Source organism: Pyrus communis, chromosome 6, assembly GCF_041283825.1.
Source record: "Pyrus communis isolate YQ-2024b chromosome 6, ASM4128382v1, whole genome shotgun sequence".
Classification (NCBI taxonomy): Eukaryota; Viridiplantae; Streptophyta; class Magnoliopsida; order Rosales; family Rosaceae; genus Pyrus; species Pyrus communis.
The window spans coordinates 21537447-21607939 of NC_142570.1; the positions used below are offsets into that span (position 1 = coordinate 21537447).

Sequence of the window (70493 nt, forward strand, 5' to 3'; positions counted from 1 at the left end):
ATGATATAAGTTAAGTGAATCAATGGAATTTAGGCAAAGTGACATGGAATAGCCTAACCAAATTACTAAAAATTGAGAGGGATTGCATTGCATTGTAATTGCAACAAATTCTCTCCTTTAATTCTATATTGACTTGAAGGCTCTAACATATATATTAGTGTCAATTATAACCTGTGAGGCCTTTGTTTCACTACCTCGTTGGCTATAACCTTACGGATGACACACCCTATTTTAGAATCAATGATTAGAGTTTCTTCAATGATGGAAGAATTAATGTGATTAATTATGTGTGGATTGAAAGTAATTATTTTTTTGGTGCTTGAACGTTCTAATAGGGCGTTGGAATGCTTTTGAATTCAAGTGGGCTCATTGGGCCTACACCCGTTAGAGAACTTAAGTCATTGACTTCAAGTTAGATGGAGCCCAATTAAGGGATTGAAAGGCCTTATGGCCATATATAGGTGAGAGAAAGAGAGGTGAGTGAGGGTTGCATTAGAAACAAATACATACATGTTCGACATCCATCATTCTTGCTCCTTGGTGCTACGATTTAGTGATATTCCTCTTCACTTGTAAATGAGAGGTCTTAACTTTGACTTTCGCCAAAGTCGAATTTGTCGAACTATATTATTACTATCTGTTGCTGCACAAAATCGGCGAGGACTTTGGTACAACAGAAAGTGTCAAGTTTGTGACCTTCGCTAGGTTGCTCTGGTCATTAGTGTGGATAAGTATGTAACTGAATAGAGACAATGAAGCAAATAACACAAGATGTACGTGGTTCACCCAGATTGGCTACGTCTACGGAGTAGAGGAGTTCTCATTAGTTGTAAAGGGTTTACACAAATACATAGGTTCAAGCTCTCTTTTTGTGAGTTCTAATGAATAGTTTAGTACAAATGACATTAGGGATTATTGTGGGAGAATGATCCCCTTTTATAGAAGAGAGTTTCTAGCTTTGTTCTGACATTGACACGTGTTGTGTTGTGATTGGCCTCTGATATCGACACGTGTTGCGCTGTGATTGGCTTCTGATACCGACATTTGTCGTGTTGTGATTGGCCTCCTGGTTGGAGGAAAAGTCTTGTGGGTCCTTGACGGTATGCTGTTGGCCGGTGCTTAATAGTTTCGGGATTGATCAAGTATAGTACAAATAGTGCTCCCCTAAGTTCCTGAGTGATGGAAGCTCCTCGATTGGGGACTTGCAAAATCCAAGCCATTGAGTAATCACAAAACTTCCAAGTACCGAAGTGTGGTGTCGCCTTCACTTGCCTTCTCTGTCCTGTAAGTAGATGTGGCATCTTCTCTTGGAAGTACTTTTCCTTCATCCAGGAGTGGTATCTTTAGTTGGCGTTGACGCACAAGGTAATGTATCATTTTCATTTGAAACTTGCTTGTAGTTTCGGGTTTGGTCAAGTGCAATACAAACCATATAGTAGGAGTCCCCCAAGTCTCTAAACGAGGAGATCTGCCGAAAGAGGTGACAGACAAGGTAAGCAATTAGGATTCCAAGCAATCAGTCTCAGATCGATAGGTTGATCTTAGGTTCCGGCTGATTGTACTCATTCTCCTTGTCTCTTATTCAGCAATAAGGATAAAGAGAAGAAACAAGGAGAAGAGATGATATGAGGTACTCTTGTTTTTGGAGAAGACGAACGAATCAGCACGTGCTTTGTTGTACTTGACTTTCCACAGGTGTATTCTTGAACTGGGCTGGAGGGTTTTCTGGTTTCCTCCAAAGGAGTAAGCTGACTCCAGAATTTGAGGGTCAAAACAAGTCCGTCAGACCTAGAGTATGCTTGATCCTGATGATATGGGATACTTTTGCTGTTTGATAAAGTAGTAGATGTGGTATGGCGAAGCTTTGTTCTTCGACGATGGTGCTAGCAAAAGGCTGTTGAGGCTTCTCGATCTCTTCAATTAGAGTAATGATGCCGAGCTTGGATTTGACTTAGACTCTTCCGTAACGGATTGTGCGGTTCCACAAGAAAGGGCGTCGTGTTGTAGTGATTTGTTCTAGCTCGCCGTTGAACCTTTTGCTTCAATCTTTTGTATAGCAGAAATGGTGCGCAACCTTTGCATTCAAATGGTTCTTCAGAGCACTACTTCTCAGTGACTCATCCATGCTTGGCAACTTCAGTGTAAAGAGCCAATATCGTACCAACTGTTCTGAGGTATTTACCGAAGGAATTCATGATCTTGACAACAGTTGAGGATGAGTACTCGAGAGCAATGCTAGGCAAGCGACCAGGCAAAAGTTCCGGGCAATCAGTTCTAGATTGGAAGTTTGATTTCAGGTTCCGACTGATTGCATTTTTTCTCCTTGTCCTGCAGGTAAGAGTAAGGGCATAGGAAAAGACAAGGAAGAAGCATGATATGGGATACTTTTGCTTTCAACCCTGATGATATGAGATATTCTTGCTCTGATGTAGCTGGTTGGCATGGGTATTATCGAAGGAGAAGAAAACGGAGTAATTCGAGAGGCTAGATTGGGAGTGCCATTTCAGATGTGGGGAAAGGTTGAGCATTTTTTTTTTTGTTTGGCAGGTTTGCCTGGCTGTGGAGGATGAAGGTCGACATATATAGGAATTGTCCCAACAGCGAGTGGTAATGCTGTTCCTTTACCCTTCTCGGTCAAAGCAATGTAGTGGTCGCTGCAAGGTTCACGTGTTTTAACTTTGTCAGAGCACTTTGAAAAAGTGGTTTGTGGTATCCAGAAAGCTGATGTTGCGTGTGAGAATTGTGGACAAATTTTATCCAATGAAATCTGACTTCTCGAAGTTAGGGGAGCGATGCCTCTTCGATTTCTGAGCAGACAATTTTGTTGGGGATATGGTTCTCGAGATTCGGAGAGCGGTGCCTCTTCGATTTCTAGGCAAGCAATCTTGTTGGGAGTGTTTTCTCAGATGTGAAGAAAGATTGGGCATTTTTGCAAGTCTGCTTTGCCACGGAGCACAGAGGTTGACACACATAAGGATATTCCAATAATCAAGCAGTGGTGCTATTCCTTTATCCTTGTAGGTAATAATAGGGTAAATGGGCCTTCAACATTTACCTGTCTTAACTTTATCAGAGTTCTTTGGCAAAATTGTCCTTGGTATCCGAGGAACTGATGTCGCATGTGGAGATTACTAATAAATTTTAACCCAGGAAATCCGCTTCTCGAAATTTGGAGAGTGATGCCTTTTCGATTTTTGAACAAACAGCCCTATTGAAGATCTGACTCTTTCTTTTATAGGAGCACCAATTAAGTTCAAGGAGTCCGTTCTGAAAGTTATTGCTTGTAGGAATTTTTCCCTTATCTTCGTACTTCTGAAACTTACTGTACTTCATTTTTTTCTTCATCTTTTCTGAGAATGTCTGGCCCCTTCGACCGTCGTTTGGACTTGAATGTTGTAGAAGAGGTAGTCATGTCTCCTCAAGATAACATATAGCGTCCATCCTTCTTATCTCCTACTGGTCCCCTTACTATTGGGGGCTCTGTGATGAAGAATGATATGACCGCTGCGATGGTGGCCAAGAATCTTCCTACTCCCAAAGACAACAGACTACTTTCCAAACGATCCGATGAGTTGGCTGTTAAGGATTCTCTGGCTTTTAGTGTTCAATGTGCAGGTTCTGTGTCTAATATGGCCCAACGCCTATTTGCTCGAACCCGCCAAGTTGAATCGTTGGCACGTGAAGTGATAAGTCTCAAACAGGAGATCAGAAGGCTTAAGCATGAGAATAGACAGTTGCACATGCTCGCACATAGCTATGCTACAACCATGAAGAGAAAGCTTGACGAGTTACAAGAATCCGAGGGTCAGATTTTAAATGATCATCAGAGGTTTATGAGTTTGTTCGGAAGGCGTTTGTTGCCTTCGTCCTCTGGGGCTGTACCACATACTGAAGCTCCAAATGATCAACCTCTGGTGCCTCCTCTTTCTGGGGTTCTGCCCAGTACTGAGGCTCCATATAATCACCCTCCGGTGCCTCCTATTTCTGGGACTTTGCCGAGTGTTGAGACTTCTCCTGAGCAGCCTTTGTGAAGGCGCCCTCCTGTTTGTTTGTTTTGATTCATGTGTATGCACGTATTTGTAATTTATCGAAGATATCAATAAATAAGCTTTACTTCATTCAACATGTTGTGTTAAATACACTAAGGTATCCTTCACTAAGTTCTTTGAATTTTTTATTTTGTTGAAGTTTACATGTTGAAACTTCGTGGGTGAACCTTGTAGGTTGAAGTAGTGCTCCCTTAATTTCTTGAGTGAGGAAAACTTCTCGGTTAGGGACTTGAAAAATCCAAGGCACTGAGTAGTCGTGAAATTTCTGAGTACCAAGGTGTAGTGGTATATGGTAGGAGTCCCCCAAGTCTCCGGTCGAGGGAGTTGATGAGGGAGGTGTCTTGCTAGTAGGCAATTTTCCAAACAAAACTTCACCATTTTCCTTTCTAAGTGGTTGCCTAAAACTCCCCATTCATATATATATTTGGTATGAAAGTTGTTAGGCCCAAAGAAGGGGAGGCCTAGGCTATTTTTTTTTTTTTCTTTTTTTTCTTTTTTTTTTTTTTGAATTTTCGAAATTTATTTATTTTTAATGGGTGAAGCTTTGATGTTGAAGTTTTGTAGGTGAAGTTTTGGTGTTGAAGCTTTGATGTTGAAGCTTTATAGGTGAAGCTTTTGTGTTGAAGCTTTGTAGGTGAAATTTTGGTGTTGAAGCTTTTGTGTTGAAGCTTTGTAGGTGAAGCTTTTGTGTTGAAGCTTTGTAGTTGAGAGTTGAACCTTTGTAGGTGAAACTTTGGTGTTGAAGCTTTTGTGTTGAAGCTTTGTAGTTGAAGCTTTTGTATTGAAGCTTTGTAGGTGAAGCTCTTGTGTTGAAACTTTGTAGGTGAAGCTTTTTTGCTGAAGCTTTGTTGGGCACCATAAATTGATTTTGCTTCACACTATCTTGATCAAGAGTGTGTGAAGCTTTTGAGAATTGTAGTTGCTCTCCATTGATGAAGCTTTGTTTGATGTTGAAACTTTGTAGGGAAGCTTTTTTGCTGAAGCTTTGTTGGGCACCATAAATTGATTTTGCTTCACACTATCTTGATCAAGAGTGTGTGAAGCTTTTGAGAATTGTAGTTGCTCTCCATTGATGAAGCTTTGTTTGATGTTGAAACTTTGTAGTGAAGCTTTTGTGTTGAAGCTTTGTTGGGCACCATAAATTGATTTTGCTTCACACTATCTTGATCAATAGTGTGTGAAGCTTTTGAGAATTGTAGTTGCTCTCCATTGATGAAGTTTTATTTGATGTTGAAACTTTGTAGGTGAAGCTTTTGTGTTGAAGCTTTATTGGGCACCATAAATTGATTTTGCTTCACACTATCTTGATCAAGAGTGTGTGAAGCTTTTGAGAATTGTAGTTGCCCTTCACTTGTTGAAGCTTTTGTTGGCACCATAAATTAATTTTACTTCACACTATTTTGATCAAGAGTGTGTGAAGCTTTTTGAGAATTGTTGTTGCCCTTTACTTGTTGAAGCTTTTGTTGGCACTATAAATTGATTTTGCTTCACACTATCTTGATCAAGAGTGTGTGAAGCTTTTTGAGAATTGTTGTTGCCCTTTACTTGTTGAAGCTTTTGTTGGCACCATAAATTGATTTTGCTTCACACTATCTTGATCAAGAGTGTGTGAAGCTTTTTGAGAATTATTGTTGCCCTTCACTTGTTGAAGCTTTTGTTGGCACCATAAATTGATTTTGCTTTATACTATCTTAATCAAGAGTGTGTGAGGCTTTTGACATTTGTTGAAGTTGTTGAATTTCCCAATTTCTTTTATTTTCTTTTTTTTCTTTTTTTTTTTTTTTGGAGGAAAATTAGAAATTTGAAAATGTGGGAGAGACAATATATACCAATTTTGCTTCCACACTGTTGAGCAAGAGATTGTGATGCAAGCCACACCTTGTAGTAGTCGAAGGTTTAGATGAACCATATAAATTGATTTTGCTTCGAACAGTCTTGATCAAAAGTGTGTGAAGCTTTGTACGAGTTGTAGTGTTTGCATTGTTACAGAGGAGAAATATATGAAGCAGATGTAAGATGGCTGAAGGGCTTGATCTTCGTATACTATGCATTGAAGCCGTTGTTGGCTTGCAATAAGACTTTGTTGGTGATTATAACTCTTGTCAGGCATCAGTGCTCCCCTAGTTGAGTTGTAAAGCTTGAGGGTTTTTGATTATTTGTGAATACTAGGAGTTCACATGTACAAGTTGTACCACTCGTCTTCTGGTCGGTGTAATGAATGGTGAGTTGCTTTCATCACTTGGTTAGTGGTACGAATGTGAGTTCTTTTATCACCTTTCATCACATTTCATCACCTGGTTGGTGGCACGAAAATGAGTTCCTTCTTCACTTGGTAAGTGGCATGAGTGGCAAGTTGCCAAATGATATTAGAGTATAGGTTGTACATTTTATCACCTGGTTGGTGGCATGAAGGAGAGTACAGGTTGTACATTTCGTCACCTCGTTGGTGGCATGAAGATGAGTTCTTTCTTTACATTTCATCACTTGGTTGTTGAGAATAAGGGCAAGGTGTCGAGGCACATTGTAGTAAGTGTCGAATGACACAAAGTGTGTTGAACCCTTTCGAAGCACAGTTGGCTTATGTATGAATGTGTTGGAATGTATGATGTTTATGTATGAATGTGTTGGAATGTATGATGTTTATGAATGTTTTGCTATGCATAAAGGGATCCCTTGTTTGGATATAAGTCATGTTGACATATACTTAGACTTTATTTCATGTTGTAAGCATTCGTGTTGAAGCTTTAAACTTGAGCATTTCAGTGATAAGGATGTAAGAGAGTTAGGACCAAGTTGTCTAAATCACCTCTTTATTGAATTGATGCCAAATGGCCTTCATTATAAGGGATTCCTAATGGCCGTAGCTCAACACTTGTACAGTGTGAGTCTACTTGTAATAGTACTTCAAGTGATCAGCGTTCCATAGATGGCCAAGGATCTTGCCATCGGAGTTCCTAAGCTTGTAAGAACCAGGGCGACTGATGCCAATAACTTCAAACGGTCCATCCCAATTTGGGCTAAGCGTGCCTTCACTCGGGACTCTATCACAGAGTAGTCTTTTCTTCAACCCCCAGTCCCCCACTTTGAAAGAGCGAGGTTTGACTCTTGAGTCATAGTAGTTAGAGATGCGCTGCTTGTAGGCGACATTCCTCAAGTGAGCCTGGTTTCTGTGTTCCTCGACTAGATCCAAGTTGAGGGTGAGTTGTTTGTCATTTTCACTTTGCATGTAGTTCTGGACTCGGAACGTTGCTTGCTCAAGCTCAACTAGGACAATAGCCTCTGTACCAAAGGCAAGTGAGAATAGAGTTTCTCCTGTTGAAGTCCAATATAAAGTGCGGTATGACCAAAGAACTTGGGGTGCAAATTTTGGCCAACAACCTTTAGCCTTGTCCAATCTGGTTTTCAAAGTGCACTTGATTATTTTGTTGATAGCTTCTACTTGTCCGTTAGACTGGGGATGAATTGGGGAGGCAAAACATAAGTTGATGTTGAACTTAGAACAGAATATCCTGAACTTCTTGTTGTCGAACTGTAGCCCATTGTCCATGATTATCGCATTAGGAATGCCAAATCTGCAAAGGATGTTCTTCCATACGAAGTCTTCTATTTTTACCTCAGTAATGGTTGCCAAGGGTTCTACTTCAGCCCATTTTGTGAAGTAGTCAACTGCAATGATTGCATAGCGAACCTTGCCCTTTCCTGCAGGCATTGGGCCGATCAAATCAAGTTCCCATTGGGCGAAGGGCCAAGGGTTGATCATAGGAGTAAGAGGCTCGGGAAGGAAGTGATGAATAATTGCGTAGCGTTGACACTTATCACATGAGTGGGATATTCTGATGGCATCTTGGTGGAGTGTTGGCCAGTAATATCCTTGGCGAAAAGCCTTGTGTGCTAGGGATCGAGATCCAGTATGATCTCCGCAGACTCCTTCATGTATTTCTCGAAGGACAATTTCCGCTTCCGCATGTGTGAGGCACCGTAAGTATGGTAGGTTGAAACCTCGCTTGTAGAGTTGGTCATTAATGATCAGGTAGCGGGTAGACTTGTATTGAATCTGTTTAGCTTGGACTTTATCACTTGGGAAAGTGCCATGAATAAGGAATTTATAAATTGGGGTGATCCAGCTATCCCTCTGTTGCAAGTTGCACACTTCTGTGACCATGGTGCTTGGTGTTACCAACAATTTGACATGATTTTTTCTCCCAATCTTGTCTTCCACTGCTGAGGCGAGACGAGCCAAAGCGTCTGCATGACTATTTGCCGCTCGAGGGACTTGGGTGATCTAGTAGTGGAAGTGCTTGAGCAAAAGCTGCATTTGCGCAAGATACGCTGCCATGGAGTTATCCTTAGCATCAAAGTTGTTCGTGACCTGGTTAACCACCAATTGGGAGTCACTGAAGATATTAATTTGTTTAACTCCAAGGTGTTTGGCCAAATGTAAGCCTGCTAAAAGGGCCTCCAACTCTGCTTCATTGTTTGACGCCTTGAATTTGAAGCGGAGAGCATACTCCATTGCCACTTTGTCGGGGGTAGTCAGGACTAGTCCTGCTCCACAACCCTGTTGGTTGGATGAGCCATCAACATATAGAGTCCATACTATGAGTGTTGGTTCTACCTTCCGAGTTTCCATGGGTGATGAAGTCCCTGCCTCAAGTGTAGGAGAAATGTCAACGGGATAAGTGAATTTCGCAATGAAATCTGCAACTGCTTGGCCCTTTTCAACTAGCTTTGGGTGGTAGGAGATGTCAAACTCTCCCAGTGCTATGGCCCATTTGATCATTCGCCCTGAAGTGTCAGGACTTTGAAGTATTTGTCGGAGGGGGTGATTGGTAAGCACGATGATGAAGTGTGCTTGGAAGTAGGGGCGAAGTTTTCGAGCAGACATGACTAATGCTAAAGCTAATTTCTCAATGTTGGAGTATCGTGTCTCCGCATCTTGTAGAGTCTTGCTAGCATAGTTGACAAGTCGTTCGATACTACCATCCCTACAAATGAGGACGGACCTGACTGCTGAAGCTGAGACAGATAGATAGACAATTAGGGTGTCACCAACTTCAGGTTTGGAAAGCAGATGGGCTTTACTCATGTACTCCTTGAGGTTCTTAAATGCTTCGGCACATTCATCGGTCCACGTAATATACTTCTTACTTCCCTTAAGTGCTTTGAAAAAAAAAGCGCATTTGTCTGTGGCCTTAGAGATGAACCTGGTCAAGGCTGCCATCTTGCCAGTAAGGCTCTGGATGTCTTTTGAGGTTACTGGTTCTTTCATGTCCATGATTGCTTTGATCTTCTCGGGGTTAGCTTCAATGCCTTGTTGGCTAATCATGAAGCCCAATAATTTTCCAGAGCCCACACCGAAAGCGCATTTGTTGGGGTTCAACCTCATTCAGCACTTCTTCAGGATGGAGAAGGTTTCAAACAAGTTGGCAATGTGTTGGTCAGCATGTTTGCTTTTGACTAACATATCATCAACATAAACTTCCATGCTTTTCCCAATCTGTTCAGCGAACATTGAATTGACTAATCTTTGATAAGTCGCTCTTGCATTCTTTAGGCCGAATGGCATGACTTTATAGCAATATAGTCCTCTATCAGTGGTGAAGGCCGTGTGTTCTTGGTCCGAAGGGTTCATAAGGATTTGATTGTACCCTAAGTAAGCATCCATGAAGCTCAAGAGTTCACACCCTGATGTAGAGTCTACAAGTCTATCAATGAGAAAAAGGGGAAAGCTATCATTCGGGCATCCTTTGTTTAAGTCGGTGTAGTCGACACACATTCTCCACAAAATCTTTTGAAGCAAGAGACTTTCCTTAGTCGGATTTTTCTTAACAAGGACCACATTTGCTACCCACATTGGATAATTGACTTCACAGATAAAGCCTATGCTTTTAAGTTTTTCAACTTCTGCCTTCATTGCTTCATATCGTTCAGCATCATAAGATCTTCGCTTTTATCTCACCGGCTTGGTCTTGGGATCAATACTCCAGCGATGACAGATGATATCGGGAGAGATGTCTGGCATGTCCTCGTATGACTAGGTGAAGACTTCAGTGTTCTCTTGCAAAAAAGAGATCAATGTCAACCGAATCGGTGGTGACAAAGTGGTGCCAATCTTCACTATGCGATCTGGATAATCTTTTGAGATAGAGACCTTCTCCAACTCTTCAGCAGGTTGTGCTTGCTGGGTGAAAGAGTCATCTCGAGGATCGTCGGGTTGATTGTTACCACCGTGAATATTCAAGTTGGCTTTGTTCGAGCTGGTCTTGATAACTTGGTCATGTATAGAAAGTGTTTCTTTGGGTACATGCAAGTGTTGTTACTTGACTGAAGTGTTGTAACATGATCGTGCACTAAGTTGATCTCCTTTGATGTCACCATTACCATAGGGGGTTGGAAATTTCATCAACAACATATGCGTGGATATCATGGCCTTGAGGTCATTAATGCATGTGCGCCCTGAAGGAAGATTTGTGAAAAACAAGTTCATTTGAGCAACATCAACAACATGCAATTAACAATTAAAAGGCGGAATCATGTTTATATGCACTCAAAAACAAAACTTAACCCATGAACTTCAAAGCCTAGTAGATAGGTGAACCAAGACTCAACTCAAAATAAAGTGAGTTGAGAAATCAATACCTTTGTAGATTCCTCTTTGCATAAGCAAAGGCTAATCACCCAAAGAGAGGGCCTTCATTCCTTGCATCTTAGATCCATGGATTTGGATGAATGAAAAGGTTTCTCCAAGTTCCCAAAATTGAGAACCTCTAAGTCTCCACACCAAGGTAAGATTGGAAAAGAAATGAGTGACCTTGAGGAAGTAAGATTGCTAGATGTTTTTCCTCAAGGTGGCCGGCCATTTCTAGAGAGAAATGAGAGTTTGTTCTCATCTTTTCTCCTTAGAAAACCCTAAGGATGAAATGGCTATAAAGATGTCTTTATACCACCTCACAATGGAGTGGCAAACTTGCAATTAAGCCAAGTTCACTACCCTCCTCTAAATGGCCGAATTTAAGGGGATTTATTTGGGCTATTTGGGCCTTTGTGAATCATTATTCATTAAGTTGTCATACAACTTAAGTCAATGGACTTGACGTTCGAAGCCCATTGGGCCTTAAGGTCCAAAACTATCCCGAGGTATTTAACGAACTTATTCGTTTGATTAATTAACATATTAATTAATCCTTGCCATAAATAATTAAACCATTTAATTATTCTTACTCATCTCCGTTGAATCTTCAATCTTTACCTTACACGGTGTACGATCCATTAGGTTCCTTTTAGCGAGGCAGTGGGCGATTCAAACTCTTTCAAATCGATTGTGAATTGAAACTTACTTTCAATTCTCCCGTTAGTGATAATACACTTTTAGGGCTTCCACAAACCATGGTTGACGCCTAGCAGCATGTCATGGTTACCCAAGCTAATCAGAAGAGGTGGAGAACCTATTCAGTTTTAGGATTACAAATGCAATACGGTCTTTCTCTAATACAATACTCTTGACCACATTGTTTGGTTTGATAGTTTATTCATGTCTACTATCCAATGTGAGTCTTGTGCTTATATGATTACCTTGAATGTGATTTGGAACGCATTCCAACATCTCAATCATACTCTGGCCAGAGATTCTAAATCATATCATAGAGTATTCTCCCTCAAACAGTTTGAAGGTTAGAGATCCCTTGTTGCGCATTCACTTGCCTCCATGGCTAAGTGGCTTAACCCCGACGATGCCGTGGACACCCTCCTGATGGAGTGACTTTGACATAATCAAAGATTAAGGACCTAACCACAAGACAACTGTGATGCCTCAGGTCAAAGGACTACTTTGCATTATCCCAACCATGAGTTCTCATGTGACATGAATATGAGAACTCTTCGTTGATCGTGTTCAGTGAACTCATTCTCTATTGAGCACCTACGTACTTGTCTTGATGTCACACACACCAATGACTCGAGACTAGTCACTCTCCCTGAGAGAAGACATAGCACGTACTGATCTTAACGGACTGTCAATGCCCAATTGACAATCCTATGATCAGGAACGTTTAGGATGTGTCAACGAAAGAATGGTCTCATGAATCTAACTTCTTTAGATTGCATTCTTCCAATCACATATTCCTTGGACTTATCGTTTAAGCATATAACATTTATATGAGACGGCTCAAACAATAATCTTTGCCCTTTACATTTAAACTACATTAGTTTGAAATGTCCATAAAGTATCATCATATGATTGGTTTTAGGGCACATTTCCAACAATCTCCCACTTGCACTAGAGCCAATCAGCTTAGTCATCAGTGATGATACCTCTTCTGTAATTCATTTCATAAATGGCTGAGTAGTAGGCCTAAACAATGGATATCTATATGTTATCCATAGAAGCAACCTTGAGAATAACGACGTCACCATTATACATGATTCTCAATCATGTGGTTCAGTCTCTCATTTGAGTTCGGACCTTGATGAGACCTTGATTCCCTGGCTTGAGCTATCCCCCCATTAGTGTCATACACTTTCTGGTTGGAACCGAATGGAGAGTTCATAAATGAACTTTCCCATCCAAACAACAATGTTGTAAGCTTCTATATGGCAATATATTTTGCATACATGATGGAACACATTAAAGTCATTACTTTTAACGTTTCCACCCAAATATCTCTTTAGTCATAATAAAGAGATATCTCATTATCACTTCATTCATAATGAAGAGATATTCTATGATGGATTAGATTCATAATCTAATACATTTACGCTTCCATTACGTTACTCTAATTCTTCCTCATTCTTGAGGAATCCATCCTTAGTATTTCTTAAATACCTAAGGATTCACTTGACAGTTGCCATGGTTCTGATCCTGGGCTTGCACTGATATCATCTTGTACCGTTCTAGGTACAACTTATATCAATGTTTTCATACAATATGAAATACATAAATCACCTTTCTGCGTATGCATAAAAGATTCTATTTACGCATTATTTCTTTGGGAGTCAAAGGGTACATTCCCTTTGAGAAGAACAACTTCCTAGTCTCACTAGAATTGTCATTCTAATTGAAGTTTATCATCATATGAGAAACTTCCTAGCATCTCTTGTCTATTTTAGGGATTGATATAATCCAATTATATCTTGAAATCTATCATTATAGATTTCCATCCCATGTATATAGACTATGTCTCCCATATACATTCTATTATAGAATGTTTAAAGTCATAACTTTAACGATGAAGAATTCCTTTCATTTTCAAAATTAATATATATCATGTATATATATTCAAATTTAGGAATATGATTAACTCCCACTAATCTTTTGTAAACCTAGTAAACAAAAGATTCATTTACATCTTTATGAGAAATCAAACGATTTGATCCTTTTTCTCATAAGATGCTTATAGCCCCCACTAACTTGCTGAGATTCATGATGGATGGATCTCTACAACTTATATGTCTTGAGACGATTTATAAATCCTTCTCGACTACCTTGGAGCTTGTGGTGTAGGAACTAGGTTGTTATATTTGTTGATCATATCAAACAAATATTGCTTATTAGCACACAACCCCAAATCTTAACATGTTTAAGATTTGTCTTTCTTTCCAACTACATCTTATGGAGTTATGAAAATTTTGGAAGATCTTCTAATTGACAATCATATTGTTTTAGAAGTATATATATCCTATATATGGGTAATAGATAACATCCAATGAACTAAATTTTATTCAAGTTCGTTCTTCTCCTAATGGAGAAATTCATTATCTTATGATGCCATTTTCCTTGATATCTTTCAAGGAAACTCATCTAAAGTGTTATCTTTCCTTGGATCAAATCCAAGGAGGTAAATACTTTAGACGTCTTACTCATCAACTTACATTTCTTGAATTCTTTGAAACTTTTTGCAAAGTATTCGGACTTGTGTTTATTCAAAATAAACTATAGTCCAACCGAGAGTGATCTTCGGTGAATGTCATACAACATGAGTAGTATTATGTTGTGGACAAGTGCCACTAATATCTTAGTGAATTAACCTCAACAACTTTGTGATTCTTTCTTCTTTCCAAAAGAATAAAGATTCGAACATTTCGCCTCTATACAATTTTAACAAGAAGGTATTGGATCCGGATCTAACGATCCAAAGCATCCATCTATGACCAACTCGTAACTTATGTTTTAGAGGTATCACAACTCAGTTGGGATTAGTCACTACCTTGCAACCTTTTGGGTTTTAAGCATCATCGTATTCTAAACAGTTAAACTACCACATCATCTCTACTATAGAGACAACCAATTAAATTACAATAATCTAATTATTGATTAATAAAGAACAATGTTTTGTCAAACAAAACATTCATCCATCTCTACTATAGTGACGGATTTAAGTTCCTTAAAATTGGAATGTAAAGACAATCTTTAGTATTTTCCAATTTCTTTGGTAGTTCATATGAGGAAGTAAGTACAATCCGCTTTCGCAGAGATCTATATTTTATTCACTTTCCGAATGTGAAGTACTTTCTCTTCTCCCATTAATCTTCTACTTTTTATTAGCACACTTTTACAACAATTGTAAAACATAGTTACTAATACAGAATCAAACATTCAAGTAGAAGAACCAACTGTTTTGAACTATTCAAGAACATTTTACAATACCTTCGAAAGGTGCGTTCTTGACACTTGCAAGACATTTCTTGCAAATACCCCTTCCAATGTCCATCATTTCATAAAGAAAGTTTGTTCCCTTGGAGTTATTTTTGCTTTCTTCATTTGACTTCCCTTTTGACTACAATAGTCATGGTCCCTAAACTCCCACTATCTCTCTTGAAACTTATTTCAAATGTGTTATACACATCAAACGATTTGGAGAGCGTGCGGTTATTGTTCACTATATAGTTTACAATAAACTTAGTGAAACATTAGGATAGGGACACAAAGGTGAAGTCCTTGCCTAGTTTCCGTCTCGTTAAGTGGTTTAACACTTCAACACTCAATGATTCAAAATCATCATAAGTCCATATAAATGGACTATTTTTGTTAACCAACCATTATGTTCTAAACATAATAACAAACTTTCAAGAGTTGTTCAAGGCAACTCTCATTTCTTCATACAACAATTTGTAACTGAAGAATCATGGCACATAAAGTGTCCATGCCCTTGTGCTTACTTCTCAAGTTCCTTGTTCGTGTAACAAAGAGACAAGCACTAGAGTTTGCACTGTCCTCTTCATGGTAGACTTATCTAACATGTTCTTCCATTGATACATTATCAATAGGAAGATTGTGAGGATGAGACTACTTAGGTACTTTTACAATCCATTCAAGACAATCTATGGGATTGTGGTACCAAGTTCGGAAACTAAAGCGTTCGGTTTTTCTTTGTCAAGTTTTGGATAGCGTTTGCAAATATATTGGTAAACAAATACATAACGAATATAAATTGATTGATTTTAAGCTATTTGATCCGGGTCTTTAAATCAAAATAGCACCACCCACTATTTTTGGCAAATTCCATATCCCTCATCGGAATTCGAGAGTTTTGGAGGAAACTCTTAGTAGGGTATGGGAGGCTCACTATTACCAAGCCCACCTCACAATGATATGATGTTGGCTAGCAAAAATAATAATGAGAGAGTACGCTTACTCATTTACATCTAATGTAAGAACCCATCTTATTTGGCCTCTAGAGAATGTTGCCTCACAATGATATGATATCGGCGCCATTGCACTTAGTTAAGTTATTCCCACCATGCTTAGTTCATGAAGGGGTTCAAGAATAGCCTCACAATGATATGATGTTGGCCATCCTCGTTGCCTACACTCACCTCATCATATGCGTATAGACTCCTCCTGAGTGTAAGCATGCACTTTGTACTCCCCCATGATAGGGTGAAGCCGGTGTACAAGTCACAAACGATTGGAGCCTACCACGGTGGAAGGCCACGAAGAGATATTCAAAGCATCTCTCGCTTATCAACTTAATAATGGTTTGTTGAGGGTTTTAGGTCTCATCACATATAAACATACATTTTAATCCAATTAAAACATTTTGGTCCTATTACAACTATTGGTCCATATGATTGATTTAGTAGTATATAATACTCCCACTATGCTTTTAAAACGGTTTTTAAAGCAAGACTATATGGTACTACTAACATAAGATTTGCATTCATTGATGGACTATATAGTTGCCTTAGGGCCTTAGGATGACTATGAACCTTTGATTCGATTCAACATGAGCCTAGTGTTGAATCTCGGTCTAGGGATGGTGATTGATTTTAGTTACGCGTTTAATCACATTAAGGCGTGTTGTCTTATTGGGCGTTGGACCCAACTACTCCAATTTCATGCATATCAAATAAAACAAGAAAGGAGTACTTCAAAGTAAATAAGAGCTTATGCTCTTTTACAACAATTGATCAAATCAAATTACTTTAAAGTAAAGAAGAGCTTATGCTCTTTTACAACAATTGATCATATCAAATTACAACCAAAATTTAATCTACACATTCCCATGGTTCAAACAAATTTGAAACGGCCTTTCACATAGCTCAATTATAGTAGGCTTAGGTTCATAATCACCCTTTCTTTAATTAATTAACGCTTTAACTAATTAAACTTGAATGCAACATTTTCATTTGGTTTTTGTATCCATAGAATTGATTTAAATGGAGCTAAATGAAATGAAAATCCAATTCTCATTTAAAGAGACAAAACAATTTTTGTTCTCATTTTGTTTTGGGCCAAAATGCTATGACCTCAACTTTTGGGCCATTTTGCAAAACTTAAACTTTTGGGGTCACTTTGTAAAAACACAAAAGTCCACTACTTCATGTAATTACAACTAGAACCCAAAAAATTTCCACAAAAGCTAAAACTTCATTAAAGGAGCAAAACAATTTGTCCTTTTAGTGATTTTGGACCTTTACGTAAAAACGTAAACTTTTGGGTCAAATTACAAATATACAAAAGTATCAAAACTTTATGTAATTGCATAAAAGCCCCACAAGGACCCTAATTGAGTAGGGTGGCCGGTTTTGAAGCAAAGTATTAAAAAAAATTTCAAAGTTTTTGTAAGTGGGGTGGGTGAAATGGAATAAATCATTACACACCTACCCACTAAAATTTCTTTAACTTTTCAAAATAAATATCTAATATATTTAAACATAAGAAATATTTCAAAACAAAAACTTTATGAAATAAATCAAAACTTTGAATCAAAACACCAAACCTTTTGTTCTTGGCAAGAACATATCAAGAACAATGAAGAACATTCATGAAAACCCATAAGAGCTCCATGAACATTCTTCACCCAAAAACATCCCAAAACCACTCAAACTTAAGGGAAATAACATACAACCATACTAGGGTACATAGGGGTTCCAAAAGTCACTTTAAAACACTTTTAACAAGTCAAACAAGAACCCAAAAATCCACCCTTTGGATTTGGCCGAATTTCCCAAAAAACATGGCACCAAATTTTAGCTCCAAAATTCATGCTCATATGAACTACATCTACAACATTTGAGATGGCAAATTTTCTAACAAAATTTACATTCAAAAAAGCAAGAATAAAGCTTGTAACAATTACAACATTCAAATCACAAACTATGAACTACAAAACCCAAAAGGATTCACCAACTACTAGACTTAGGCTCTTGATACCACTTTGAAGGAAGATTTGTGAAAAACAAGTTCATTTGAGCAACATCAACAACATGCAATTAACAATTAAAAGGCGGAATCATGTTTATATGCACTCAAAAACAAAACTTAACCCATGAACTTCAAAGCCTAGTAGATAGGTGAACCAAGACTCAACTCAAAATAAAGTGAGTTGAGAAATCAATACCTTTGTAGATTCCTCTTTGCATAAGCAAAGGCTAATCACCCAAAGAGAGGGCCTTCATTCCTTGCATCTTAGATCCATGGATTTGGATGAATGAAAAGGTTTCTCCAAGTTCCCAAAATTGAGAACCTCTAAGTCTCCACACCAAGGTAAGATTGGAGAAGAAATGAGTGACCTTGAGGAAGTAAGATTGCTAGATGTTTTTCCTCAAGGTGGCCGGCCATTTCTAGAGAGAAATGAGAGTTTGTTCTCATCTTTTCTCCTTAGAAAACCCTAAGGATGAAATGGCTATAAAGATGTCTTTATACCACCTCACAATGGAGTGGCAAACTTGCAATTAAGCCAAGTTCACTACCCTCCTCTAAATGGCCGAATTTAAGGGGATTTATTTGGGCTATTTGGGCCTTTGTGAATCATTATTCATTAAGTTGTCATACAACTTAAGTCAATGGACTTGACGTTCGAAGCCCATTGGGCCTTAAGGTCCAAAACTATCCCGAGGTATTTAACGAACTTATTCGTTTGATTAATTAACATATTAATTAATCCTTGCCATAAATAATTAAACCATTTAATTATTCTTACTCATCTCCGTTGAATCTTCAATCTTTACCTTACACGGTGTACGATCCATTAGGTTCCTTTTAGCGAGGCAGTGGGCGATTCAAACTCTTTCAAATCGATTGTGAATTGAAACTTACTTTCAATTCTCCCGTTAGTGATAATACACTTTTAGGGCTTCCACAAACCATGGTTGACGCCTAGCAGCATGTCATGGTTACCCAAGCTAATCAGAAGAGGTGGAGAACCTATTCAGTTTTAGGATTACAAATGCAATACGGTCTTTCTCTAATACAATACTCTTGACCACATTGTTTGGTTTGATAGTTTATTCATGTCTACTATCCAATGTGAGTCTTGTGCTTATATGATTACCTTGAATGTGATTTGGAACGCATTCCAACATCTCAATCATACTCTGGCCAGAGATTCTAAATCATATCATAGAGTATTCTCCCTCAAATAGTTTGAAGGTTAGAGATCCCTTGTTGCGCATTCACTTGCCTCCATGGCTAAGTGGCTTAACCCCGACGATGCCGTGGACACCCTCCTGATGGAGTGACTTTGACATAATCAAATATTAAGGACCTAACCACAAGACAACTGTGATGCCTCAGGTCAAAGGACTACTTTGCATTATCCCAACCATGAGTTCTCATGTGACATGAATATGAGAACTCTTCGTTGATCGTGTTCAGTGAACTCATTCTCTATTGAGCACCTACGTACTTGTCTTGATGTCACACACACCAATGACTCGAGACTAGTCACTCTCCCTGAGAGAAGACATAGCACGTACTGATCTTAACGGACTGTCAATGCCCAATTGACAATCCTATGATCAGGAACGTTTAGGATGTGTCAACGAAAGAATGGTCTCATGAATCTAACTTCTTTAGATTGCATTCTTCCAATCACATATTCCTTGGACTTATCGTTTAAGCATATAACATTTATATGAGACGGCTCAAACAATAATCTTTGCCCTTTACATTTAAACTACATTAGTTTGAAATGTCCGTAAAGTATCATCATATGATTGGTTTTAGGGCACATTTCCAACACGCCCAAAGATGACATTGTATGCCGTTGGGCAGTCGACCACCAAGAAGTTAGTGGTGCTGGTGGCTGTGTACGGGCCTGTACTGATAATGAAGGGTAAATGTACGCTCCCTAAAGGTTGCACGACATCACCAGAGAAGCTTATCAGAGGAGAAATCGAGTGATCGAGCAAGTGTTCAGCTACATTAAGTGTTTTGAAAGCTTCAGCAAACATGATATTGACCGACGCCCCCGTCTCTACCAAGATTCGTCGTACATCAAAGTTGGCTATGTGAGCCTCCACAATCAGTGGGTCGTTATGAGGATAGATGATACCTCTTTCTTCCTCAAGGTAGAAACATATTGGATCCCAGTTAGGCTTTTGATACTTGCCTCCCCTGATGTCTTCCACGTGAAACACTTGGTGGCCAGGCTTCAACGTTCATTCATTATTTTTCGTGGCCCTGTTGGAAGATTCAGATATAGGTGTGCCACCGCTTATGGAATATATCACATTCACTTGGCGTTGGTTGCGGTTATCCCTTGAAGGGTGAAGGAGGAATTAGTCAATTTTTCCTTCACGTGCCAAAGCTTCAATATGATCACGGAGGGTGATACATTTCTCGCCGTCATGGCCATTATACTCGTGGTAACCACAAAACATGCTTGTGTTCTCTGTGGACTTGAAATCTGGCTCCCTAGGCATTGGCTTTAGTATCAAGTGAGCTATACTGGGGTAAATGGCCGTGCATGTGGCGTTCAAAGGTGTGTATGTCTCATACCTCGGGGTAGGACCATTTTTGACACGTGTTTGGCCCACTGCATTGACCACCTGGGGACGGGTATTATCGTGGTAATACTTTTGGTTATCGCGATAGTGCCTCTTACTCTTTTTATTAAAGTGAGACTGGTGAGGATGGAAGTCTTTCCTCTTGCCCTAAGAATGATACGCCTGTTGACTTGGCGAGGTATTAGGTAGGGCAGGGGGAAGCGTCGCTGCTATTTGGATGGTTGAGGTCTTCTCATTCGGTTGGATTTGGCTTCCACACCCCATTTGCTGATAAGGGATGGTTGTAAGGGGTTTCCCTTGATATGTCCTTGCCTCGGCGAAGGCATGGTTATAAGCATGTGCCATTACCTCAGAGTAAGTCTTCCAAGTGTTAGCATTGATCATGTACTTGAAGAAACAGTCGCGTAGGCCTGCCGTGAAGGCTTTAAGGGCGGTCTTGTCATCTGCCTCAGCGCAGCGAGAATACTCATGGCTGAAGTGGCCAGCATACTTTCGTAGTGACTCATCCGGCTTCTAGCGAATAGTGTACAAGTCATCTGCGGAATGCAAGCGATCTGTTTGGAAGATGTGTTGAGAAACAAATAGTTTCCTCAGTTCCTCAAATGAGTCTACTGTCTCAGGTGGAAGATGACAATACCAATTCAGAGCTCTGCCAGAGAGGGTTGAGGGGAAGAGAAGACATCGTTCTTCGTCGGTGTGCATCTGGCATGCCATGGTGGACTCAAAGAGGTTAAGGTGCTCAATCGGGTCCTCCCTTCTAGTGTAGAGTTGTAAGCCAAGCTTCTGCTTTGTCTTTGCTTGGAGGGGGCTGTTGAGGATCTTCCTTGTAAGAGGGCCAGGCCTAGGTTAGTTCCAGTCAGGTATTTCGGCCTGACGTTCGACCTTCAATTTGTTTACTTCCTCAATCAGTTGTAGGACAAGGGGTCCTGAATGGAGTCAGGTACTGCTGGATCCTTCTTCCGTAAGTCTCCATCTCCTCTTGGAAGTAGGAAAGCTTGGTTAAAGGCATGATATTTTTCTTTGGACTCACCGTACTGTCTTCCAGGGCGAGCCTGTCGAAACACCCCTGAGTCCACCGTACCTTCATATTCCTCTAGGACATGTCGCTTATTCTCTAGATTGGCAATTGGCTTGGGGCATGGAAGAGGACCGAACCTTTCAGAAACCCTTGGATCATTGACCTTCGAGCTTATGTGGATGGGGTTCTCTCGATGTTGCCTCAGGAAGTCCTGGCAGTCGCGATAAACGGCTTTTGATCCTTCTACTCCTTCTGCAAGAATGTGTCTTCCTCCACTTCTTCTACTTCGAGTCGAAGCAACTGGGTCGAGAGAGGTCTCATGTTGATCAACACCTTAATGAGTAACTCGCTCCCCATTAAGGATATCCATGTTGAAGGCAGGTGATCCCCCGTGTTGGGGGGAACCCAGGTGGTGGTTGACTTCCCCGGGGGCGATGAGTTCGTGTGTTTGAGTATGCCTAGCTTCATGGAGCATTCCGAAGAGATTCTCATACTGCTCTTGGAGGATCTCATTCTTTATCACTATCTTGTTGTTCTGAGCCTCTAGCTCATCGACTTTAGCCTAAAGAGTAAACCTCTTTCGTTTATTCTTTCGTTGCTTTGCACTAAGTGCGAGGGGGTGTCGTTCTGCGTGTTGTGGCTCCCTTTACTCCCCATGTTGGAGAGGGGTGCCTGGTCGAAGGAAAGTGTGCGAATGGTGGAAACCAGTTTGACAAAGCTGGAGAGAGTAGGAATAAGTGTGATTCCCACAGACGGCGCCAAATGTTGATGCACAAAATCGGCGAGGACTTTGGTACAACATAAAGTGTCAAGTTTGTGACCTTCGCTAGGTTGCTCTGGTCATTAGTATGGATAAGTATGTAAATGAATAGAGACAGGGAAGCAAATAACACAAGACGTACGTGGTTCACCCAGATTGGCTACGTCTACGGAGTAGAGGAGTTCTCATTAGTTGTGAAGGGTTTACTCAAATACATAGGTTCAAGCTCTTTTGTTGTGAGTTTTAATGAATAGTTTAATACAAATGACATTAGGGATTATTGTGGGAGAATGATTCCCTTTTATAGAAGAGAGTTTCTAGCTTTGTTCTGACATTGACACGTGTCGTGTTGTGATTAGCCTCTGATATCGACACGTGTCGCGCTGTGATTGGCTTCTGATACTGATATTTGTCGTGTTGTGATTGGCCTCCTGGTTGGAGGAAAAGTCTTGTGCGTCCTTGACGATATGTTGTTGGCCGGTGCTTAATAGTTTCGGGATTGGTCAAGTATGGTACAAACACTATCCCCTCATGAGGTTTAGCCTACTCCCCTAACTTTTAGTATACATAATATGGTTTGTTTTAAAAAAAATAAAAAATAAAAAAAAATCCATCATCCTTACCAACCCTAAAATAGCAGGAGAGTACTAGCCCTCTCTGTTGTTCAGTATCCATCATCCTTATTTCTGCTAGGCGTCAGAAAGTAGAGGCACCATCACTTCGGTGCGAGGGAGATCGCGACAAGATCAAGGAGGAAAGAAGGTCCTGCACAAAGGGTGATCAACTCTGATTTTTCAAAATCAAATTAGTGCTATAAGAGGTAGTTTTTCTTATCACTCTTCCCTTTCCTTTTAGTCCAAAGAGTGAGTTTAAAGATCCATTGGTTTGGAAGTTTGATTTGCATGTTTGTATTTGCTTCCGCCCTTTGATTTGCATGTGTGTATTAGTTTAAAGATCAATTGTTGGATCAAAATCATTGTGAAATTTCAATTTTTTAAACCCAAAACCTACACCAGCCACGAACCGCCATTAAGGTTTAGCCCTAGAAGATTTCGTAACGGAGTTCACTCCTTCTGGAATAAATGATCATCCAACACTGGTCGGCCAACATGTGGCTAAAGCACACCCAACCCAAGGACCCCAAAATGACAATCTCAACCAAGCAGACTGCCTGCGTGATGTGTGGCACTTCCATGTAGATAGATCTTCTAACATAAAGGGACATGCACAAGACTTGTATTAGTCATCCCAATGGATCTATGCTTCAACAGTCACTCTCGCTTGGATTTCAATACCTCAATCAACGAGGTAGAGTATAAAGCACTGCTTGCAAGCTCAGGGCTAGCAAAAGAAATATCAGTATAAAAAGATGGCCATCAATTTGAATTTTACGCTGATCACCAATCAAGCTCAGGGCTAGCAAAAGAAATATCAGTATAAAAAGATGGCCATCAATTTGAATTTTACGCTGATCACCAATCAAACATCCATCGAGTACATGCAAAGCACTTGAGGATGATACGATACTTGAAAAAAGTTCAAGAGCTCCTCAAAGCCCTTCCAGTCTACACTCTGACCAAAATCCCCTAACTCTCATGTCCACGTCCTTGTCAACCTTTGATCTACCCCGGACCGCCATTTCAAAGGTCAATCCTTGTCGAGCACCTCGAATGACCTAGCATCTACGAGGTCGAACCCAAAGTAATGCACATTGACATTTCTTGAAATATCATATAAATTAATTAATTACTGGCACTCAAATACCATATATATATAATTCATTTTCTAAATTTCCCCGATAAGCTTACCACTAAAATTGTATGGCTGTGAAATTAAGCATGTGAAAAAGGAAAAGTATCAAAATAACGAGAAATTGGGAAAAATAACAAAAATTTGGATCTTAGATAAAATTATAGCCACTTTTTTAAGTTTATGATAATTATAACAAAAAATTGATATGAAAATACTAATATACCCGTAAAATAGAAACTGAGAGAAAATAAGAGAGTTTGAAAATAGATCCAAAAACCTAAATCAAAATTATCCCAATCCCTACTGGGTTCGTTTTTTCCCAAAGAAAAGCATGACCCGTGGACACATGGATTTTCTTGGTTTGATTTGTGTGTGATAAGCAAAAGTGATTTATCGTTCATTATTTTATTGTGAGATTGCTGTTAGGTTTTTATTGTTGTTCAAAATGATCAGGGAAGTTGTCGAATCCAGTCCCCATTACTAGAATTATGCTCATTGCATACCATTTTTTGCACACCCTTTGCAATTGGTGGCCATAGATATAAAGCTGCTACTCTTACTATTTTTTGGTGGCTTTACAGTGGGATGCCACTGGTATTAGTGGCCTTAAGAAATCAGCCACCAATGATTGGTGTCTGTTAACTAACTTTATTTCTTAAAATTACACCAAAGACTTTTTACATGTTTTTTCAACTTTGGGACCTGTTTGTTTATTTCTTTTTCACTCTTCTCCTTTTTATCTTTCAAAAATAATTGTTTTTTCATTTAATAATCCTATTCTACAGTAGTTTCACCCCCAAATAAATACGAAGTTAGACAACCCTAATTTTCAACCCATATGTTCTCTCTCTTTCTCTCTCCTTCTTGAGCTCAACTCCTCGCCTACTCCCTAACCCTTTCGATGGGAACGACGGCTCAGTGTGGGATTTGGTGAGGGGAAGGCATGCGGCTTATAGAAAGGTGGAGAGATAGAGGGTGGGGGAGAAAGAGAGAGAGAGATAGAGAGGGATTCGGTGAAGGGAAAACATGTGGCTTGCAAAGAAAAGGGAGGGACGAGAAGACGAAAAGCAACTACAACAAGTTCATGGACAGGGTCGCAACAATGAAGACCCTTCAGCAGCATATTCAAGTCAATCTGGGTAAACATTGATATATAAAACTTATTTATATGTTAATAGTACGGTTTCTTTACTATTGAGATTGGTTGAACAACAGCATTTTATACTTTCTAGAGTTCATCCTCTTTATTTTAGCCCAGACCGACTCACTCCACTCTGTTGAAGATCTTCAACTTTTTCACACAAATTGCTCAAAAATTCCTGCTCTCAAACATCTTAGATCCCTCACTCAACCTTCTGGCATCAATGCCCCAAAGGTATATTTCTCTCATTACTTTCAGAATTTCGTTTGTATATGTATGTATATGTATGTATATGCTAACATGTATATGAAGACATTCACATATGATAGAACTAAAAGGACGGTAAAATGCTTGAATAATGGAATAGAGTCGAGATTATGGTGAGAAAGGACAGTAAATAGCTATCACTATGTGAATGTCTTATTTTCTTTCACTATGTAATAGCTATCACTAACTTTTGTTTTTACTATCTTATTGTATTTCCCATGTTGAGAGATAAAACTAAAAGGACAGTAAAATGCTCGAATAATGGAACATAGTCAAGATTATGCCTGAGGTATCTAGTAATCTTTCTACATTACCAAAGCCAAATTGCAATTTGTTTTGGAACAAAGAAAGATGCTCTATTAATCTAGGGATATGGCACCCCTTTGGTTTTTGGATAGGATTTGGTGCATTATCGAATAAGAGTTTTTTTCCTTTAGAATTATTGAATCAGTGCTTATGTATGTTGTCTGCAGATGTTACAGTAACAACTGCAAATACAAGTTAAGGGAAAGATCATATTCCTTTTGTGGTGCAGCTGGAGTTTGTTATCGTATGTAGTGCTTTTAGTTGTATGGCCATATGAAGCTGCAGATGCAAATATTTCTTAAGGTAGTCTTCTTCAATATGAAAAGATTCATACACGCATACTTATTCACACTTGCATATAAACTTTGGGGTTGCTAAGATTTTCCTTTGGGTTTCATAGGTACATGATGATCCTTCTAATGCTCTAGTTTGATAATCCAACTCAATGGGTGAGTAATGCCTTTTATTTTCATGCACATGTTTTCTGGAAGTTAATAAAAATTCTAGGATTAAGAACATACGAAAAATCTACAAATGAACGAGAAATTAAAAACATTAAATGCGAGAGTCTTCTTCGAGCATGTGAATCAAACTCTCAATGAAAGCACTAATTTGTGGATGCAAATATCCGCCTTCTCCCTCTTGGATGAAAATGCACCTGCAAAACAATTAACACCTAAGGTCAAGGCCGAAAGCCTCACATGCCCACGATGAATTTTTTTTTGGGGGGGGGGGGGAGGGGGGGTTGGGGAGGGCTTTAGCTGAAGAACCTCCGATGCCAAAGTTAGAGATTGAGGGAGAAAGTGTTTAGAGAAATTTGGAGAATTTTAGAAGAAAATTGGACTTATGTTTTGGAGAAAATGAGGGGCTATATATAGGGGTGTGGCCGGCCCCTATTTGGAGAAAAAGAGTCCAGCCACTTATGGTGGTTTTTGGGTGTAAGTGCAAGATATTATATCAAAATAATATCTTGCAATCAATTAGGAAATTAATTAATTAATTAGGAAATTAATTAATTAATTAGGAAATTAATTAATTAATTAGGAAATTAATCAATAAATTTAGGTAATTAATCCTAATTTGAATGAATAATTGAGGGTTACCTTGTGGGGATGATATGATGAGGATGGATGAAATAGTTTTTGAATAAATACCTATTTTGACCACTTTTGACCTTGATTGAGTCATGATTGTCCACTGCTTGCGTGTAGGAGTCCTGGTGTGTCTCAAGGGTAATTTTATCTTTTTCATCCAAGAATCCACGTATCGCCTCCACATTTTTCTTGATCATTTTTTGCTCCATACCGACTACAACCAAATAGCCATGTACGAGCCCAACAAGTAGAAAACCGCGTTCGTGATCAAGCGAGGCACCTACTGTTACAACGTCATGCCCTTTGGCATCAAGAACGCAGGAGCCATTTACCAAAGGTTAGTAAACATGATGTTCAAGAAGCAAATTGGAGTAACCATGGAGGTCTATGTTGACGACATCATGGTGAAGGGCAAGCAGCGATCAAACCACATCGGTAACTTGGCGGAAACTTTCAACATCCTTAAAAGATACAAGATGAAGCTCAATCCCACCAAATGCACAGTTGGAGTATCTTCAAGAAGATTCATAGAGTACCTAGTAACCCCACAAGGAATCGAAGCACATCCCAAACAAATTCGAGCAATCCTAGAGATAAAGTCTTCAACTACCTTAAAAGAGATCCAAAGTTTGACCAGACCAGCATCCACCCTCAACCGTTTTCTCCCGCGATCTACCGATCGATCTAAGCCTTTTATCAAGGCCATCAAGAGGGCAAAACGAGACAAATGGGATGATGAGTGCGAAAGAGCTTTCCAAGACCTAAAGAAGTATCTCACATCACCACCCTCACTATCTAAGCCGGAAGCAGCAGATGATTTATACATTTACTTATCAATCTCGGAAGTAGCAGTAAGCTCTGCCCTCATATGAGAAGAGCTAGAGGCCCAACTACCAATATTCTACACTTCTAAGGCTCTTCTTGATAAGGAAACTAAATACCTAAAGATCGAGAAATTAATTTTCGCGCTAGTTATTGTGGCTCGAAAGCTTAAACCATATTTTCAAGCTCACACAGTCATCGTCATGACTACGATCAATCCTACATGGACCAGATGCTTCTCAATGAGTTATGAAATGGGCGTTGCAATTTGGTCAATACGGCTTAGTTTTTCGACCTCGCACGGCGATAAAGGCCCAAGCTTTAGCAAACTTCATAGCAATATTCACACCTAGCCTAGGTGATGCAACATGGCAACCTAATGATGCCCCAGAGGCAGCCGAGCACACCTTAGCCGCGCCTGCTTCATCTAATGGAGACTTCTGGCATTTGCATGTCGACAGCACATCCAACTACAAGGGTTAAGGAGCAAGTGTGGTCTTTGTCACCCCAAACAGTTCGATGTTCAAGCAGGCAATCACTCTATGCTTCAACACATCCAACAACGAAGTAGAGTATGAGGCCTTACTAGCAGGCCTCCGAATGGCAAAAGACTTGACTATGAAGAAGCTAGCAATTCATTTCGATTCTTAACTAATCATTAGCCATATTACTGAGGAGTACACAACGAAACATCCAAGAATGGCGCAATACCTAGAGAAGGTGCGAAAGCAGGTTGAGGCATTTCAAAGTTATACTCACTCAACTTCCTCGGGCAGACAACGCTCAAGCAAATGCGTTTCCTAACTTAGGCTCTGCCCTTGACCACCAACTCAATCGCTCTATTCTGGTGGAGTATCTAGACAAGCCAAGCATAGAGGTGGAGTCGGCAACCAAGGTGTCACAAGTTAGTATAACTCCAAACTGGCAAAGTTCTATTATAGACTACCTGGTTAATAGCACACTCCCCACTGAAAGGTTGAAGTTTAAAAAGCTCCAAACGAAGGCAGCACGCTACTACATGTGGAACGACATTCTCGTCCGAAGATCCTACACAGGTCCACATCATCGCTACCTAGCACCAGTCGACGACCTAAAGGTTCTAAGTTCAATCCATAAAGAGGTATGTGGAAATCACTCCAGAGGCAGATCCTTAACATAGAAAGCTCTTAACACAAGCTACTATTTGCCTACTATGCATCAAGATACTAAGGAATTAGTAAAAAAGTTCGACAGCTGCCAACGCTAAAAGCCAATACCAACACTGCCTGACAGTGAATTACACCCGCAGACGAGTCCTCGGCCGTTCATGCAATGGCCAATCGAATTGGTAAGGCTGATGCCGCACACTATTAGGGGCAGATGCATGATGATCATAGCAACTGATTACTTCACCAAATGGGTATAAGTATAACCCATGACAACAACAATTTAGACGAAGATAGAGCATTTCATATGAAGGAACATCATTTATAGATTTGGCATCTCTCAATCCATCATCACAAACAACGATATACAATTCGTAGGCAAAGATTTGGCAAAGTTTTTCCAAAAATATGGCATCAAACAGCACATGTCCACACCGAGGTATCATCAAGGCAATGGGCATGCCGCAGCAACCAATAAGACAATCCTCGATTGCCTCAAGAAATCCTTCTCTGACAAGAAGGGAAAATGGCCAAATGAACTCCCTGGATACCTTTGGGTGTATCGCACAACTAAACGACAAGCAACCGGTGAGCCTCTTTTCTCTTTGGCATTTGATTCAGTAGCGATCATTCCTCCCAATGTCATCGTGCCAAGCATCAGCACTTTACTCCCAAGTGTCGAGCAAAATGAAAAGAAGATGACCACGAATCTAGATCTAGCAGAGGAAAAATGCGAAAGGGTCATCACCCGCATCGTAGCTTACCAGCAGCAGCTCATCTCTAGCTACAACAAAAAGGCCAAGATTCAACAATTCCAGCCCAAAGATCTAGTCCTAAGAAAAGTCTTCACCACCGCCCGAAGAGAAGGTTCCAAAAAGATGGATCTTATCTGGGAAGGTCCGTACAAGATTAACAGAAGGCAACAAGGGTAGCTATACCCTCACCACCATGAACAATAAAGAGATTGAAAAGCAATGAAACGCCTACAATCTAAGGAAGTACCATGTGTAACCTCCTGCTACATCAAAACCCGAAGACTCAAGCAGTTTAACGGGCACCATCTTTCAATGAGGAATTCAGAAGCAATTTACAACTTGGCTTGACTGCATGCTTACAACAACTGATCACTCGTGTACAGCTCAAACGATTAAAGAAAGCCAAGGTTAACAGACTAGTGGTCACGCGAACCTTTGCTTACGAAATTCCATACAACCATGTATTTTTTATACGAAAGGTTAGCGAATTTCATAACCCAAAAATCTTTAGTATGTTGTGATGCAGACCACACAGCTCAAAGGATTAAAGAAAGCCAAGGTTAACAGCCTAGTGGTCACGCGGACTTGTCTGCTTCTGTAAGTAAGACATCTGGCTGCTGATCCTATAGCTAACAACTTTGCAAACTTCTACACTAACACCCATGGCTGCATAAGCTATGCGAGCCTGTCTGCTTATTAAAAAGTAGCACGTCTGCCACTAATCTAGAAGTTAAAGGTTGAGTATGAACAAAAGAAGCAAAGATGAAGAAAAGCGAATGAGGCAAGTTTATTAAATTTTGTAGTAAAATTGATAAATAACTAGCAAAGGTCGAAAGAGTTCAAGCAAAACAAAAAGCAACAAGGAAAACAAAGAAAATCTTAAAGACTACCTAAGAAGATTACTCTTCAGCAGCTTGGACATCCCACGACTACTTGGTTGCCACACCTTCAGCAGCAGGGACGTTCTCAGCAGTGGTATCATCCTGCGCTTCACCCCCAGCTGTTCCAGCTTGGGCACCAACTTCTCCAACTACTTCACCAATGGAAGCCTTAAAAGTAAAGGTAAACAAGTCTTCCAGAGAAATAGAGAATGTCTTAAAGTCTTTCCTAGTAAACTCAAAGCCAAATGGCAAGAGATAGTCTACATAACCCAGCTTGTAGAAATCGGCTTGACTCTGAGCAAGCGAGGTTTATTGCCCAACCTTCCCACCCTTCAGCTGCCCATTCTCCTTGAGCAGGCTAACACGGACGCGTTGTAGCTCTTCCACTTCCTTCTTTAGACTCTCGTTGATCTTTAAATCACCTTGGAGTTCCAACACTTGGGGTTCAAGCCTATCAACAACCTTTTTGAAGTAGATCACTTGATTATAAGAAGAGATCTGCTCTTCATCCTTTGCGTAAGTAGCAGAGCGAAGCTCATATATGGCACACTCAAGGCCTTGAATCTGAGGTATGTAACACCCGTTCTTATTCTCTGCACTTTTATACTTAACTTGGTTCACGTCAAGCCTAGTCTTTAAATCTACGATCTCTTGGCGAGCGGTCTCAAGCTGCAAAGAAGTGAGGGTAGAGATATTAGACCCCTTCAAAGCAGCAAGCTCAAATTCCAACTTCTTGATCTTCTCGACTAAGAAATAAGCTTCGGCCGTCATAGTCTTTGCCACCCCCTTATTAACCTTGGTATCCTCTTGGTCAAGGAACATAGACTCAGCTGCAAGATCACCATTTTTTGCATCATGGCAAGCAAAGCAGTCATCCTATACTCGGTCATATGTTTCACAAAGGAACTTGGGCAGACAACCCCTTTAACGCCAACAATAAACTTGGCACATGCATTTATGCCTTCAAGCAGATCTAGTTTCAAGAGTGCACAAACCTCAATAGCTTCCCCGGGAGCAGGCTTGGTTGATTTCTCATAATTTCCCGCACAAGCAGTCTCCTCATTCTTAACAGGCTTATCAATCTCAGCAGCAAGAGGAGTGGGTTTTGGTGCCACTTTAGTATATGAGTTCACCTTGTTGCTCTTCATAGTAGCAAGTCTCTCCAAAGGTGAACCAGACTTAGCCCTAGACAGACGTTTTTGCACAAACTTCAAAATTGGGGGCACGGTGGAACTTCTACTCTGAGCAATCTTATCAGTAATCTAACTAGCCACCTTTGGAACAGCAGGCATCACTAGTACAAATCCAGCAGCCTCATCTTTCTCTCATTTGGAATAAGTCAAGTTAATCACAAACCTGAGGACAGCCAGGGAACCATCGCAAACAGCGGAAGAATTCTTTAGTTTTTTCTTAGCCGGCATCTCTTGAGTAGGCGGGGAAAATCTCTTTTTCCCACCTTCATTTGTAGCAGGCTCCACAACGGTGATCGGGCAAGCTAATGCCTCTGCCTTGATCCGATTTACCTCATCTCTCAGGAGTAACCTATCTTTCTTCCGACGAAAAGGACTAAGCAGCCAATGACACTCACGATATTCAGAAGGGATACCTAGTACAACATACACCTTCTTCATATATGGAGAAGTTTTAGGAGTTAAGCTGAATTCCAAATCTACAAGAGCAGAGGAAAACAATCAGAAAATCAGAAAATAGCTTAGCGAAAATGCAAAGCAGCCGAGAGATTGAGCAGTCTACTTACCGAAGATAAAAATTGTCGAAACGCGCAGCTCGGGGGAAGAATTAGACTCTCATTCTCCACTTATCTCCAAAGTCTCCTTAGCCCAGTCATGTTCTACCTTGCTCGAGTGATCAAATAGCCTATGACAAGAACATAGCTGCCCAACCCCTTCAATGTGGCCTATATCGAAGAAGTACCTAAACTCGTTAACGGTCAAATCCAAGTCAAAAAATTGGCGTAGATTAAAGAATCCCACCATCACACAGACCGCATTGGGAGAACATTGAGCAGGGGCACACTTCATGGAGCAAAGCACCTCTTGGAAGAAATGCGACATGGGAAAAGTAAATCCCAACCCAAAGTAGTAGGGGTGAAATTCGAGCCCCACTACGTGGCTCACAGCTGTTACCTTCCTTAACACGCTTCACGTGCACCCCCGATGGAATGACATGCCTATAAGCCTCAAGAAAGTCTTTAAACAAGTCATCAAAGCTAATTTTGAAGTGAGCAGCCTTGAAATAGCCCACCTTACTCAATGACCCACCTTGACTATACAGTGGCGGTACACCATCATCACCTTTGTGACTTGAAAAAGACATGCTTAAAGAAATTCTACAAAGACGCAAGGAAAATTTGTTAGACGATTGCATAAAAAAATTAAAAAAAAAAGTTGAATGGCTCAGTGCGATAGGCTCCTCAGCCCAAGATAATTCCAGCAGGCTAAGCCCAGCAGCCCGCAGTTCTCTCCCTTCTCTCATGCACGGGTTTGAGCCCAGCATTAAATAAAAAACAGATAAAGGAAAGGAGGCCCGTGCCTCATCAGCCCAACCACCACGTTGGCACGGGTCCAAGCCCAACGACCCAATCCGAATGAAGGGGGGCTAGCGCCCTTCCTCGCCTCTCTCTCTCTCTCTCTCTCTCTCTCTCTCTCTATCTCATTTCCCTCACGGGCTCAAGCCTAGCAGCCCAATTTTAGTACCCCAACAACTCAAACACCTGGCCCATACCAGGCCTGACCCCGCAACCCACGCCACTGCACCTGAACCTTGGCTCGTGCCGAGCCGCTGCTGCACCGAGCCAATGGCAGCCAACCACCCACAATAGCCATGCCGTGGCCTCCTCCAACCAACTTTTCACATATCCTCGACCCTCGGCAAGCCAAATTTCAAGCCTCGAGGCTCCCAAAAATTACAAAGACAAGGAAAATTCATCTTTTCTTACCTTGGTACGGCATAAAGATGAAGAAAACAACGAAAAACGGTCATTTGCACTGGTAAGTGTAGAAGATTGCTAAGGGAGAAGGAACAAATATCCTCTAGCTTTCTCTCTCTTGTAGGGTAGAATAAATTGCTCTCTGAAGTTTATTTAATAATCTACTTAAGGTAGACTTAAATAAACTTTAGAAGTAATTTATTTCCCTTTCCTAGAAGGATCTAATTTCTAATTGAAGAGGGAATCTACATCAAAATAGGAAACAATCCTATGTTTCCTAAAGAAGAAAAGATCTCCACACTTGCTGCCATTTCCTACGAGTAGCCCAACAAGTGTGGAGGCATTTGTGGAGCAAAAAATAATCAAGAAAAATATGGAGGTGACACATGGACTTTTGGGTAAAAAGACAAAAGTACCCTTGAGGCACACCAAGACTCCCACATGCATGCAACGGATAATAACAGCTGAATCAAGGTTAAAGGTGATCAAAATGGTATTTATTCAAAACCTTTTTCATCAATCCTCATCAAATCCTCCCCACAAGGTAACCTCCAAATTATTTTTTTCAAATTAGGATTGATTAGCTAATTAATTGATTAATTACCTAATTGATTGCAATTACACTCAAATCACCACCATAAGTGGCCGGTCCCTATTTCTCCAAATAGGGTCAGTCACACCCCTATATATACCCTCTCATTTCGCCAAAAACCTAAGTCCAATTCTCTTCTAAAATTATCCAAACTTCTCTAAACACTTTCTCTTTCAAATTCTAACTTTGGCATCGAAGGTTCTTTGGCCAAACCCTCCACCCCCCCCCCCCCCAAAAAAAAATCATTATGGGCACACGAGGCTCTTGGCCTTGACCTAAGGTGTTAATTGTTTTGCAGGTGTATTTTCTTCCAAGAAAAAGAAGGCGGAAATTTGCATCTATAGTTGAGGCCACCGTCATCACACGAGGTAGAGGATGGGCTGCTAGTATCGGTGGGGGTGGCGTTGTCATGCCTAGGCTTGTGGTCAATAGGGTCGTAGCCATGGTTACTAACAGCAATAGAGCTACTAAACTGTGACCAATTTGTCAATTGCCAAATGGAAATTCCAGCTTTTTCTTCTCAGTTGGGGAAGGCAACATCAGTCATCAATTATTTTATAAGGATCAATAGTCAGTCATGAGCAATACAATCAGAGGCTACTGTTGTCGGTGTGGACCCGTTTGATATTCTTAAAAAATAGCATCTCCAACAAGAGAGATTTTTCAGTGTAGTGCGTTTCGCTAGAGTCCGGATCCTCTTTGCGAGGATCCTGGAGATCCATGAATCGTGTCCGTTCATCGTACATTGGGTGGTCAAAAATCATTTTAAATATTTTTATTTAAAAATAAACATAAACAGTACTTGAGAAAAACTGACCGTATGATGAACAGACATGATTAGTAGATGTAACGACCCATCCCCAAATATTTCAGTTTTTATAATTTTAAAGTGTGAATTTACAAAACTGCCCTTCGAGGCAAAACATTGACTTTTGTTGACCACTTTGCCATGTCGCGTAAGATTCTTTTTCTTGGCGTATCTTTGTAGTACTTGTCACTACAAACACGTGGGCGCAAGCAGAATTGAATTTGGAGCTAAAACGAAGATTGTACGAAATTCAAAACGTAGGGGCATTTTGGTAATTTTCCTAGTAAAGATATTTTCCACCATGGATCACTCTCGTGCTGACACGTGGCAGTTTCTCCCCCATTTTTTGGAGTGTTCTTTTTGGCCCATGTGTCCCCCTCCTGTGACATCTCTCTCTAGAACCATTTTTCTCTCTCTTAAACTCTCCATCCCTCTCATTATTCTCTCCCTCTCTCCGTGAGAATGGCTGAATCACCATCACTGTCACGAACTCACCACTCCTGATAGCTCTACCACTATAACCTAAACTACCACCTCGTCCTTCACCTCGCCATCTTCCTTCACTCACTTACTTTCTCGTCATTTTCCTTCTCGGTTCACTGATGCACAACTCTACCGCCACTCAATCTCGCAAACTCCGATGAGATTTCCAATTCTACGATCAAAGTAAGCTACAAATCACCTCTGCCGTTCTCCCTTCATAAGTTAGAAACAATGTTAGGATGCAAAGTTTCTGATTTAAGGATATTGGACACATAAGCAACGAAGGTGGAAACTTTTCTAGTTTCCGGTGAGGGACCGTGAGGTTGCAAGCGTTTTTTCTGGCCATTTTTCGGCCACGGCTGTGAATCAAAATGATATAAACTGAATCTCTATCCTCCTAGTTGGTTTTTAAATGGTGAATTTTAGTTGAGATGTGAAGCTAAACGGAGCTCAGGAGTTTCCCGACCATTTTTCCAGAATTTGGCGAACCCACAACCTAAAATTGGGTCGACCTAACCTATAGCCTAATCAGATCTAACGAAGCCCAACCCAAAACTAGTCCAACCTAGTAAGCAGACCCGGTCCAAACCCCTGGGCCATTAACCCTAACCTAACCCGACCTGCACGTGGGTTCGCGTGGTGGCCGGCGCGTGGTGCACACGTGCCTCCTCCACCGTGGCGACGACTTTTCTGGCAAAATTTTTGGCAACCCATCTCGACGCGTGACGGCGCGTGCAGTGGCCCTATGGCGGCGCATGGGGGAACCCGAGGTCCCTCTTTATGTTATTCGACGTGCCGAATTTGAATCCATTATCCGTTTTCCCAAATTCTATCGTTTTGGTAGAGTTTTATTAAATGATCTCTATTTTTGTTTAGGTGTGTCGATTGGAAGTGACCCGTCCTCCCTAATTTGAGCGGCTCCCCGAGCAATGGAATACAGTGAATGGATCCCTTCTCAAATTGCATGTTTTTATAAAATATTAGGCTTGCATGCATTTCATATTTCATGAATCAAATATGTGTTATAGTATGTTTTACGGATTTTTATAAGTTATGATTTATTTAAATTGCTTTTACGAAATAGTTATGATTTATTGAATTTATGTTTTACTAAAGGCTATGAATTATGGAATTTTCGTATATGAAATTCTATGGATTTACGAATATGGATTAACATGGATTTATGAGATAAGGCTTTGAGCTTTTAAGCTTCAGATTTGATATGAGACTTTTGAGATACGTTTTCGATGTTTATCTAGTGGGTTATCATACAGCACATACACACAACTGGGTATGTAGACGTCTATGGCCATAAGACATAGTTGAGGATATTTATGACATACCCCTAGCTTCACTAGCCCAGGGCTAGTGTCGGTGTGATTTGTTATATGTATATGTTTCTTCTCTAGCGTAACCCAAAGTTGTACAACTTCACCTTCAGGTGATAGACCTTATTTTTCTTCTCTGGCGTAACCTGGAGTTATACAGCTTCATCTTTGGGTGATGGACCTACTACATAGAATATAAAGTGCGGAAGTAAAACATAAAATAGCAGCAGGAGGCATAGCCGTCCATATAATTTAAAGTGCAGAAATAAAACATATAAAGACAGAGTAGCATATCAAAATAATGAATTAAACGTAATGATGCAAGTATATTTGGAAAATAAGTTTTATTGAAAACTTACTGCAATGCAGATAACAAACAGGTATTGCCTAATGGCAGATGAAACAAGTAAACAAATAGATGGAGCTCGCAGGCATCCTGAATAATATATTTGTATTACAAGTGTTTGAATAATCTCAGAGAGATAATATTGATCTGAGCTTTTGAAGTTAAAAACTTATTCTTCTCCTGAAAATGAATCCTCGTTATATAGAGCGAGGAGGTTGAATGAGACTTGGCCAAATGATCCGGGAATCCCGCTGTCTGCTAAAGCCGGGTGAAAGAATAGTGAAGATGCTTTGATTCTTTTACAAAAGTTAAATGAATAGTGACCTTTTTGTTTTTCACTATTGTGAATAGTGACCTTTTTGTTTTCACTATTGTGAATAGTGACCTTTTTGTTTTTCACTATTGAAGAATAATGCTTTGTCTTTTGCGGAAGAGATGAAAATAGCTACTGCTGAAGATGTTGCTGGGCTGACACAATCACATGGGCAAATATTGCTTCTCAGATATCAAATGGGTCCTGGGCATCTTGAAAATCTGCTTGATCAGCCCATTTGGCGGGAAGCTGAGACGAGGCATCAGAATTATCTGAATCTGAGTCTGAACCTTTTTTCCTTTGCAGCAATGCTGCTTCCGCCATTAGCAGCTGAGCCATATCCAGTAGTTGGGTAGTTTTTTCTTTCTTTGAACTGGAGGACTTGGCTGACTTGGAAATTCCTTTGAGAGAGGAAGATGGACTAATGTCTGATAAGGACTGAACTGGTTCCTGAGCTTTTGGTAATTCAGGAAATTGCTGATGAACTGGCAAAGCTTGTGAGGACGAAGATGAAACTTTGATTGGCAGTGCCTGAAAAGATGCCTGGGGAAATTCCACTTTTACAAGATCAATAATTTTTTGGTGGTTGAATTTATCCCACCATTTTACCCATCTGGTTTTGTAAATACCGCCGGTGTCTATTTCAAAGTTCCATTTGAGAATCCATGGGATCTTGTACTTGGCCATGAGCAGTGAAAAAATAGTAACTCTGTTGTCGAAACGACTTCTGTCAAAACTGGGCTGGAAGTTGTTTGTGAGAACATGACGAAGGTCATCTGGAATGATGGAAGAGCTTGGGCCATGGGAAGCCCACCAATCTGTAAACCATGCAGGAAACCGCAATCTGAAATTCTTATCAAAAGTTATGAACCATGAATGACTAAAGTCTTCTGTCTGGTGGAGAAAAATGTTGGTCCATGCTTGGATATAATCATAGTAATTGTAATGATTGTTTGGGATGAGAACATGCTGAGTATGAAGGGGTTTTGTGTGAAAAAGGGGAATTCCCCATTCGAGTTCGGTAAGGAATTTTCCAATATGGAGTGAATGATACAATATTTTGTTTTGGTGAGTGGTACTGTAAATTGGCTTAATAGCAATGCTTTCTGTTTCTGAAAGGATAGCCTGGTAATATTTTAGGCTTTTATAGGATTCAGTTGGTAAGAAATGAAAATTTGGTGGAAGGAGTAATTTGGCAATGCGCTCTGGGGGTTGGTTTTTGTCAATATGAAGAGGAATGCTAAAAAGCTTTTCAGAATGAGGGTTCTGGACATATGGTGATGTTTTAGCATAGCTAGGTGTTTTTGGTTGTGAGGGAGCTGGAGAACGAACTGATGAGTAAGGATCATAAGGGGTGGCTAAGGCCGTTTGGTAATTTGGTCGGATATTTCCTACTGTTGATCCTAAGGGAGTAAATCTGTTTGTAATGGCGAGGGCCGATGAAGATTCGGGAATAGACTCTTGTTTTACTGGTGCTGGGGTTTGGGTAAGGGTGGCCGGGAGCCTTCGTTGCTGAGTAGGATTAGTACCCATTCTTCCCCTGCAAAAATTCTCTGGTTAGAAAATCTGGGATGCAATTCTGGCTGCCTTTAATGTATTCAATATCAAAATCAAAAATACTTAATATGGCTTGCCAGCGTGCAAAAATCTGTTTTGATGCAATATTTTGAACATCTTTTTGTAAAACATGTTTTGCAGATTTGCAATCAACACGAACTAAAAATTTTTGATTTAATAAATCATCTTGGAATTTGCTAATACATAATACAATAGATAAAATCTCTTTTTTAATAGTACTGTAATTAGCTTGAGCAGAATTCCAAACTCCTGAATGGAAACGAACAATTTGTTCAGGAGCTTCGGAAGAAATTTTTTGTTTAAGGATACCTCCATAACCGATTTCAGATGCGTCGGTTTCGACTATTTTGAGAGAGCCGGGAGTTGGAATGCCAAGGCAAGGCAAAGTCTTGACATGATTTTTGATCTGTTTGACAATGGAAGTATGATTTTGTGACCATGATGGAGGATTTTCCTTGAGACGATCAAACAAGGGCTTACATTGTTGACGCAGATGAGGATAAAATTCTGAAACATAATTGAGAGATCCAAGGAATCTTTGAAGCTGGGTTTTATCAATAATTTGATCTGGAAATTTATCAGCAAACTGGATGACTCGATCTATTGGTTGAATGGTAGACCTGTAAATATGGTAACCTAAAAATCTAACTTTGGTTTGAAATAACTTAATCTTAGATGCCGAAACAACTAACCCATTGGACCTAATGATCCTAACAAATGCATGCAAATGCTTCCAATGCTCTTCTATTGATTTTGAGAAAATTAATACATCATCAATATAAACAATCGAAAAATGGCTGTATTGATTAAAAATTTCATTCATGATATTTTGAAATTCACTTGGTGCATTTTTCAAGCCGAAAGGCATTACATTCCACTCGTAGTGTCCGAAAGGAGTTACAAAAGCAGTTTTGTATTTATCAGATTCATGAATTTGAATTTGCCAAAAGCCTGATTTCATATCAAATTTAGAAAAAACAGTTGCTTGAGAAAGTCTTTTTATCAAATCTCTTTTGTTGGGAATTGGATATCGGATCCATTCTAAAACATCATTCAAGGGTTTGTAGTTAATAACTAATCGTGGAACGCCGCGTTCTAATTCTGCATTTTTCTGGACATAAAAAGCAGGGCAAGACCATGGAGATTTGCTTTTACGGATAATTCCTTTTTCTAAAAGTTGATTAATTTCAGTTTTACAAAACTCTAAAACTTCTTGATTCATTTGAATTGGTCGTGCTTTTGTGGGGATTTTTGACTCAATAAAATCTTTAATATAAGGTAGTTTAACAATATGTTGTTTTCTGTGCCAAAAAGCATTTGGAAGATCGGAACAAATTTCTTTAGTAAGCTTATCGGAAAACTGGCGAATAGCATTTAACAAAGATTTGTTCGTCAACTGTTCTTCAATTCTTTTGTGAATAATTTCTTCTTGTAGAAATGCAATTTGTTGGGATTTTGCAGTAATCTGGTTGAGAGTTTTCGAAACATTATCTTTTTGAAGTTGTTTTAACTTTTTAAGATCTGTTTCCATGCAAAATTCAAAAGTAATTTTTTGGCCAAAAACCTTGGTAGAAATGCAGTTATGATGAACTTTGAAAGGATAAATTAATGCAATGAAAGGGAGTCCCAAAATAACTGGATCAGAAATATTCTTGATTAAAACAAATGGAGTTTTAAAACAAACATTTTGTTGACAAACATGGGCTTTGGGAATTTCATATTTTAATTTCATCGGGGATTGATTTGCAGCGCTAAGTGTTTCCGTAGACTTGTGAAAATATTTAGTAGGTATTAACCCTTCTTGAATGCAATTTAAATCTGCACCTGAATCTATTAAAGCGATGGTTTCTAAATGAAAATCTTCGATTACTATCGTAACTTTAGAATACCATTTTCGAATTCTTATTTTGTCTAAAAGACTTAAAACAAGTTCTTTTGAAGAAGAAGATTTAGCTGAGTGAGCGTCGGAATCGGAATTTGAGGAAGAACCATTTTGTTCTTGGACGAGTTCTTGCGTTCGTACTCTACTGAGGTGTGAACGAATCTCGGTATTTTCGGATTTTAAAAACTTAATTTCCGATTTGATTTGGTTAACTTCTTTTTGCAGATCTTTGAGGGTGATCTCCTTTTTTGGTTTATTAAAACGTTCCAAAGTGGTACTGAGAGAAATCTTTTGAGAAGAAGTTTGACTAGTGCCAGGTTCATGGGAAGAAATCAAATTTTTGAGTTTTTTCAAATAAAAAGATTTTAAATCAGGGTCATTGACTTTACTAATTAATTCCATTAAAAACTCTTCTTGTTCTTCTTGCTTATTAAGCACTGAAATTTTATTACAACAAGTGTCCGTGCACCCAAACTTAATGTTTGGCGATGAGACGTCGCTAGAACTGCTAGAGTCGGAGACGGAAAAATCGGGATTTTTATCAGATTGACTAGAGTCGGTATTTCTAATTTCTAAAGCCTGGATAAGTTGAACCTTCTCTTCTTCAGAGATTTTTAGTTGGTTAATAACCTTTTTAACCTTGCATTCATTTGCATAATGACCAAATTTACCACACTTGTAACACTTTCCCTTTTTATTTTGAAAATCCTTTTTAGACTTTCGAAAAGGTTTTTTGTTTGAAGATGGTTTTTCATAAAATTTATTTGTTTGAAAAGGTTTGTTGGAAGATCTTTTGTTTTTATAAAATCTGGATTGATGTTTAGAAAACTTGCTGGTTTGTTGAGCTTTTTTCTTTTTACTCGAAGGAGCGATTGGAGGTAAACCATATTGTTCACAAAATGTTCCAAGTTCGTATTTAGCAATAGATTTATCTTTATGAACTTGTTTTGAAATCTTCATGTCGATACACATTTTCAATCCTTCCTTTTGAATAACATTAACTATGTTACCATAAGTAAGGGTATGATAAGGTATGACACCTTCTTCATTTACTAAAACATTTCGAATTTTGTGAGCAAAAAGATTTGGTAAACCATTGATAAATTTTTCTTTCCAAAAAGGTTGATTACTATCTTCTCGAAGCATAACTCTGGATATGAAAACATCTTTATACCATCTGAAATCACTTAAAGTTGGACACCTTAAATTACTCAGTTGGTCGTGAATACGCGTAGTAACGTTGCTGGGTGTTCCTATAAAGTGTTCTATAATCGTATAAAGTAAAGTATTTACTCCGTCGGGTATTCCCTGTCCTATCGTTTCGTCAAAAATGGGAAATCCTTCCTCATCTTTTTTGACCGCAAAGCGTATTTCATCTCTGGACTGAGAAGTTAAGTGCTTCTCCCACCAAGAATGAAGCATTCCAGTGAAACCAGTGACGAGAAGATCAACGATTTGTGTTTGTGTAAAATTGTGATTTGAAATGTAGCTATTAGCAACCATGGACATGTGTTGAAGTTTGTTCAAAAGTTCTTGTTCGGATAAGCCATCTATGTTCCACTCATAAAGTTTGTCGGCTGAAACTGAAAATTGATTTTGAATATTTCGTTCTTCAAATTGAAGGTCAGGAGGAGTTGGCCTGGGATACCAGTTTTTTGTGAGAGAAGTAGGGTTGACCGGATGAGTACGAATACGTTTTAAATCAAAAGTTGGTTGAAGATCAATGTTTTGAAAAATATTTTCAATATTTTGGATAGCAGAACTAGTTTCCGTGTCCTGAGAAGAATCAGAAGTATTTTCTTCTTCGACAGAAACATCATTGTTTTGCAAAACATTAACAACTTTTTCTTTTTTGAGCTCAGTGAGCATATGATCAATTTTTTGTAAAGTAGTCATGGATTTTAAAGCAGTGGAACTTGAAGCAGTATCAGTAAAATTTACTAATGGTTTTTCTTTTGGAGAAGATTTTGGTTGAGACAATTTGTCGATTTTGGTTTCAATTTTGTCTAACTGTTTTCCAATAGTATGAAGACTTTGGTTTGTAAAATTGTTCTGTTCAATGACAGGTTTAAAACCAGAATCTTCTTTTGGAATTTTGAAAGGGGTTGCGGGGATGTTGGTATTACCAGTGGAAATCAAAATAGTTTCTTTGGGAGGATGACTGGAGGAAATCAAAGTTTTGTCTTCCTTAACCCAATTTTCTTTGGTAACAACCGTAACTTTATTTTTGGTTTCATAATGTTTTTCAATGAAATCAAAGAAAGATATTTCAAATTGGTATTATTCTACAAAAGCTTTCCATTCGGCATATATGGCTAGCTTTTCTTCATCACAATACTTTTTTCTAAAAATGTTTCTTCTGGGGATGTTTTCCTCAGAAGCGATGTCAGCTTTAAGCTTCCTCCATCGTATTTTATGTGGTTTGTTTAAAACAAGTAATTGGTGATTCACCGATGTTGTTTCAAAATCAGAAGGAGTTGGAGAAGTGGGTTCTTCTTGGTTTGGAGGATGATAAACAGGATGTGCAACTTGTGAAGAAGTGTCGACAGACTTTAATTTGAGTAAATCATTGACTAAATCTTGTTGTGCAGCTTCCTGCTCTTTTAACTTTTTGTTTACTAAAGATTTGATCAAATCTTGATCTTGACCCAGTCTATCGGCTGACGTGGATCCAGAAAAAGACTGTCTGCTAGGAGCAAAAGATTTGTGTGACAAAACTGATTCACAAGATTTTCTTGCTGGACGATCAAAATTGATTTTAACTGTGCCATCAAAATATTGTTCAATGTTGTCGAGATTAACAAGGCTGTTTTGGACGGAAACCGGCTTACTTTCATTAATTAAACACCAATCTGAGGGGAGACTGATGTCTGACCACCTAATGGTTCTTGGTACTCTAATGTTTGCGCTTTCTTAGGTTGTTTGGATTAAAAGAGTGTGGTCGCGAGGACTTTTGTTCAAAGCTTGAAAATTCATGTTTGTGCCAGTGACTTTGTAATAAATTCTAAAAATAAGTGCCAAAGGTTGTGTTCCTTCCAGGACTTGGTACCCGGAGGTTTTGATATTAAGAGTAAGAGCTTTTAAAACATGTGGGTCTGAAAGACTTATTGTGAGATCTGGAAAACAATCAAAATGGATAGGTCCGTTATAAAGACTTGATTCAATCATTCCAAGAATACTATCGTTAAAATCAGTAAATCGGGCGTCACGAAGACATAAAAGAATAGACGTATTAAGGCCTTTTCGTGTTAAAGGTTTAACAGCGATTTGAACTAAACCAATGTGAAGATAGTTATGACCGTTTTTGCGATGCGCTTTGATTTGTTCTGGAGAAAATAATTGACAAGTCTCATGTTCTTTGCTAAGAGCATAAGCCTTCTCAACTGTTTTGACGTGATGTTCGGATTTAAAAGAGGTCAAAGACCATTTTTTCTTGTAAATATTTTGGGTTGAAACTTTTGGAATGTTCCAGTCGGAAAAATCAATACTTTCGTCTGTTTGAAAATCCAATTTTTGTTCTTCATTGACAATGTCAGGTATAGTTCCTAAGGTGGATCTAGAGCTAGTGCTGGCCATTGAACTAGATCTAAATAATCTACTCATGAAATACACAAAACAAGTATACTATATGCAAGACTTAAAAGATTCACCTTCCTCGTATGTCTAGACTCTTCCCCCGCTCATGCGCTCCGCTCATGCCTCTCCTGGGACTTATTGTTTGGACCACGTCTTACTGTTTGGCTGGAAGAAAGAAGAACTGAGGACCGACGATTAAGAAATGCAGAATACATATATCTCTTCTCTAGCGTAACCCAAAGTCGTACAGCTTCACCTTCGAGTGATGGACCATGATTTCTTCACTGGCGTAACCCAGTGTCGTACAACTTCACCTTTGGTGATGCTTATGCCTTCAAACCACTATGATACCCCTAGTTGAGTACATCACTGATGTGATTTACAGAGATTTACGGATTTGCCTTCATACGACTATATTTCCATTACTGAGTATTGGTTTATATGTACTTGTTTTACGAACGTTTTTCATAGCATGCTAGAGTTTTTAGAAAACCTACTATGTAGTACTATATATGTGTTTTCAAAACAGGGGGTTAGTATATTCAGAAAAACAATGGTTTTCTTATTATTAGTATTATTATTATAAAATTTGGTCCACTCAGCCTTTTGTTTTGCGCCCCCTTCAAGAGCTAGAATCGAGGCACACAATCCCCGCGTCAAGGCACTTCCGTGTTGGTATCTTCGAACTCCCATCTTGTAATAAGACTCACTTTCTTCGTAATCTTATTTATTTTAAAATATTCCTTTCGTACTTTTCTTGATTAATTGTATGCTCTGAACACATTCATGCAAACGCCTATTTCATTATATTCAAATTTACACATTTTGTTTATGTTCGTTCTTTCTTTATAACTTGCATGCATATTTAAAATGGCTTCGTCACCCTCGTGTGTCGGCCAACACGCGCCTATCTTGGTATTTGGACATATCAGAGTGGGAGCGTGTAAATAGATCCCCAGGATCCTCACCAAAGGATCCATAAAGGATCCTATTGGGTTCCGGTATACCAAATTTTATAAAATAAGTGATTGAGTACATAAAAATAAAAAAAATAAAAAAAATAAAAAATAAAATAAAACTTTAATCACTTTTATTATAACACTTGGTGTATGGACCATATTTGTGGAGACAAAAATAATCTCAAAAATCATGGAGGTAAAACGTGGATTTTTTGGATAAGAAGGACAAAATTACTCTCGAGGCACACCAGAATTCTCACACGCATGCAACGGACAATAACGGCTCAATCAAGGAAGGGTCAAAAGTGATCAATATAGTATTTATTCAAATCCCTCTCATCACTCCTCATCAATCCCTTATTGATTTTATTCAAAATGTAACGCCCAAAACTTCCTATTTAATTTAGGAATAATTGCCATGTTAATTACAAAATATTATTTCACATAATATCTTGCAATTATTCTTCAATTACCACCATATATGATCGGCCACTCCTCACCCTAAGGGCCGGCAATTCCCCTATTAATAGCCCTATTATTCCACTAAAAAACTAAGTCATTTGCTACCCATAAACTCCTAAACACATTCTTTTCATAATTCTAATTTTGGCATCGAAGATTCTTCGGCCAAACCCCCCCCCCCCCGGTCCCCAAATTTCATCATGGGCGTGTGAGGCTTTTGGCCTTAATCTTAAGTGTTATTATTTTGCAGGTGCATTTTCGTCAAAAGAGAAGATGGCGGAAATTTGCATCCACAATATGTCTACCGCATTGAAAAAGTTATCCTCCAACATTTTCTTTAATGTGACTCTTGTAATACAAATTTGTTACCCACATTGCAATTTGAAAACTAATATTTACTAATTCATAATCTTACTCCGACAAACTTTAAAAATCTTAGTAACTTTGTTAGTTTTCATCATATGAACTTTTTTCAATTTTTCATTTTTGAGAAAAAAATTGACAAAACACATTATCGAAGAGTAAGATGGAGAGTCTCTAAATAATGGTTGTCTTGTGGATATATAGCTCAATGAAATGAGATATGCATTACACCCCTTGGGGTTATCGAGTCCTTGGTCTGGGCCATTGATCTATTCATAGAGGCAAGTGACCGTACAATAAGGAATCTCTAAGCTTTACATTACAAGGAGAATGCTCTTTCGGGATGATTCATAGGTCTTTGGCGAGAGCATATAACTAAATGAATCAATGGAATGTGGTTTAGGCAAAGTGACATGGAATATCCTAAACAAATGACTAAAAATTGAGATGGACTACATTGCATTGTAATAATTGCAATAGATTCTCTCCTTTAGTTCTCTATTGACTTGGGAGCTATGACATGCGTCAAGATGTCACTTATAATCTGTGAGGCCCTTGTTTCACTACCTCGTTAATTAGAACCTTACGGATCACGCAACCTAATTTAAAATCAAGGATTATAAAGTTTATACAATGATGGAATAAGTAATGTGATAATTATGTTGAGATTGAAATTAATTAATATTTATTAATTAATATTTGGGTGCTTGTAAGTTTTAAGTTTTAAATGGGCGTTGGAATGGTTTTGAATTCAAGTGGGCTCGTTGGGCTTATACCCATTTAGAGAACTTAAGTCACTAAAGTGACTTCGCAGTAACCTGAAAGAAAGAAAAAAAGTGACTTGAAAGTATGATGGAGCCCAATTAAGGGATTAAAGGCCTAATGGCCGGATATAGGAGAAAGAGAGGTGAGTGAGGGTTGTTTTAGAATAGACAGTTGAAGTTCGATGTGGAATGGGTCTCACAACTAAAATCTATTTTTTGGAAAAAAACTGGAATTCTGTTCCCTTAAAGATCTTCTATATATATAACGTACTTACTCCTTTTGAGAGCAAGAAGAAAAAGAAATAGAAAACCTCTCTCGATTTCTTTACACCTAAATAAACCAACCCTCTAATAGCAAGAGTGTACTAGCCTCTCTCTCTTGTTCAACATCCATCATCCTTGTTTCTAGGTGTTGAAAGTAGAGGCACCATCACTTTGGTGTGAGGGAGTTCACAACAAAACCAAGAGGAAAGGAGGCCGTACACAAAGGGTGATTAACTTTGATTTTTCAAAATCAAAGTAGTGCTACAAGTGGTAGTTTTTAATATCATTTCCCTTTCCTTTTAGCCCAAAGAGTGAGTTCAAAGATTCATTGGTTTGGAATTTTGATTTGCATGTGTGTATTTGCTTCCGCCCTCTGAATTTATTTTTGCATGCAATTGTTGGACCAAAATCATTGTGAAATTTCAATTTTTTAAACCCAAGACCAACATACCGGCACCGAACCCCCATCAAGACTCAAGCCCTAGCAAACTTCATAGCGGAGTTTACTCCTTCTAGAATAAATGATCATCCAACTCTGGTCGGCTAACATGTGGTCAAAGAATGCCCAACGAAGTATCCAAAGATGACAATCTCAACCAAGTACTGCTCGCGCGACATGTTGCGCTTGCATGTTGATGGATCTTCTAACAAAAAGGTGCATGCGCAAGACAGGTACTAGTCACCCCCGATGGATCTATGCTTTAACAGTCACTCTCGCTTGGATTTCAATGCCTTAAACAAAGCTAGAGTATGAAGCATTGCTTGCAAGTTCAAGGCTAGCAAAAGAAATATCAGTAAGAAAGATGGCCATCCATTCCGATTCCCCGCTGATCACCAATCAAACAATCCACCGAATACACGGAAAAGCACATGAGGATGATTCGATACTTAGAAAAAAGTTCAAGAGCTTCTCGAAGCCTTTCCAGTCTCCACTTTAACCGAATTCCCCGAGCAGATAACTTTCATGTTCACGTCTTTGTCAACCTTTGATCTACCCTGAACCACAATTTTGAAGGTAAATCACTATCGAGGAGCTCGAATGAACTAGCATCGACGAGGTCGAACCCGAAGTAATGCAGATTGACCTTTCGCCTTGCTGGCAAGACCCTGTTATCAGAGGTTGGAAGATCGCAAACTACAAAACGAAGCATCCATCTTTTACATGAGAAACGACACCTTATGCCGTTGAGGATTCACTGGTCCCGTCTTGAAATGTGTCTAAGGCCCACATAATCCGAAGTTCCATACATGATGACGACAATGGCAACCATCAGTGTGCAGATTAGGTAACACTCTGTTAACAGTTCAACGAACTTGGACTCTAGGGTTAACCCCTCAATTCTCTATAAGTAACCAAGACCAACCACTTTATTCTAGTAATCAAGAACTCTCACTAGACTCTTCGTACTTCCGACAATCTTTCTGAATTAGGCATCAGAGGCCCTTTGGTTAACACCACACTGGTGTTAGTCTAACTCTGTTGTCTCTTGAATTTGATGTATAGGTTTTCGTCAATTAAACCACGACGAAAATTTGCTCTAACAAGTACAATTTGACATACCAAACGAGGCCTTAGTATTGTTTAGAGTAGAAACATTGCCTATATTTTAAAAAAAAAAAAATAGCGATGAAAGGAGAAATTTTTCCAAGTGACGGGAACACCATGACACGTGGTGTTCCCTCACACATTAGGATTTAGTTTTATTTATTTATTGAAATATAAAATTGAAAGATATTCAAGATGTCAAATCCTAATGTGTGAGGGAACACCACGTGTCATGGTGTTCCCGTCACTTGGAAAAATTTCTCCGATGAAAGCTACTTATCTTGTAGAAAATACTAGTTTACTGAAAAAAAGAACAAAAAACATGCCAAATTGCCACTGTGCCATTTCATACATGATTTTTTTTTTTTTTAATCTAATGTGTTTCAAGCTCAAACTATTCTCTCATTTTAGTCTCGTTTAGAATCTATTTTAAAACCTAGTATCCCAAGTTGATGTCACATGGTGCAACTAACAGTCATCTTATACATGCATCAATTCAAGCTTGTCGTGCAATGTTACTGTGTGACTGAGAATGTAATATTCGGCTCATCTATCTGGAGATGAATTTCATTCCTGATTGACAAGCTCCATCTTTTTGTAAGCATATATTATTGTCTGATTTTTCTAAAGTCTCTCAATCTCGTGATATTATTTTGTAATTTCTATTTTGTCATAATATTAGCCCCTTTTTTTAACAAAAAAAAAAATTGCATGTAAGAAAAATATTTATTTTAAAATTAATTAAACTTTTTTTACAAGAGAGCACTATTCTAAAAATCTCCGCCTAGCCACTTAGGCGCTAGGCGGTTGGCCACCGCCTCGATTAATGGCTATGTATTTGAAAATTAAGAAACGGTGCCTAGACCTACTGAGGCGCCTACCTAGACAGCCTAGGCACCCACCTATCCCGTCAAGACCCGCCTAGGTTGTGACTCACTTAGACAGAAAATAGATAACTTTTATTTTGTATTTTATTTTTTTCAATAAATTGTAAAGGACTTGTTGAATACTTAAATGAATATACATTATATGCATGTTTCTCATGTTTTCATTATGTTCCAATACTTCCTAATATATATGTAGTTTATAATGAAATTATATATATTTTAAGTATAAACAAACACTTATTTACAAGAAATATAATATATTTACTTAAATCCGCCTAGGCGCTAGTCCCTAGCTCGCCGCCCGATTAGCGCTTAGCGTCTTTTAGAACCTTGCAAGAGAGTATTCTAAATTAGTATTGTTCAAGAAACATGGAATTGAATTTAGATTAGAGGAGGCACACTGGCATCGTAAACTCTGATTGGAAGAGAAGAGATGCTCTCCGGATCGCTTCCACCAAGGTCACCGGATCAAGTGATCTAGACCTTTGAAATTTCATTTAACGGCCAAAAATTATTATAGCTATTAAGAGGTCAAAACAGGTGGGCCGTTGGATAAAATTTCAAAATTCCAGATCACTTGATTCGGTGATCTTGATGGAAGAGATCCGGAGAGGATCTCTTATCTGATTGGAATTTGATAGAATGTAGTACTAGTAGGTAGGATTCCTACCTTCTATTAATTTGACCAATCTTGTGTTGACCTGTGGTTGATTGTGTCTTGAACGTCAGTTAGATTTAGGTCTTAGTATTGTACTACACTAGTAGCTTTTTTATTTTTTATTTTTCTCTTTAAAAAAAGGAACAATTAGTAACAAATCACGGTTATCCATCTTTTTCAGGTGCAAAAAGGCTATGGGAAATTAAACTCTGTCTGCGGCCACTCACCATTTTGGAGCCTTGAACCCGGAACCTCTCACATCATTTTGGAGCCTTAAACCCGAAACCTCTCACATTTTTTATTTATAAGATAGTCGCAGTTCGCACCCTTATCATTGGATCACTAGAAGCGTTGTTAGTGCCATTAACTTATTATACCAAATAATAAGAAAATTGACGGAAATATATATATATATATATATATATTATAAAAAGGGGGAAGGTATGACTTTTCTTATGGGTGATATCAAAAGCATTTCCATCTACTTTTTTGGGTGTGCCTCCCAGATAGAGGAGTTTTTTTTTTTTGGAAAAAATAAATTTATTCAAAAAGAAATTTCAAGTTCAACCATTTTTAGTACAATTGAAGAAAAAGACATTTTTAGCAATAGTTGGTAAAGACATATCCCAAATAAAAGTATCATGAATGTAGTGTCCAATGCTAGTAATGACATTAGCAAGAAAATTTGCCTCCTAAATGATATAAGCCCAAGATATAAAAGAAAATGATCATGCAAGTAATCTGATACCCAATGCTAGTAGTCTGATGTCGTAAGAAAATTCACCAACATACAGACATCTCTAAAACTTTTGATTTTTGCAAATTTCAGCACATCACATAAGACAAATGCTTTAGCAACAAATATAACGCGTCCCAACCAACAATAGTAGACCCATTAGTTGGAGAAGTTACTGTTTGCATGAATAGTGAACTGCCTTAACAATGATTAATTCACTCTCCAAACATTATCAATTACTATTCACTATAATATTTTATTTTGCATGTGTGATTTAATTATTTACTTACTACTTCATCGATAAAATTAGGTTAGAACCTCTACTAATTAATAAAACACTTATTGTCAATCAAAATTTTATGAAATTACCACTTTAACCCTCTAATTAAAACAGAACATGAATAAGAAATATGAGGCAGAAATGTAATTTCACACAACCAAAGTTTGCTGTTTTTTTCAAAGTGTCACATCCGGTCTGGAATGTGACACAAAGCTTCATCTACATGTAATCCTAACATATCTCTAATAAAAAAAATAAAAAATAAAAAAAATTTCTCACTCCCATATTCTCTATCACTCTCTTCCTCTCTCTCCTTCTATTTCAAAAAAAAAAAAAAAAAAAAAAAAAATTCTTGCACACTTTGTGTGTGCCCATATGCTAGTAAGTAATTATAATTGTACTACGTGTCCACATTTTATTTTCAATTAAATGAAATAAGATACATTTTTGATAGGTATATTTTTTTCAAATTACAAGGTCAGAAAAATGTTACGTGGCAAAGATTGTGGCACCCTCACTAGTAGGAAAGATTTTTCAATCTAACCGAAACACGGAATGATACACTATATGTTATTATATAAATAGTGAGACATGTGTGTTAAAAAGTTAATAACTTAAACAATAAAAAATTTCATTACTTGTATAAAAATATGTAATATACCATCTGCATTCCGATCACAATAAAAAATTTCTCCACGAGAAGGCCATAGTGGTTGACGATCGTGATTTGTATTTATCATTTCCTTTCTGTTCAAACTTTTCTGGTTTTTTAAATTCCATTTTCTCACAATAAAAAAATATATATTCTGTTTTAAAAACCTATTAATATGTGATTTGACCATATTATCCCTTAGCTTATCGCAACTGCACACAGAAACGTCCCAACGGAATGGATAAGTTCATTAACGTCATTCAGCAAATAGAAAACAAAACGGTGACACAGCACAAATGGGGAGGTGTGGGGTACAAATAAAAAAACGCCAGCTGGCATTTAGAAAAAAAAAACAATAAAAAACCAACAACCTCACCGCCCTTCCTCCTTTGGCTTCCTCTTCCTCTTCCTCTGTGGCTGATATCAGAATCCGAAGAAGCTCGAAACCCGACAAGCTCCTCGTACTCGTGACTTCTAAATCTGTAAGTCTTTCGATTTCCGCTCATATTTTGATCTCTTTAAGATTTCCAAACCATCATGAAACTATTCTTTGGTTCTTTTTTTGTTTTTTTTTTTTCGTATTAAATCTGATATTTTGCTAGTCTGGATGGGTTAAAATTTCAGTTTTTGAAAAAATTAGATAGTTGAATAGGTTGGGAAATTGAGGTGATTACGTATCTAGGAAAGACTGGAATTTTTTGATGAGCTTGAGCTGAATTGCATATATAGTTTTGGTTTTCTATTTTTTTAAAATAATTTTAGTTGATTTATTACCCTGATCTTAGAAAATGCATAATGTTGGAGAGATGGTTTATGTATGTAGTTTTTCTACACTTTCCAAGCAACCAAACACAACTCGATGTGTGAATTATGGAATTAATTGCGAACTTGTGGTAGTTAGTAATCAAAACTGTGTGATTGAGTTACTGATCTTCGGGCCAAATGTGGGTCTTTTGTCGAAGGTAGTCGGCTAAGTGATAAAATAGAAGAGACCCATTTGATTTGAATTTGGAAATTGAAGGGGTCGAAGAAGTTGTTGAGGATGGCCTGCAGGGGGTGCTTGGAGTGCCTGTTGAAGCTGTTGAACTTTGTTTTGACCCTTGTGGGGCTGGCCATGGTGGGTTATGGGATCTACTTGCTGGTCGAATACTTGAGAGCTTCGGACTCAACCGTTATGTCTTCAGCTGTAGGCGACGATCATGATTTGGTACAGTTGAGCCGACCTTTGCTCATGACTGTGTCTCTTTCAACTAGTACCTTGGATAATTTGCCAAAAGCTTGGTATGTCTACTACCTAATTCACTAAAATTGTTTTTTGACTTTTGAGTTATAGCTAGTTACACATTTATTTTATTCTGATTGAGGAAATCTGTTGTTTATTTTGATATTTGATGTGGCTGTAAACAGATAAGAAGTAACAAGTATTCTTGTGTTAGACTTACCTTCTTGCATTTGATTAATATTTTTATTTTCCATCAGGTGTTGTATCCCTTATGTGATTTTAGACAAATAGAAAGATAAAGAAAATGATCAAAATTCTTAGGAATGAAATCATTTCCTTCCTTTTTTTTTTTTTTTTCTCCTCCTTTAAAACAACTGAAATTTACACTAAATTAGCTATCCTATTATCTAAAGAAGAGTTTGGATGTGAAATGAATGTTTAATTTAGAAACTTAGCTTTTGTCTGAGTAAAATTTAGATGTACACAAAATCTTGGACATTCTGCAAGGGCTTACTGCATTTCTGGATCGACATGGCTTCCTAATTTCTATTTAAACCAATCACCAAAATGACGTTAGGAACCTCACTCCCTCCCAAAACTCCACCACCACCACTCACCAATAGTAAATAACCTCCTATCCTTTCCACAAACTATCCACAAGACAGTCATTCTGCAGTAACCCCACAAAATTCTACCCTCTTTTCGTCTACAGGTAACTTGTACCATCAGTCTTCTGTTTTGTATGTGATTTGCATTCTTTAATAGTTCAAGTTGTATAATGAAGGGTTGAGGTCCCATCAATATAGTAATCGGTTGCTGGTTGGCATCTCTAGAGCATTGAAGTAAATTTTTAGGACCTTCTGATGATTCTACTTGATAAATCTAATTGATCTAAAAGGCTAGATCTAATCAACTATTCAGTGCCAACCCCAACTATTTCTGGAAGCAATGTTCTTCTCACTGAGTTAGCTGATGCACAGTGAAGATTGAGCTGACTTTTATTGCATTAAGTTCTCCATTTTATTTTTCTGAGCTTCCCATATTATCTTTTACAATCATTGTTTTATGTTTTTTCCCTATGCTTACACTTTTCTTGAAGGAACCTATGCCTTACATATGCTAGATCAATCCATAATCCCATATTAATGAATTTATTTGCATATATACATATATGTATATATATGTATATTAATTATAAAGACCCATTAAGGATTACACTCATATTGTTTGTTTTACATGTTGAGTTCAAGCTGCTATTTCTTCTTTCTTTTTTCCTCCAATTTTTTACACCATATTCTTTTTCAGGTTCATATACTTGTTTATTGGCATTGGAGCAATTATATTTATCATCTCTTGTTTTGGTTGCGTGGGTGCAATGACACGGAATGGCTGCTGCCTGAGTTGTGTATCCTAATTACTCAATTCTTCTTGTCTAAAAGTATATCTGATAATAGTGTCATAGCATATCTGTTATGTGATAATAGTATGCCTGTCATACTAAAACATGAATGTGCATGCACCTATGCTTTCTTTATTTTGGTTTTAAATTTAACAAAATGGGGTCCTTAAGTCAGCATAGTATTCAGTCCTGGTGATCCTTTTGATCTTGGTAGAGCTGGGAGCTGCCGCCTTTATATTCTTTGACAAAAGCTGGGAAGATGTAAGTGTTGTATCAACTGATGTTTTGAAATTTAAATTGTAATGGTATGATGGCTATCTAATCAGTGTCATAAGTTACTCTTTAGGAAATACCAACGGATTCAAGTGGAGATTTTGAGATGATATATGCATTTCTGAAAGCTCACTGGACCATTGTCAGATGGGTTGCTCTTGGAGCTGTTGTCTTCGAGGTAATTCTCACAATTCCAGAATCTCGTCTTGGCATCTTCTGTTTTGACATCTTTTTGTATGATTTTGATTAAATATTTTTTTGGGTGGATTTATGGCTGTATCCTTTAATCATTTAAAGGAAGATAGCTTGGCATGACAGTCTCGTTTCTGGATGAAGTTCCCTCCCTTCCCCTTACTTTATTTGGAATTATATTTCTAACTCTTCATACCCGTATAGAAAGATATAAGATGAATAGAAGGGGGTGGACATGTTTTAGCAAGCAGTGCAGACACTGAAAGGGAAGCAAAAGTATACTTACGAGGCAAAAAAAATATCTTACCTGAAGTTTCTGCAGAGAATTTACCTCTGGTTTTCATTGACTAGATTTGAATGCTTGCCACCATTTAGTTGGTTCTGACTTGGCCTAATCAACATGTAGCATTAGAAGAAAAGTTCTATGCTTTGGATCTTAGCTCGTATTGTGTCTTATATGTTTGAGTTTCACTTTTTGGCTATCAGTTTTCAGTTTTTAGTTTTTTTATTTTTTCTTTTTTATTTTTTGAAAACTAAAAGTAGTTATCGAATGAGTTTTCAGATTTCATAAAAGTGAAAACAGAAACTGAAAACGAAATAGTTATCAAAAAGCCCAAGAGTGAATAGTTAAGAATAAAAAAGAAAATAGGAAGAAAAAGAAACTCCCTCACCTTTAAGTGTTAATGTCACTTGCAAAATAGTCAAGCGCAATAACAGTTGATTTCAGGGGGGATTTCCCTCTTCAAAATGGGGTTTCAAGTGTTTTTCACTATGAAAAGGAGTTTTGACTGGTTCATACGTGAAAGTCTGTCCCTTTTTATAATGGCATTGGCATTATTCCTACATGACAATGATATTGAAGAAACTTTCTTTATAGATCAGTGCTCTAGAAAAATTGCGGAGATCTTGTCGCTGCTTCTTAACATTCTTCTTTTCTGTAATGAAATTATGTTTCTTACCCAAAAAAAAAAAAAAACATTGAGTTGTGTTTTAAAAAACGCCCCCCAAGGCGCGCCTAGGCGGCTTTTGAGGTGGGGCGTCAGTGAAATCGCCTCTGCCCAGTGGGAGAAGGCAAAAACTCGCTTAGACGTGGTCGAGGCGCGGCGGTCAATTGGGCGTCTTTTTTGTGTAAGAGCTTTTGGAATCTGGATAATTTCGCTTGAATATGGAAGTTGCAGACGCACCAATGCTGCTTGAAGAATATGAATAGCACCGCGTAGTTTGCCATGCTTTCATTTGCTTACTTTTTGTTTTTTTTAATATTATTTTTTTGGCTGAATCTATTTCTCTTTAAAGTGACTTCCAGTTGTCCAGCATCCTAATTTCCAACTTCCATCATCTCAAAGCATATTCTCCCAACATATCTATAAAATTTAATATTATTTTATAAAAATAATATTCATTAATAAGTAAGTGGCCAGCAAGAAAAATCAGTAATTATTTGTTTTTGTTTTTGTGTAATGCTATATTTTTTTTCTTCTTAAAATTTTTTTCTTGTTTTTTCTTGTAAGACTCTTTAAGTATTCCACCAAAATATTATATAATATACGTAATTATATACAGTTTATACTAAAAATCTTAAGTCTTGTGAGGCCTCAAGGTTTTCACTTAGGCGGAGCTATCCGTAGAACACCTCACCTACGCCTTCGCCTTTTAATACATTGATTGAGAGAAATGTTTGCATGAGAGTCAAGAACAAAACCATTGAAATGTGATATTAATGTTGGTTCCAGAGACAAGGAAAATGACAGCAAGCTCCTTGTTGTTAAAATTTTCTCGTGAACCTCTACTGCTTTGCCAGATATTGGTTCACATCTCCCTCCTTATCTGGATAAGGGTTTTGTCCATTCTGTGTTTAGCTGCTGCACAAAAGCACTGCTAAGATGAGTGTTCTTGTGTTGTGATTCTTGAATCTAGTTTTAGTGGTTTGGATATCATTAGTTAAAGGTTTTTTCGGTATTTTCTTGTGCCGATATGTTGCATATATAACGATTCTCCATGGAATTTCAGGCTCTACTTTTCTTGCTCGCTCTAGTGGTTAGGGCAGCAAACAGACCAGCAGAATATGACAGTGATGATGAGCTCATTGCTCCAAGGCAACAAATTAGGCAGCCATTGATTGCCAACAGGCAAGCTGTTCCAGCAACTGGTGCACCTGTTGCTGGGGCTCTTGATCAGCGGCCACCAAACAGAAATGATGCGTGGAGTACACGCATGAGGGAAAAGGTGAGAGATTCCGGCAAAAATATTTCCTTAAAAGTTTGTATGAGATGGTAGTATAGAAATATAGCTATTGAAGTCTCAAAGTAAGACCAGCGTGTTAGTGTGCGCACTTTAGACTTTTTGCTGATTGTTCCAGTACTATCAGGTTACCACATTTTGGTGATTAGGCAAATTCCGTTTGTCATTTTATTTTTCCTATCGAAAACATAAAATTGAGTCTATTTTTTGCTACAATCTCTTCGCCTATGATTCTGATGCCTGTGCTCTGTTTTGTCTGGTGACTTGCACGTAAATCAGTATGGGCTTAATACAGCTGAGTTTACATACAACCCATCAGAGTCACAGAGTCAAGTTTCAGCTCAACCACCAGAAGAAAGGAGCCGATGCATCATCATGTGATAAAGTGGAGTTAACCACAATTTAAACTTGGGTTCGGTTTCTGAAGGCCACTTCTTCGACCATGTTAGAACTGCAGCATTTCCAAGGGATGGTCTTTTCCTTTTTGTTGGGTTTGTGTACAATCATGAGCTTTACTTAATTCCCCGCGGAAGCGTGTTCTCTTTATATGTATTACCAGTTGGTGTGTAATTGTACTGCTAGTTAGTGATTACGGAGTGAGTAGTTTTATGAACGGAGTTACTTGAGACATTCTGGCAGTTACAATGATGTACTTGATCTATTGGTTTTAAGTTCTTTTACCTAGCCTGGTCCGCATATTATTAGTTATCGTACTTAAGTGCTGATGAGCACATTGAACTATCCACGTGGTTGAGAGCCCTTACAGCTCAGTGGTAACGACGCAATTGTTAGGGAAGTGCTCAGTATTGAGCTAATAGCCCGCGGGCAGGCCTCTCGTTGGATGCCCACCCGCGTCGCCATAGGCCACGTGTTGGGAGGATTTTGGATTATCCGAATGTGTTGGCAGGTATTCCAAGGTCTTTAGTGATCAGTGCAAAAGAGACCAGGCATGGGGCCGGAGCTGAGTTGACGCATCATTCAGCGCTCGAGCACAAGAACCCGGGAATGGCGCGCCCCGGCCCGGGTCAGGTACTATTTTATCAGCGATGTTATTATAATGTCGGCGATGAAGTTAATGTGGTATGTCACTATGTTATAAATCATTCCGAAAATGTAGAAGCTTTCAAACTTATTGCCTTAATACCCAAAAGGTCACTCTTGCTCTCCTAAAGTCGTCAGAATCTGTGAGGATCAAATTGGTATTATTCACAAGATTATATTAATTTTAAATTCAAAAACTTAGAATATTTGACAATTTAACAATGCAAAACAAGAAAATGAGTTTTCTAATGATTCATGGGTTTTAGGTTGGTTTTGCATTATTAACAAATATTTCAAATCTTTTGATATAAATTAATATAATCTTGTAGTTAATATGCATTCGGTCCTCACAAATTCTCAAAATAGACGGTTCTCTTATCGCCAATTATTGGGCAAGCTAGTGGATTTGGATCCTCTCCGAGGCAACTGGTCGGAATCCTCTTGACCAGTGTTAGTGGACATCCAACGGCTACAATTATTATAACTTTTAGCCTCCTGTTTGTAGCCGTTGGAAAAATCCAACGGTCCACTAACAGAGGATCCCAACTAGTTACCTCGGAGAGGATCCAAATCCCAAGCTAGTGTTTAGAGGCTAGTCCATAGCTTTTGGTCGAGGCTTCTTGTGCTAGGTTAGGCAGTCACGATAGCGAGAGATACACAGTTGTCTAATGGTTAAATTGTCCGTGTGTGCGTGAGCGCGCGCGTTTGTGGTCCATAAATTTATGGAAAGTGAAAGTTATAGGAGACCGACAGTCGGATTGGGGTTTTGCTGCTTGTTTTAGTATTTTTTTTCTTTTTAGTTTTTGGTTGCTGGATTCACTGGATAGTGACGTGCCCTTTGAATTCTTCAGTGCGTTTCGTTTTAGGGTTTTCCTTTTTTTTCTTTCCTCCCATGCTTATGAGAGCTCCCTTTCAAACACTATTAATTTCACGTCTGTGTTACCCCGCCCCAAAGTCAAAAGATGTTTTTCTTTTTCAATCTTCAGACACGGCTAATTATGATTTTTTTTATCATCTAGTGCATGTAAATTTCAATTTTCTTTTTTGTTTGACGCATAAGCAACGACACTTGCATATTTGACGTGTATGTGAGCTCTTACCTTCATTATTTCTTGCTAAAGGTTTTGATCCACGTTATTTCTAGCTGATTATGAGATTTAACCACTTTCTCTCCTTCTTAATGTTAATATTATCGTTTATTAAAAAAAAATTACATAATCAATGTTATTATCTTTTATCATTTTCATTATATTAATGGACAAAAAATAAGCCACTTAATACTATAATTTAGTGTTATTCTTCACGTATATGTAAATTTTTAAAATTCGAATCTAGCTAAAAGTGGGTTCAAAACTAATCTATTTCTACACTAAAAGTGTAGCTATATATATTTTTGTATAAAAATTAAAAATAGGATGAGAAGAAATAATATCTGTAGATTTTTTAATAATAAATTAAGTGGTACAAGAACAAAGAACAATATTGTTGGAGATAGAGACAACTCGGGGGTTGGAAGGAATGGAATTGAAAATTTCACTGTTAAAATTGTGGAACATGTCCGTCGAAAACAATGTTGTCCAGTCATTTTAATTAATTAATTAATCTCTGTCGACAGCAAACGAGAGGAGGAGAAGTGGCCAGTAGCCAAGTAGCGAATAGGCAGTACCCATTAAGATAGCGAAATTGGATTCCGTCCGAATCTAGTTTGTGGGAATTCTAGAAATTCTTATATTTTAGTCATTCGTATAATACGGTTAGAAATTATATAATTTTTTTATTTAAAATTAAACATAAATAATATCTAATGAAAACTAACTTTATGATATACGATTAATAATTAAGATGTGAGGATCTCTAAAATCTCTATAAAATGAATCGAGAGACGATCATTTTCCTAAGATAAACACAATACAAGGAGGAGCACCGCCAGTCAAAGTCATTCCTATTCTAAGTCACTTTGTAAAGGTCTTTTCTATAAAATAAAATAAAGAAATTAAAACTAAGGTAAGTATGTCAATCAAACTGTAGTAATAGATAGACGGTTTGTAATATTTTTATCGTTATTGTCGATCTGTTCTTATACAGTTTGATAATTAAACAATTTTAGTTTTAATTGATTTTTTGCATACATGACTTTTCTAAAGTGTTTTATAATATGAACGATTCTGATTATAAACACGAAATTCTGTGAATTGAATACGAAGAAATTTTAGTAGAAACTCCTACTCATACTTTGAGTAATCAAGTATTATTCAATTTTTTTGTGCATTCAGAACAGAACCGCGAGTTAGCAGTAGTGAATAGCCAATATGATAACAAAATCATTAGGAGAAAGAGCACTGCCAGTAATTTTAGAATAGGAAATTTTTTTCTACATGTACTTAGAACCGAACCACAAATTAACGTGTAGCTAATAGCCAACAGGATAACAAAAACAGTAGGAGCCGTTGCCACCACCAATCATTTTAAAATGCAAAAATTTTACGTGTACTCAAAACAGAACCATAAATTAACGAGTGGCCAGTAGTTTGTAGGATAACAAAAACTATAAGAGCCGTCGTCACCACCAATCATTTTAATATAAGAAATTTTTTTACGTGTATTCAGAACAGAACCACAAATTAACGAGTAGCTAGTAGCTGGTAGGGTAACAAAAAGAATAGGAGTGCTCGCACCGCCATTCATTTAGAGCAAAAGGATACACTCCCTAGTTTCCAAAAAAAAAGGGATACACTCCCTCCATGTGATGAGTTCTTGCGTCGTGAGAAATGAGTGGCAATAAAATTAATGGGGAGTCCTCCTCCCTTCCATGGGAAAAGTCAAAAAGTCAATGCGAGCTGACTCTCCCACAGCTGCGACTCCACCTACAAAGTTGCATGATTACTAATGGATGAGTGACTGGGTGAGGCCGAGCTGCAGTGCCGGTGACTCTTCTGTTTGTCTGTAACGTATTATACTGAGCTGGCCAGCTTAATTTCCAACCATTGCTAATCAAACCTTAATCCTAAACTACAGTAAGAAAACAAAATCATTAGCTTAAAAGTATGCATAAACAACTCCAATAGTAAATAATTTTCACGCTAAAAAAGTTGACCAAATTAAATATATCTTATAAATATATTGAGTGGTAAGAGAAGTATAAAGTAGATAATTTTATAATAATAAGGCACTTATTTTTCACAATTATGCTAGATAATTAAATTCATTAACATAATTGAGTGTTGTGGCACAATTGTAAATAGTTTGAAAATAATATGTATTTATTTGTTTACATGGTAATCTACTTCAAATTTGGGTTTTATTTGGATATTTAAAATGAGATGAGTTTTTGTCAATAAAATAAAAATTTTATGGGCTTATATCTAAAAAACCCTAAAACTATCTACTTTATACTTCTCTTACCATCGTATCGTATGTTTCATTTCTTTTATTTGTTTGACAATCATTGTAGGTAAATTATTTTGCATGTAGGTAAATTGTATATTGTTATTGTATATATGTTGTGCAAAGTAAGTGTTATTAGGGGTAATGTAAAATAAATGTAGATAATAAGTGAGAAACCCAAAGTAAGTGTTATTAGGGGTAATTTAGACATCCAAAAATACAAATTTTGCCAAGTCAAACTTAATTATGGATATTGCTTAGTTGGAGCCTAATCATTGGGTTTTTATTAGAGAAATTTACCATGATGGGTTTTAGTTAAAGAAAATTGAATTCCAAGGGGTGTACTCATATTTTCAGATAATTTTATAATAATAAGGCACTTATTTCCCACAATTATGCTAGATAATTAAATTCATTAACATAATTAGTGTTGTGGCACAATTGTAAATAGTTTGAAAATAATATGTATTTATTTGTTTACATGACAGTCTATTTCAAATTTGAGTTTTATTTGGATATTTAAAATGAGATGAGTTGTTGTCAATAAAATAAAGGTTGTATGGGCTTATATCTAAAAAATCTTTATTTTTATGTTGCTGCCTCGAGATCGAGTCATATATCTTAGTTAATATATAAAGACTAGATATATCTTGTTGCTTTTACCATGCCAAATGCCTGCCTATCTCAATTGAATCCTCATTACTTTTCCGTTGGTGTTCTTTGTTCGTCCTTTTCCTCCTTCTATCAACGTGAGGTGCCACCAACGAAAAAAGTAAGCAGCTGGCCAGTACAAGGTTAGCCCCTTAAATATAAGGACGATGGAATATTGTATGAATGCACGCATATATATTCCAAAGATAAGAATCTTCAAATAAGCTTACACCGACATCTTTAACTTGGAGAATGATTCTCTTCTTTCTTTTCTTTCATCTTCTTCCTTCTTCTCTTATTTAAACAGTCATGGTTAAGACACGTCAACATCTTATATTAATTTTTTTATAAAAAGAGAAAAATAAAATAAAGAATACAAGAGAAGGGAATGAAAGGGAATAGAAAGAGAAGGGGAGAGAATCATAATCCTTTTAACTTTCCAATATGAAACAAAACACTTCGCATCCTTGTACACGGAATTGGATCATCTCCTGAGCCCAAGGAGAAGATCATTCTGACCAAAGATCTTGGACCGTTAAATTTTTATTCAACAGTTACAAACAAAGAGTCCCTTTAAAATTATAATAATTATAATCGTTGGATGAAAATTCAACGATCTAAAATCTTTGATCAGGAGGATCTCTCCTTGGGCGGGAGAAGATCCAATTCCCTTGCACACCAGTTGTTTGACATAGATACATCCTCGCATACCAGTTGTTTGACATAGATGAACGGTCATGTCACGAGTCTCCCACCCACGGTAAAGTAAAGCTGATTTGTGATGTTCACATTTCCATTCCCCAGAGGAGATTGATGCAAACTTCCACTACCTAGCCAGTAGCTAGCTAGCTGTCTTTATTCTGATTGCATGGAGGCCTCATGCTCTCAAAAAGTCCATTTCCAAAACTTCAATCCGATTTGTACGATTCTCCAGTTCGATAACTTCATTAGTGTTAAACTAGGGCTGGAATTTTTTTTTCGAAAATTCTAAATCAAACAAAAAATATTTCTATTTCATATTGAAAATTTTCAAGCCGATAACATTGAAATTTTCAAGACTACATACTGAACCGATCCCAAACCTTTTGTTACAAGAATCGAGATTACATATTCAATAGTTAAGGAATCCCGAAATGAACTGAATATATAAATATATATATAGGTTGCATGCATGTTAATGTTAAATTTAAGTAGTTTGATAGTATACTAAGTATGAAATTAAGTAGTTTGGAACTTTGGAACGTCAATTTAACTTGGGATGAATGAATTGGTAGTCCAATTTGTGTGAAATTTCAAATTGGTATAAAGTAAAAAACCTAAATTTCAATTAATATGAAATTAGACAACAAATTTCAAGCTAAAAGGGTAAATTTTAGCTTGCAATCCAAAAATCTCAAATTTTAGCCTAAAAGCTCAAAAGCCAAAATCAAATCCCAATATATCGAAGATATTTTAGGAATCCCAAAAATTGAAATACCGAAATTTCGGTTCAAACTAGTCTTCAAATTCCCATCCAAAAATCTTCGATTTGAGATTCAAGATCCCTTTTTCGATTTGAGACAAGGGATGCATTTTTTGTTTGGGATCTCATGGGGATGCACCCCTACGTTAAACTGGATTGTCAAATTTAAACTGCTAATTTTTTATCTTTCTCTATCTGACATAGCACGTTATTTTTTTTTTCTTAATCAGAAAAGATGTCATTTTCTTTTCTTTTCTGAAGTTGTGATTGGACAAACATAGAAAATAAAAACAAATTCAGAAAGAAATAATTAAAGAAGAAGTAGCTAGTGGGGTGGAGAATGCACATATTGCATGGCATTCAGTAATTTCAGTTCACATATAGTGCTGCAGAGTCCTTCCACACAGTGGTCCCTAAATAATAGAGATATATTCTTAAAGTAGGTGTCCTTCTCCTTCCCTGCATTTCCAAATTTCCATTTCCATTTCCATTTCCCTCCCTCGCCTTATTAATATATATACACTTCCTTCCAGATTTTGCAGAAAAATAACAGTTTATGGTCACATGTCCCATCCCATCCCATCCTTCGTCCCGTGGTTCTACACACTACAGCTGGCTTGACTTCCTAACAGGCATGGATACGTGACTTTGTAGCGTATCTGATACGGAAAAAAAAGAATATGTACGCATTGAATATGACCCGATACAGACATAACATGAAATTATTTCAAATCTTTATGGTTATGGATCACTAAGTGTTGGGTACGAGAGATTAGGAAGTGCATCATAGACCATTACAAAGGCATATAAAAGGGATTAGCAACTTCTTGGAATATATCATTTGCAAATTCATCTTATATGCTCTTGTAGTGCTTTATGATGCATTTCCTAATCCCCTTATAATTTGGCTTTCAACCACGTAACTTACTTTCCTGATATAAATTTTGATTTCATATTTTAGTAACAACTATCTAGGTTAATCAATGGCAAATTTCATAATTTAACAACGTAAGTATTTCCTTTAGGTTCTTTAAAGATAGACTCTTACAACTTTAATTTTAGGCATATACCCACCCAATTCCAACCTTTAAACAAAATTCAATATTCAAATAGATTGTAGGCAAATAAGTGACCTATTTTTATAAATTGTTTACAAGTTTCAAATCAATTATAGGCAAATAAGTGACCTATCATTATAAATTATTTACAAGTTATGCCACGACACCCTAACCAACTATTCACACTTTCATTACCCACCCTATTGGCTAATCCTTGCCCTAACGTTTGTGCCTTCAATATAATGCTAATTTAATTACCTAATAATATGTATATACAATATTTTGTTAGTTTACCTACACGTAAAGTAATTGATTTATATTTTACCAATTCACATATATCGCAAAGGAAATGTTGTTGCAAATACATTTGCTAACATGGACTTGTCTTCTCCAACTTTGGTGTGGTATTACTTTCCTCCCCAACGGCTCATGCTGCTTTGTTTTCAGTCTATGTTGGCTTGCTCAACTTCCACACCTCAAACTAATGTGCATCTCTCCACGAAGGTATGTCTCCCTTTCTTTTCAGGTATGTCTCCATTTCTTGTTTTTTTTTTCCTAACCTTGTGGCGTTGTTTGACTTGTTCTGCAGGTTAGGTTTGACTGTAGAGGGGTTAGGCTTCATGTCCCCCCTTTTTTCCTTCTATCGTTTTTGTTTTCATTTCTAGAAGAGTAAGATTTATGTCCCCCCTTCTTATTCATGTTCTTTTTCTCCTTTTCTTGGTATTATGAGGGGTAAAGTTTATGTCCTCCACTAACTAGGTATAACTTCTTTTTTTTGTTATTAATAAAATATCTCTCGTACATTCGAGATTTTCTTAAAAAATATATATGTAAAATATTTTACCTATATTTGGTTGAGGATTATCTTAACTTACATAATTACATGTACATTAATTAACCTACATTTTTATATTAATTTGCCTATATTTTCATGTACAATAATTTACCTAGCGGCAAACATATAGGTAATTTCATATAAAAATATAAGGAGCAAGAACATATTAGATACAACAACAAAAAAGCCTTATCCTATTAAGTGGGGTTCTGTTGACCCTAAAAACTACCAAGCCTATGTGGCGCCCAGGCCGAGTAATTAATAAGCTAACTACGTCCTTCAATTGTGTGTCGGGCGTGCCAACTTGTCGGCCGAGCGCGGTCGAGTAGTAAAATGTGTTGATGTCGCGTTGGGCGAGCTGCTGGCTTCATGATTTTGCGACTACGGCTGAGGAAGGAACATGTCTCGACCTTCGGGTTCTAGAGCCTGAAGACAAGGCTACTAGTTCTGCAAAGTTCAATATCAAATTCGGCTTTCAATTTGCCGAATGTAGTAACTTGTAACACCTCACTTCACCGAGAAGGCTAATAAGATGACCTCTGCTAATGAGGATTCGAAAATCTTTCTCGACCGAGGCTTGGATAGATAACTAGTCGGCCTCGACGCAGTGCTATTTATCTAAACTGAAGTTATTCCGTGGTCGGCTGATTTTACAGCAACAGTGCTGTTTATCCAAATTAAAGATGTGTCGGCGGGAAAAAGAAAATAAAAATCTCAAGGTTGTTGAGAGGTTTCGCGTAGAGCTAGAGTTTGCGTAGGGCAGTTTGTGTGTTGAATTGAAGGGCTTTTCAATGATGCATCCTCATCTTATTTATAGCAGCCAACCTCGTCATGACCGAACCATAACTATAATTGGGTAAGGATTCCTCATCTTAATCTAAACATATCCCGGCCAATCCTTCCTCCATTAGGACTTTGAACCAACCTCTTTATCCGACCACATTCACTTCTCAAACCTCAACATCTTCATTCCATTGAGACTCCTTGTACTACTAGGATTCGTCTCATTCGCTCTTACCATGATTAATCCTTCTTGTAACAGGACTTGGCCAACCTGACTAGGCGTCTTATGACCACTGGACGGCCTATAGTATTTTTGGAAAAGCTTTGGGCCGAACATAAACTTAAGCTCAGCCCAATAATATTATTTTGGGCCCAAACATTGCCCCCTCGCTTCTGAGGTCTTAGGCCTATAATTCTTTGGCCAAGTTTCGACCTTGAAGAAGTGAAATCAAACCCTCGACGTATCTCTGGAAGACAACGAAAAGTCCCGAATATACCATCCACTAGGGTGCATTTATGAAGCACGATTGCACGATTAAAATTTTGTCAAACACCCTACCACATGGCATCCTTTGAGCATGTTTTCTTTACTTGACATTGAAACACCCATGCCATCATTATAACCTTGATCCTCGAATTTTTGGTCTCTTTGAGATGTGCAGATACTCAAACGTCTCTTCCTAATTAAACTCACCGTCAAACACCATCGTGCAGTCTTGATTTGCGAGTTTCTCGGTCCCTTCACTTGGATTCGTTGAATATTCATCATGATTACTAAATCCCGATTGGTCTTATCCTTTATTTGAAACTTTAAAGCGTTAGGTCTTCCTCCAAAATGCCTATAAATACTTATATCTCTTCATTCAAACCTTTACGCTTTCAGAAATCTCAAATCCCTTTGTCATCAAATCTCTTTGCCATTTTCTCTCGAAAACCAGAAAACCCAAAAACTCTTCGAGCCCTCATCAATGGCTTCCTTCATTTCCAAGCTTTTCGACGAGTGCTACAAATGTCAGGGCTTCATCAATCGAAGCACCATGAAGACTCTGCGCTGCGAAGGTGATTTGATCGCTTCCTATCAGATCTTGGGTCCACTTTTCAAGGACGTCGTGCCATCATCCATCACCACCCTCCTCAAGGCCCATTGCCTGGCACCTTTGTTGCAAGGGTTTGATTGGTCAAAGTGGGACCTAACCAAGCCTCAAAAAACCTGGCCTTTGACCACCGTAACCTGGGTAGCTTGGGTCAAACGGATGGAAAAGATATTTGGCCAAGAATGGAAGACTCTTGATATCTATAATGCCATTAAACTTTCGACCATGGAAATCGCAATGAACAAATAGCTTCTTATGGCAGCTTTGAGCTTCTGGTGCTCAGCCACCAACACCATGGTCATCCCCTTTAGCCATACTATCCTCGACGTCTCAGCCATCATTGGGACCTCCCCTTCTAGCTTCCCAATTGACGCCGCCCTTTCTAGGTACCTGCCTAATCTCGACCTCAAAGCATTATACGACGAACGAGCTGTCGAGACGCTGAGCAAAGAATGCTAAGAACCTTTAAGAGAAGAAATTCAGAAGCTACACAAGAATTTCTTCAACTACAATACCCTCATCCCCTATTTTGCTGACCTAGGGGAAGAAAACCTTCGGAAGGGGGAGCATGAGGTCTTCCTATTTTACTAGTATAACAAATTTATTTGTTGTACCAAGTCGAATAAATGCTTGGTCGAGAATATGTCGGTGGCCAAAGCCCTAGCAAGTGGTCACACCTTGGCCCTTAGTTCAACCATCCTCATCAACCTCCTGCGTTGCCTGGCCAAAATGACTATCAACAAAATCAATCTGCACCAATACGGCCCTCTCTAGGTTTTCTAACTCTGGCTGCAAGTCTATTTTGCCACCCTTCGACTAGAGATCCCCAACTTCCAATCCATTGAAAACTCGGTCTTTAATTAGCATCTCAACCGGTACATCCTCATCGAGCCGAAGAAGTTTTCAAATACCTCTTCGGCCTAGAAGACCTCTCTGACGACGAATTTCTAATATGTCGTCGTCAAGAGTACCCTTCTTCTATTAGGCTTCCATCATCAGCATAGAGTGAAGCTAAAGATGTTGATCTTCGTCAAAGCTAAGGGTCGTTCGTGTTAACATGCGACCTTCCATTTGGCTGCGATGCTTGTTGAGCAAGCTGGGAAGTCTACCACCCTCATTTCACTGCTCAGTAACTTAGCTACCTCCAAGGTTGCCCAGTGCCTCTGCTCACTTCCCGCTCCCTCTTAAGCCGAAGATGCCTCTCTGGTTCTTTGGAGAGAGAATGCAAGAAGACAACGCGTGAATTTCAAGAGAGGTGCAAAAAATTCCATCTCCGGCCGAATATCCCTGAAACCCTCAGTACCGACACCTTTGCCAACTAGTGGGAAACATACATTCATAACTTTTTTCACACACTGGTTGAGGATGCCATCAAAAAGGTTTTCGGCGACCACCCAAAGAGAGCCTTTGCCCCAAAATCCAAAGAGACAAAGCAAGGTATTTTTCCGTGTCTATTGTTTCACTTTAGCCGTTTGTTTGAACTCTCTTCTGATTTGATTTTAGATTTTTCAGGCAGTCATACGGATGCGGCAACTGTGGCCAAGAAAAAACTTGCCATTTCGCGAAAGAAAACCGCCACTGCGCTGCCGACCTTACCGAGCAAACGGTCTCGCCCAGAGGCCAAAAAGGCTGGTGATGTTTCCCACTCTAAAATGCGCGTCAAGAACTTGACGAGAAAAAAAGAGCGGGAGATTCATGTTATCTCCAGCCAAACCACAGGAGCAACCGCTGAGTCTCATTGCGCTCCTATCGTTCAAACCTCGACGGACATGCAACCAAACCCTCCCATTGGTCAAGCAACTGAGTTCATCCTGTTCCCCACGTCGTGGTCAAGCTAACCGTTGCTCCGGTGGTTAAGGAAACTGCAGCTCCAGGGCTAGCCGTCGCTCTTGTCTTGGAGGAAGTGGCTACCTTAGCCTAGAAAAATCTCCCCCGGATCCAAAAAAAAAAAAAACCAATGGTTGTTCTGGAGGAAGATGTATGATTATGTTTCCAAAATATATATATATATATATATATATATATATATATATGATTATGTTTCCGAATGCTAACAATTCTTATTTCAGGACGACGACAACGACGAAATCCCGCTAATGAGTCGTCATCGACCAACTAACCCTCTGCCACTAATCCCTCACCTGTGGTGGAAAGGACTGACCAGGTCGATCCTCTTGCAACCGATCGCGGAAAAATGCCTCTTGACGAGCCTGAAACGATGACGGAGACACCAATCCATCCGCAGGATCAAGACCTTGGCATTCCTCCTCAAGAAGTTACTTCGACTTTCGTAAGACTCGATTCCTTTCTCTTGTTATTTTTTTACTATTAGAAGTCTGAACTGAAAAATATTAAATACCAGGTGCCCGAATTTTCATTTCACGGAAAGTTTTATGCGTCAAATGGTGTTATCTATATTTCCTGGCCACCTCAATGGCCGTCGAACATAGATAACCTTCATCGGCCGCGTGAAATAAGAAGCAATCTTAAACACTGGGCTCGCCCATTAAGCTCTCCAAGTTCTAGCAATGAACCAAGAGACATGGCTGAAGTCTCTTCTCGACAGGTGTAAAACAAATTCTATCTGCTATATTCCTTGGTGATTTTTCTCTTGCCTAAAATCATTTCGTGTGCAGCCTTTGTGGGAAGTCGAACTTGATGCTCTCATCTCAAGTACTTCTGGGACGGTTGGACACTCAACCACCTTGGCCGAACCTGCTGTAACTGCGACCGAGGCCAATGCCTTTGTCAAACTACAAGAGCTCCTTTCTTTTTCAGCTTCGCAAGCCATAGAGCTCAAAGGCCTCAACTCCGTAGGAGAGTGTCTTAACATCCTTGCATCCGAAGGTCAACTAAGCAACGAATCCATTGTTCACTTGTCGTCGATCTTAGAGAGAACTCGAGAATATTTTACTATTTTTGAGAGGGCTCTCCTAGCAGAAGATGACCTGAAGACTGCAATGGTTGTTCAAAAAGCACTTCGACTGGAGCTTAAGGTAATAAAAACTCAGAAGAGACGGTTGGCCGAACTCGACCATCAAATTGTGGAACTTCAATGCCAGAGATCGGCCGTTGCTTCTAACCCCGAGAAGAATTTTAAGTCGAACAAAGCTAAGTTGACAGAGATTGCAGTTGACGCGAGGCGGATCGAACAAATGAAACTTGACAGGAAGACGTGACAAGCCGAGGTTACAATGGGTAAAGTAAAATGGCTAGA

General features: G+C 38.4%; 2 protein-coding genes and 1 pseudogene across 4 annotated transcripts; all 3 read left to right on the forward strand.

The window, feature by feature from the left end:
• The first annotated feature begins 3356 nt into the window (after nucleotides 1-3356).
• Nucleotides 3357-4370, forward strand: LOC148696441 (uncharacterized; annotated as a pseudogene).
• Nucleotides 4371-29006: 24636 nt separating this feature from the next.
• LOC137711331 (uncharacterized) lies at nucleotides 29007-29513 on the forward strand. The gene has a single exon (XM_068450561.2). It carries the CDS (start codon nucleotides 29007-29009, stop codon nucleotides 29511-29513), a length of 507 nt encoding a protein of 168 aa, XP_068306662.2.
• Nucleotides 29514-51893: 22380 nt separating this feature from the next.
• LOC137711235 (tobamovirus multiplication protein 2A) lies at nucleotides 51894-57652 on the forward strand. 3 transcript variants are annotated; one of them, XM_068450462.2, is made up of 7 exons: nucleotides 51894-52123; nucleotides 52608-52922; nucleotides 54169-54268; nucleotides 54443-54523; nucleotides 54609-54713; nucleotides 56738-56953; nucleotides 57248-57652. In XM_068450462.2, exons 2-7 carry the CDS (start codon nucleotides 52684-52686, stop codon nucleotides 57347-57349), a joined length of 843 nt encoding a protein of 280 aa, XP_068306563.2. In that variant the 5' UTR covers nucleotides 51894-52123; nucleotides 52608-52683; the 3' UTR covers nucleotides 57350-57652. The 3 variants fall into 3 exon arrangements, with proteins under 3 accessions (XP_068306563.2, XP_068306561.2, XP_068306564.2); XM_068450460.2 differs by having other exon boundaries at nucleotides 51940-52123; nucleotides 52663-52922; XM_068450463.2 differs by having other exon boundaries at nucleotides 51998-52123; nucleotides 52604-52922.
• Nucleotides 57653-70493: the final 12841 nt, after the last annotated feature.

Coding starts and splice junctions, on each gene's coding strand:
- LOC137711331 (XM_068450561.2), top strand. CDS start 29,007: ATGTCCACACCGAGGTATCATCAAGGCAATGGGCATGCCGCAGCAACC.
- LOC137711235 (XM_068450462.2), top strand. CDS start 52,684: ATGGCCTGCAGGGGGTGCTTGGAGTGCCTGTTGAAGCTGTTGAACTTT. Junction 54,714..56,737: donor TTGGAGCTGTTGTCTTCGAG/GTAATTCTCACA, acceptor ATGGAATTTCAG/GCTCTACTTTTCTTGCTCGC. Junction 56,954..57,247: donor GTACACGCATGAGGGAAAAG/GTGAGAGATTCC, acceptor CACGTAAATCAG/TATGGGCTTAATACAGCTGA.